The 68172-nt window shown below is 33.7% G+C and overlaps 13 protein-coding genes and 1 non-coding gene across 29 annotated transcripts in view; 7 read left to right on the top strand and 7 right to left on the bottom strand.

Annotated features, from left to right (window-relative positions):
• The window catches only part of LOC101245077 (Got1/Sft2-like family protein), a 3783-nt gene extending 3299 nt beyond the window's left edge, over positions 1–484 (bottom strand). Inside the window, exon 1 of the mRNA NM_001346307.1 lies at positions 74–484. Coding sequence (NP_001333236.1) covers positions 74–291 — 218 coding nt within the window. The 5' untranslated portion in view covers positions 292–484. The remainder of the gene's footprint in view (positions 1–73) is intronic.
• An 8464-nt stretch (positions 485–8948) lies between these two features.
• Positions 8949–12153, top strand: HSC80 (heat shock cognate protein 80). The gene is made up of 3 exons (NM_001247510.1): positions 8949–9071; positions 10067–10208; positions 10319–12153. The coding sequence occupies exons 1-3, from the start codon at positions 8949–8951 to the stop codon at positions 12151–12153; spliced, it is 2100 nt and encodes a 699-aa protein (NP_001234439.1).
• A 2697-nt stretch (positions 12154–14850) lies between these two features.
• Positions 14851–20265, bottom strand: CBL2 (calcineurin B-like 2). Of its 4 annotated transcripts, none has more exons than XM_010325885.4 (10): positions 20124–20265; positions 19075–19156; positions 18839–18972; positions 18102–18184; positions 17871–17930; positions 16442–16550; positions 16304–16356; positions 15550–15630; positions 15192–15304; positions 14851–15110 (listed from the first exon to the last, which is right to left on the bottom strand). In XM_010325885.4, exons 3-10 carry the CDS (start codon positions 18939–18941, stop codon positions 15053–15055), a joined length of 660 nt encoding a protein of 219 aa, XP_010324187.1. In that variant the 5' UTR covers positions 18942–18972; positions 19075–19156; positions 20124–20265; the 3' UTR covers positions 14851–15052. The 4 variants fall into 4 exon arrangements, with proteins under 4 accessions (XP_010324187.1, XP_069155888.1, XP_019070167.1 ...); XM_069299787.1 differs by having other exon boundaries at positions 19075–19840; positions 20124–20249; XM_019214622.3 differs by lacking the exon at positions 19075–19156 and having other exon boundaries at positions 20124–20254.
• A 1511-nt stretch (positions 20266–21776) lies between these two features.
• On the bottom strand, positions 21777–24363 carry LOC101245380 (E3 ubiquitin-protein ligase At1g63170-like). The gene is made up of 3 exons (XM_004243977.5): positions 22838–24363; positions 22412–22763; positions 21777–22272 (listed from the first exon to the last, which is right to left on the bottom strand). Exons 1-3 carry the CDS (start codon positions 23326–23328, stop codon positions 22126–22128), a joined length of 990 nt encoding a protein of 329 aa, XP_004244025.1. The 5' UTR covers positions 23329–24363; the 3' UTR covers positions 21777–22125.
• Positions 24364–25509: 1146 nt separating this feature from the next.
• On the top strand, positions 25510–28986 carry LOC101245968 (uncharacterized). 2 transcript variants are annotated; one of them, XM_010325937.4, is made up of 8 exons: positions 25510–26041; positions 26207–26348; positions 27457–27560; positions 27671–27712; positions 27799–27883; positions 28150–28249; positions 28506–28606; positions 28701–28986. In XM_010325937.4, exons 2-8 carry the CDS (start codon positions 26218–26220, stop codon positions 28822–28824), a joined length of 687 nt encoding a protein of 228 aa, XP_010324239.1. In that variant the 5' UTR covers positions 25510–26041; positions 26207–26217; the 3' UTR covers positions 28825–28986. The 2 variants fall into 2 exon arrangements, with proteins under 2 accessions (XP_010324239.1, XP_010324238.1); XM_010325936.4 differs by having other exon boundaries at positions 25854–26041; positions 27656–27712.
• Positions 28987–29356: 370 nt separating this feature from the next.
• LOC101245675 (uncharacterized) lies at positions 29357–32613 on the bottom strand. The gene is made up of 2 exons (XM_004243978.5): positions 30456–32613; positions 29357–29740 (listed from the first exon to the last, which is right to left on the bottom strand). Exons 1-2 carry the CDS (start codon positions 32298–32300, stop codon positions 29651–29653), a joined length of 1935 nt encoding a protein of 644 aa, XP_004244026.1. The 5' UTR covers positions 32301–32613; the 3' UTR covers positions 29357–29650.
• Positions 32614–33884: 1271 nt separating this feature from the next.
• On the bottom strand, positions 33885–37525 carry LOC101246448 (ABC transporter G family member 61). Its single transcript, XM_004243981.5, has 9 exons — positions 37283–37525; positions 36930–37213; positions 36640–36795; positions 36370–36553; positions 35790–36068; positions 35407–35682; positions 35046–35330; positions 34858–34965; positions 33885–34275 (listed from the first exon to the last, which is right to left on the bottom strand). Exons 1-9 carry the CDS (start codon positions 37493–37495, stop codon positions 34006–34008), a joined length of 2055 nt encoding a protein of 684 aa, XP_004244029.1. The 5' UTR covers positions 37496–37525; the 3' UTR covers positions 33885–34005.
• A 730-nt stretch (positions 37526–38255) lies between these two features.
• LOC101246734 (uncharacterized) lies at positions 38256–45967 on the top strand. Of its 3 annotated transcripts, none has more exons than XR_011210931.1 (9): positions 38264–38577; positions 38875–39315; positions 39543–39766; positions 39869–40015; positions 40254–40478; positions 40569–40699; positions 43272–44064; positions 44212–44341; positions 44865–45967. XR_011210931.1 is itself a non-coding variant. In XM_019214962.3 (6 exons), exons 1-6 carry the CDS (start codon positions 38314–38316, stop codon positions 40804–40806), a joined length of 1539 nt encoding a protein of 512 aa, XP_019070507.2. In that variant the 5' UTR covers positions 38256–38313; the 3' UTR covers positions 40807–41003. The 3 variants fall into 3 exon arrangements, 1 of the variants encoding a protein (XP_019070507.2); XR_011210932.1 differs by having other exon boundaries at positions 43267–44064; XM_019214962.3 differs by lacking the exons at positions 43272–44064; positions 44212–44341; positions 44865–45967 and having other exon boundaries at positions 38256–38577; positions 40569–41003.
• Positions 41178–46847, bottom strand: LOC101262230 (GBF-interacting protein 1). Its single transcript, XM_019214961.3, has 8 exons — positions 46545–46847; positions 45962–46005; positions 45687–45813; positions 44676–45362; positions 43932–44232; positions 43347–43605; positions 42000–42470; positions 41178–41844 (listed from the first exon to the last, which is right to left on the bottom strand). The coding sequence occupies exons 1-8, from the start codon at positions 46708–46710 to the stop codon at positions 41536–41538; spliced, it is 2364 nt and encodes a 787-aa protein (XP_019070506.1). The 5' UTR covers positions 46711–46847; the 3' UTR covers positions 41178–41535.
• Positions 46848–48391: 1544 nt separating this feature from the next.
• On the top strand, positions 48392–51370 carry LOC101247042 (uncharacterized). The gene is made up of 3 exons (XM_004243983.5): positions 48392–48681; positions 50261–50574; positions 51130–51370. The coding sequence occupies exons 2-3, from the start codon at positions 50298–50300 to the stop codon at positions 51207–51209; spliced, it is 357 nt and encodes a 118-aa protein (XP_004244031.1). The 5' UTR covers positions 48392–48681; positions 50261–50297; the 3' UTR covers positions 51210–51370.
• A 423-nt stretch (positions 51371–51793) lies between these two features.
• LOC101262539 (pentatricopeptide repeat-containing protein At5g66520-like) lies at positions 51794–53674 on the top strand. Its single transcript, XM_004244291.5, has one exon. It carries the CDS (start codon positions 51794–51796, stop codon positions 53672–53674), a length of 1881 nt encoding a protein of 626 aa, XP_004244339.2.
• A 651-nt stretch (positions 53675–54325) lies between these two features.
• On the top strand, positions 54326–57449 carry LOC101247734 (uncharacterized). Of its 2 annotated transcripts, none has more exons than XM_010325941.3 (3): positions 54326–54596; positions 56121–56240; positions 56531–56935. In XM_010325941.3, the coding sequence occupies exons 1-2, from the start codon at positions 54363–54365 to the stop codon at positions 56232–56234; spliced, it is 348 nt and encodes a 115-aa protein (XP_010324243.1). In that variant the 5' UTR covers positions 54326–54362; the 3' UTR covers positions 56235–56240; positions 56531–56935. The 2 variants fall into 2 exon arrangements, with proteins under 2 accessions (XP_010324243.1, XP_004244034.1); XM_004243986.5 differs by lacking the exon at positions 56531–56935 and adding an exon at positions 56990–57449 and having other exon boundaries at positions 54328–54596.
• Positions 57450–58870: 1421 nt separating this feature from the next.
• Positions 58871–64287, top strand: LOC101248025 (serine/threonine-protein kinase D6PK). Of its 9 annotated transcripts, none has more exons than XM_069287584.1 (4): positions 58871–59208; positions 59610–59654; positions 60052–61124; positions 63179–64287. In XM_069287584.1, the coding sequence occupies exons 3-4, from the start codon at positions 60187–60189 to the stop codon at positions 64053–64055; spliced, it is 1815 nt and encodes a 604-aa protein (XP_069143685.1). In that variant the 5' UTR covers positions 58871–59208; positions 59610–59654; positions 60052–60186; the 3' UTR covers positions 64056–64287. The 9 variants fall into 9 exon arrangements, with proteins under 9 accessions (XP_069143685.1, XP_010324245.1, XP_019070384.1 ...); XM_010325942.4 differs by having other exon boundaries at positions 59078–59310; XM_019214838.3 differs by having other exon boundaries at positions 59099–59462.
• Positions 64288–65328: 1041 nt separating this feature from the next.
• TRNAF-GAA (transfer RNA phenylalanine (anticodon GAA)) lies at positions 65329–65401 on the bottom strand. The gene has a single exon. It is a non-coding gene; the product is annotated as a tRNA-Phe (tRNA).
• Between the last annotated feature and the right edge of the window lie 2771 nt (positions 65402–68172).

The following is a 68172-nucleotide window of genomic DNA, read 5'->3' as shown; positions in this document are numbered from 1 at the left end:
TACCTATCAGTTCCTTTAAAGCACAAATTACAGATAAAAAGGAAATTGACTCCAGGATGAGAAAGTAACTTACACATTAAAAGTGCCAGAAACGGTATCGTTAGCGGAACGAACAGCGGATTCGAGATCGAAGCTGCCTATGAACGCAGTGCTGGAGCTCTCATCCGATGATTTTGCTGATGCGTATGAATTCCAATCAGCCAGCAAAGAAGGAGTTGAAGAAGAAGCTTGTTGTTGCTCAACATAACGATCATCTCCGCCGCCGCTGCCCGCTGAAAACCACTTCTGCATTGTGTATCTATGTCCGGCGAGTCGACTACAGTCGCAGTGTTAAAGTAACTGAGGAATATGGAGAATTTGGATCGGATCCAAACGGAGACCCCGCCGGTGACCAGAATTGCTTGTTGCTTTCCCACCTACCGGCAACTCATTTTCCGCTACAGCTTCAATAATCTCCGTTTCTAGTTCCTTACTTATTGTAATTATTTTGTATTTTCTGATTTTCAACCTTTGGTCATTTAAGGGATATTATTAGTTTCTTTGTTATATATTGATCAATTGCACCTATTGTTTAAGCCCTTATTTATATTATTTATTAACATTAAAATGTCGGGATCTGAATGTATTTTTTAGATCTTTATATCGAATAATTAAGATTTTTTATTCAATCTTTTAGCTTGTGTAATTTATTACTTGTATAGATATAATGAATCTATAATTAAAATAAAAAGTAATTAATATTATAAGAAAATAGATGTGTAATTATTTATTTTACCCCAACAAATAAAACATTTATATTTGTTAGTGGTCGGTGGGTATGGTTCGTTATGGTAATGACTTGAAAGTCTATACTAGGAGCTAAGAGTAAAGTTGATTGAACCAACTTTTATGTACTGTGATAGCAAGGTTGCTATATTGATTGTTGTAAATCGTCTGTTCCATAAGCGTACTAAACATATCAAGATGATTTGTCATTTCATTTGAAATAAAATTTAAAAGGGTCTTATTCAAATCAATTATGTCAACACTAAGGATTTGTTAAAGAATGACAAGGGTTCGTCTCATCCGATGTTGAGATCTCTGAAATCAAAATTGCATGCGCACCAGATTTAAACACTAAGCGTGATATGGTTTTTCTCATTGTACAACTCTCTATAGATCGTCCTACCATGACTCTTCTATATAATAATAAAATAATAATAATAATATATATAATTAAGTTTATACTGATATATTGTTAATTTATTGTGTGGTTAAATATCAAAATTTATTAACTTAATTTACTTACAATTGCAAATGGTTTAGTTAGGATAATAAGTCCCTATATCCCAATCCCTCAAACTAAACCCACTCTTATAAATATTTAGGGTTAGGGAGCTTAATCAAAAATAAAAATTGAGCACGAGTAAATTATTTTGTTTTAACAACATAGCCCAAACACATAAATTCATACACAACATAAAATAAGCTAAGATGTGTCCATGTTATTGAAAAAAAGATTAAAAAGAAAAGATTTACAATAAATTAGTAAAAAATTGATTAAAAAAAATCTATGCTATTGAAAACTTCATGTCGTTGTTCCCTCTTCTTTCCGAGTAGCGTTTAAATCTTGTGTCCTTGCACTCATCAGCTTAATCATTATTAAATCTATGATTGTATGCATAACTAGCATAAAAAGAATAAAATTGCTTAGCTCTCTATAACAACGTCATTCATCAGAATTGTGATGAATTCGCGTCCACCACCCACTTTCGCCATACCTATATAGCTATGCATGTGTCTCTGACTCAATTTGTCCATTCTAATTTCATGTTAGTATTTCCGAGCCATAGTTATCGATTTCGAATGATTTGATAATACAATACTCTTCCCTATAACACGATTAACCCAAAAGTTGTATGATTTGATACTATACTTTTTAACCCATCTCTTAGCCATAGTGATCAATTTGAAATTCATTATACTATGATTTGATAATACATAGTTCACACGTCAAAAGTTGTATGATTTAATATATACTACACTCTTCAACCCAGGTATCTATGAGTCATAGTGATCGATTCGAAATTCCTACTCTATGGTTTGATAATACACTCTTCACAATAGCACGATCAACAATAAAGCGGTATGATTTGACAATACACTATTCAATCCAAGGATAACTAACAAAGTAATGAAGAAGAAGATAGAGAATATCAAAGTAATGAAGAAGAAGATAGAGAGAGTAATTTGTGGAAGCTTTTCTCTATTGATTCAATTCAATACACATGTACAAGAATCTGTTTATATAGACCCACTAAGTGAAGAGTTAAGTTGTTAGTTAAGATTCTAACTAACTAACTTGATTTATAACAGACTAACTAATTATTTACTCAACTATTAATTAATTGAACAAAGATAAAAAATATCTTCACATTGTTATTGTGCATTTTGTCAATTCCTCAACATCCCCCCTCAAGCTAGGAGCCATGAAGATGTTCTTCATGCCTAGCTTGGATACCAAGTAAGTATGCTGAGGAACACCAAGACCTTTAGTGAAAATGTCAGCTTGTTGTTCATTGGTAGAAATATGGATCAATTTCACTAGGCCGAGCTGGACTTTTTCGCGGATAAAATGACAATCAATGTCAATATGCTTTGTACGCTCATGGAAAATAGGATTCGTAGCAATTTGTATAGCTGATTTACTGTCACAAAACATAGACACAGGACCAGGAAAAATGACGCCAATTTCCTTGAGCAAACCAGTAAGCCAGACTACTTCAGCTACGGTAGAAGCTAGGCTTCTATATTCAGCCTCAGCTGAACTTCTAGATATGGTAGATTGTTTATTTGATTTCCACGAGATAGGAGAATCACCAAGCTTTATTAAGAAACCAGTAACTGACTTTCTTGTGTCGATACAAGCTGCCCAATCAGCATCACAATAGGCTGTGAGACAAGAAGAAACATGAGCTGACATAAACACACCCAGACCTGGAGACTGTTTGACGTATTTGATAACCCTTGTTGCAGCAACCATGTGAGAGACTTTAGGAGAATGCATATACTGACTAAGATATTGCACTGCAAAGGCAATGTCTGGTCGAGTAATAGTCAAGTAAAGAAGTCTGCCTATTAATCGTTGATATTCACCTGGATCACTTAATAAATGATCTGTATCATCCTGCATATGTTGATCAAACTCAAAAGAAGTGAGCTTCTTATTGACTTCCAATGGTGTTTGAAATGGTTTAGCACCAGTGAAACCTAAATCACTAATAAGTTCAACAACATATTTCCGTTGATGCATTAAAATTCCATCTTTGTTTCTGGCAAATTCAATGCCAAGAAAATATTTCAAATCTCCCAAGTCCTTGATCTTGAAACTGAGCTGTAAATGATCTTTAGTTGCTTGTATTAAATCTCCATCGCTTCCAGTGATCAACAAATCATCAACATAGACTAAAACAATGACAATGTGAGGGCCAGACTTCTTAGTGAATAGAGAATAGTCGAACTGACTCTGAATGAATCCTGAGCTGGTCAAGGCAGTGGTTAACTTGATATTCCATTGTCGAGATGCCTGTTTGAGGCCATATAGTGATTTTGACAATTTGCAAACTTGATGTCTGTTATCACCAGAAAAACCTAAAGGCAGGTCCATGTATACCTCTTCATGTAAGTCCCCGTGTAAGAAAGCATTATAGACATCCATTTGATGAATATCCCACCTTTGCATAGCAGCAATAGCAATCACTGTCCTCACCGTCACCATTTTCACCACTTATGAAAAAGTTTCTTGATAGTCAAGCCCTTCTTTTTGATTGTAACCTTTGGCAACTAGTCGAGCTTTGAATCTTTCCACTTCGCCAGTAGATTTATATTTGATCTTATAGACCCATTTACAACCAATAGCCTTCTTGCCCGGAGGAAGATCAACAACAATCCAAGTGGAATTTTCCTCTAAAGCTTTTATCTCAGACTGCATTGCTTCTATCCATCTAGGATCCTTTGCAGCCTCCTTGAAAGATGTAGGTTCACTATCAGCAGACATTTGAGCAAGATAAGCCTGATACTTAGAACTCAATTTTGTGTACCCCAACACAGCAGAAATAGGATAAATACAAGCATGAGCTCCTGATGATTTACTCACATAGTCTTGCATCCATGTGGGAGGTTTAGATTGTCTTGTAGACTTTCTTAGAGGTGCTGAATGAGAATTAGGAAGAGGCTCATCAGCATGAGTTCCATGTAAAGAAGGGTCAGACTCATGACTATCAGTAGCTATAGCACTATCAACACCATTGTAAGAAGACGCAACTGCAGTATCTGTTTCAATATGCTGGTCATCAGAAGGTAGTTCATGTGCTCCAATTGGAGTAATACAAATAGGAAAAAGCTGATAATATTCATCAGAGGGTTTTGCAGCAGAACCAAACACAGGTGGAACTGAAGATGGTTGAGAAAAAGGAAAAATGTCCTCATAGAATATCACATCCCTACTGATGAAAATAGACTTACTAACCAAATTATACAACTTATATCCTTTTTGATGAGCAGCATAGCCTAGCATGATTGACTTGATAGCTCTAGGGGCAAACTTATCTTGTCTAGGCAATGCAGAGGCATAACAAAGACATCCAATTACCCTCATGTGAGCTAGAGAAGGATCACGACCATGAAGCATCTCAAAAGGTGATCGATTTTGTAGCACTGATGAAGGTATTCTATTAATGACATAAACAGCTGCTTCAATACAATGACCCCAAAAGTTCAATGGTAAACATGACTGAAATCGGATTGCTCTAGCCGTTTCTAATATATGTTTATGCTTCCTTTCCACCACTCCATTCTGTTGAGGAGTATAAGGGCAGGAGCTTTGATGAATAATACCATTTTGTTGGAATAAACTGGAACAAGATTGGTTAAAGAACTCTAAACCATTGTCTGATCGGAAAGACTTAATTCTTTTCCCAAATTGAGTGGCAACCATATTAATAAAAGTTTTAAGAATCGTAGAAACATCAGACTTCAATCGAAGCAAAAAAATCCAAGTCCATCTAGTGTGATCATCAACCAAAGTGAGAAAGTATTTCATACCATTGTGAGTTTCAACATGATAAGGTCCCCATACATCCAAATGAATCAAATGAGAAACATCTGCAGTACTACTACTACTAACAGGAAAAGGCAACCTTGTTTGTCTAGATAAGGGACAAACATCACAATGATGTAACTGAAACGAAGTGATATTATGAAAAATCGGCATTCTTCTTAAAACTGCCATGGGAACATGTCCTAGCCTTCTATGCCATAGATCAGGAAGTGGTCTAGATACATTCATGGTTTTCCCTTCAGTCATGGAATGATCATTGTTTCTTGTGTTCAGTATGTAAAGTAATGAAGAAGAAGATAGAGAATATCAAAGTAATGAAGAAGAAGATAGAGAGAGTAATTTGTGGAAGCTTTTCTCTATTGATTCAATTCAATACACATGTACAAGAATCTGTTTATATAGACCCACTAAGTGAAGAGTTAAGTTGTTAGTTAAGATTCTAACTAACTAACTTGATTTATAACAGACTAACTAATTATTTACTCAACTATTAATTAATTGAACAAAGATAAAAAATATCTTCACATTGTTGTTGTGCATTTTGTCAATTCCTCAACAATAACACGATTGAATATTCCTAATAAGATTTTTGCATCGTTTCTTCGACAATGTTTTTTAATTTTTGATTTCGTATCTCCATAGTTAACAACTTTTGTTGTTTAGCATTCTGATCATTCTCTCAATGTTCATATTATAAATGTAACCTGCATTATAACTAACAAATCAATAAATGATCACTTTGAAATAAAATACACAGAGTATTGATATTTATCATATTACCGAAATGACAAACCAAACAGAACTTATACACATAGCTTCATGTTCTGTGTTATCAAGTGATGGTGGATAGTATCAACAAGAACTTCATACTATATAGACAGTGAATAGTAGGAGTTTTCCAATTTCTAAAAAAAGTGGAAAAAATGTTAATCACCAAAATAATTAGAAGAACTAAATCGATTCTTTTCTGTCATTCAGTTAAATTGAATTATCATACCCGTTTAATAGTTCTTTATATGGTTAGTTTCACCAATCAAAAAGTAATAGTAGGCGTTTCTTATTTCTGCGGTGACAAAAAATGAATTTAGAATATGAAAGAATCTAAAATCAAAATAATCAACATAAGTCAGATTCTAAGAAATTACGTGAATAATCAGCCAGTTATATTTTTTTAGAGATGTTAGTTAGAAATGTAACCTTTTGGTTCTTACCTTGAAATAAAAATTTTGGGTTCTTATTTGTGAATAGACAATTATCAAGAATCTAGAAATAAAAGCAATGAAAATATTAGTAAAATTATTTATAATATTATCATTAAAAAAATTATAATGAACAAATTGAATAAATATAAGTAAACAGCCAAGAGATAAAAAAAAAATTATCAAATTATTTTAAAAGAATAAATTATTTTTTTTTAAAATTGAAAGGACGAAATCGTTCCTAATAAAGAGAATTCCTCTTATCATATTAACTTCATTATTCTATTAAAAATAAAAATCGTTGCTCTAGCAGATATTTATGTTCAAAACTTTTTTTTAAAAAAAATTCTCATTACATCGCAGGTATAATGTTTTTTTCGAATTTGTTATTATTCGTGACACAATGTCATATTAATTGTGTGATTTTGTCCCTTAAGTGGTTGTTGAAGCTAATTAGTGGACTAAAGTCAAAAATAAGTTGGAGTTATAAATTTTAATTATTTTCTTTATTTGAATTCAATTTATTACTTTCTTTTCAATATAAAAAAGTTTTATTTTTTCCGATCTTAAACTAAAGATATATATATACTGAAATATTTTTAATTGTGTGGTCTTAAACATACAAGTGGAAGTTAAAATTTAAAATTGATTCATAAGAAAAACATTTCTTAATATTTTGAAACTAATTAGAACATTCTTTATTTGTTTTTGTTAAAAAAAAATTAAAATAATTTTATTATTACTAAAAAATTAGACGTTCGATTTTGAGGCCAAGCTATCTTTAAAGGTATTGGGTCACCCGTATGTCCAATTGCATATGAGAAAGTAAAATAATTGAGCTTGTTTGTTGTTAGTACATGATTCATGTTTTGAAATATAATTGGCTTGCAATAACATGAAAAATATTTATAAGCAAAACAATATTTGAAAAAAAAAGTTGAATAAAATTCAAGGATGATTTATATATGTTCGAACAAATCATATTCTTCCATTGCTTGATAATTGCAATAAGATAATTTTGTGTATGATATCGATAAATTATAGAGTATGTAAATATAATAAGATAATTTTGCGTAAGATACCGATAAATTATAGAATATGTGAAGTCAAGGATGTTTGTACATAAGCTAATTGGATCATAAGGTTTTGGTATTTATATTTTTGCAGCAGACATCTTATGCATGCGACTTTGAAATTTATCCCATTACAATCTCAAGTAATTTTTTAGTTCTACGTTAGAAGAACGAAGTTGATCTTTCGTGAACATAGTGACTTTCTGGTATGTTAAATCAAGACACATTACACAACATTCTTTAGTAAAAAAAATTTCTCAACAGAGCTATGATTATGCGTAAATAATACACTCTCTCCCTAACTTGATTATTTTGAAAAGTGAAAGAATAAAACAAAGTAAAAAATACTAAAAACCAAATCAATTTTCACGACGTCTCACTCAATTTTTTCCACGATATTGAAAAATATTTTCATAGACGTATGCACCAAAGTATATGCAGAAATCACATATAGTCTTTTGTTTGAACAATGAATCAATAATTGACGGTATATATTAATATACATATAACATCACATATGGTTAAAAGCCTTTACAATACATATTAATTACTTATAATTAGGATAAATGGCAGCAACATATATTTGAAATATTGTTAACACCTTCCTCCACTTCCACGTGGAAAGTGACTAAAATATATATAATTTTTTGAATATATCATAATCAAGAGAAAATTATTTCAAACAAAGTCCATATCATATAATAGTAGTTAGTTTCTTCACCTAACTAGATTTACTATCTCTGTTAAAATATTAATAATTAATAAAAAAGTCATATAAAATAAATACTTATGCAAATTATTGTATCTAAAGATTTTTTCTTTTCCACAAATATTTAATACCTTGTGTATATAGTTTTGTATTTAAGTTAAAATATGATGTTATAAAAAAATGTATAATGTTGTAATAAAATTCTCAAATTAAGACTCGCAAGAGTTTTATATGAAACAAAAAATAATTCTAGACATCCAAGGTGTTACATTAGAAAATCTTGTCATTTTAATAATACATTCATAACATATAGTATATTAATAAAAATATTTATCTCATAAAGATTAACTATTAAAAATAAATAATAAAATTTAAAATAATACAAATTTCAATTGACATTAATAAAAATAAACCAAAATCCAAAAATAAAATAAAATTTACCATCCATATTTATGACATTTTATCGTATAAATACTTCTAATTTAATACATTTCTATAGTTTTAATATTATTATCAAAGGTTTGGAAATTAAATAAATATTTTCAATCGAATATTTCGACTTCAAAATTTTAATAATCAAAGAAATTGTGTGGAAATCCTTTTTTTGCTCAAAATAATTTCTAAAACGGGTTATGATTGATGAGAAAACGTAAAAGTGTGATTAGAACTTAATTAAAATAGGCTCTCCATATCCAATTATTAGAAAAATTAAAATAAATAAATAATAGCCCATAGAAGGATCTAGAAACCCTAAATAGGCTAGTATATAAAGTCGCTAAAAACTTCCCTTGATCCTCCTCTTGCATTCGAGTCCCTTTGTGTTCCATTTCGCCTTACAGTTTTCTTCAGCTCGTTAGATCTACAAAAAAATGTCGGACGTAGAGACGTTTGCTTTCCAGGCTGAGATCAATCAGCTTCTCAGTCTTATCATCAACACTTTCTACAGCAACAAGGAGATCTTTCTCCGTGAACTCATCAGCAATTCTTCCGATGTAAGTCTCCGACGGTTTAGTTTTTTTTATCTTCTAGGATACTGTGGTTTTATTGCTCTTTCATAGTTTAAAATTTGATTATTCTAGAGCGATCTGAGCTTTTTTTTATTGTCTTCGGAGAAAGCTTAATGTGATCTATGTGATTTTGAAGTTTGATTATTAGAGAGCAGCATCAATTTTTTTTGAGTTTTTATATGTATTTTGTTGGTGTATAGCTTAACGTGATCTTCTAGGATACTGTAGGTGCTATAATTTTGAAGCAATGATTATTTTAGAGCAGTTTATTTTCTATGTGGAGGTTATATGCTTATCTGTATTGTTGTTGTTGATAGCTTAAGGTGATCTTCCAGCATACACTGTAGTGCTATGGCGCTCTTTGATTATGAACTGTGATTATTTTAGAGCAGCTGAGTATTTTTGTGAGTTTTTTCATATGTATTCTATATATGGATAGCTTGATGTGATTGTCTGGGATACTGCTGTTCCACAGTGCTCTGTCTGGATCGTTCAGAGCTTCTGTTTTGGCATCTTAATACTTAGTTGATAGGAGTGAGTATTTAGCCTGCCGTGTATCTCCAATGGTAATTAAAAATTTGCCTGGTTTGTGTATCGTGTCTTCTAGATACCTAGTCTGAACATATGTATCATCGTAGTGTTATTATATGATTTTCACTATGATATACCATAGTGCCATCGACCTCTGTGACTGCGCAAAATAATTTGAGTAATTTAGAGCACCTAATTCAATGTTCTGCTTTGTCGTCATAATAAGAGTTTATCTAGTTGTCCTATTCTTGTTCAGACTAGGTAATGCAGATACAAGTCTGAATTTTGATTGTCCGATCAGCTAATTAAATCAATATGTTTCTGGTTGAGGGATTCGGTTCTGTTATCTGGATCTATTATATCACAGGAAATGAAATGTTTGTTCTTACTTGGTTGTTAATTGTATGCCATATTTGATATTTTTTTGTATTTTGGGATTATACTTTTAGGCTCTAGACAAGATCCGCTTTGAGAGTTTAACCGACAAGAGCAAGCTAGATGGTCAACCAGAGCTCTTCATCCATATTATTCCAGACAAGGCCAATAATACTCTCACTATCATTGATAGTGGTATTGGTATGACAAAGGCTGGTAAGTAGTAGGGACATATTGGAAGCTAGAAGCTCAACCAGAGTTTCATCTATATTATCTGTTCTTAATGTTGCATTTCTATTTGCTGACCTTCTTTGTTTTATTTGCAGATCTGGTGAATAACCTGGGTACAATTGCAAGGTCAGGAACCAAGGAGTTCATGGAAGCTCTTGCAGCTGGTGCTGATGTTAGCATGATTGGTCAATTCGGTGTAGGTTTCTACTCTGCTTACTTGGTAGCTGAGAAGGTTGTTGTGACCACAAAGCACAATGATGATGAGCAATATGTCTGGGAGTCTCAAGCCGGTGGCTCTTTCACTGTTACCAGGGATACATCTGGTGAGAACCTTGGTAGGGGTACCAAGATGGTCCTTTATCTCAAGGAGGATCAGCTTGAATACCTTGAAGAACGTAGGCTCAAGGACCTGATTAAGAAGCACTCTGAGTTCATTAGCTATCCTATTTCTCTGTGGGTTGAGAAGACCATAGAGAAGGAAATTTCTGATGATGAGGAGGAAGAGGAGAAGAAAGATGAGGAGGGAAAGGTAGAGGAGGTCGATGAGGAAAAGGAGAAGGAAGAGAAGAAAAAGAAGAAGGTCAAAGAAGTTTCCAATGAGTGGTCACTGGTGAACAAGCAGAAGCCTATTTGGATGAGAAAGCCAGAAGAGATCACAAAGGAAGAGTATGCTGCTTTCTACAAGAGCTTGACTAATGATTGGGAAGAGCATCTTGCTGTGAAGCACTTCTCTGTTGAGGGTCAGTTGGAGTTCAAGGCTGTCCTTTTTGTTCCAAAAAGGGCTCCTTTTGACCTCTTTGACACAAAGAAGAAGCCCAACAACATCAAGTTGTATGTTCGCCGTGTGTTTATCATGGATAACTGTGATGAGTTGATTCCTGAATATTTGAGCTTTGTGAAGGGTATTGTGGATTCTGAGGACCTTCCTCTCAACATCTCCAGAGAGACATTGCAGCAGAACAAGATCCTAAAGGTTATTCGCAAGAATTTGGTGAAGAAGTGTGTTGAGCTTTTCTTTGAAATTGCTGAGAACAAGGAGGACTACAATAAGTTCTATGAGGCGTTCTCTAAAAACCTCAAGCTTGGAATCCATGAGGATTCTCAGAACAGGGCAAAGTTTGCTGAACTGCTGAGGTACCACTCCACTAAGAGTGGTGATGAGATGACCAGCTTGAAGGACTATGTGACCAGAATGAAGGAGGGCCAGAATGATATTTACTACATTACTGGTGAGAGCAAGAAGGCTGTTGAGAACTCTCCCTTCCTGGAGAAACTGAAGAAGAAGGGATATGAGGTGCTTTACATGGTTGATGCCATTGATGAGTATTCAATTGGTCAGCTGAAGGAATTTGAGGGCAAAAAGCTTGTTTCTGCTACCAAGGAAGGCCTCAAGCTTGATGAGAGTGAAGATGAGAAGAAAAAGCAGGAAGAATTGAAGGAGAAGTTTGAGGGACTGTGTAAGGTGATGAAGGATGTGCTAGGAGACAAAGTTGAAAAGGTCATTGTTTCTGACCGTGTTGTTGACTCTCCCTGCTGTTTGGTCACTGGTGAGTATGGCTGGACTGCTAACATGGAGAGAATTATGAAGGCACAGGCACTTAGGGACTCCAGCATGGCTGGATACATGTCTAGCAAGAAGACCATGGAGATCAACCCAGAGAACTCCATCATGGATGAGCTAAGGAAGAGGGCTGATGCAGACAAGAATGACAAGTCTGTGAAGGACTTGGTTCTCTTGCTTTTTGAGACTGCCCTTCTCACCTCAGGTTTCAGCCTCGAGGAGCCAAACACCTTTGGCAACAGAATTCACAGGATGTTGAAACTCGGTTTGAGCATTGATGAGGAAAGCGGAGATGCTGATGCTGACATGCCAGCATTGGAGGATCCTGAAGCTGATGCTGAGGGCAGCAAGATGGAGGAGGTTGATTAAGTTCATTAATGTTTTGATAGTTTTATGGGTTCCTTTACTACTACTTTATTCCCTAGTTTTTGCTTTATCCCATCAGAACAATATGTGAGGGTTTTAATGCCGTTCTTTTAGAATGGCAGTTCAATGTTAGGTTATAATTCTCTTTTTTGTTTTGACATTCGTGGTTGATATAGTTTATTTTCTTGCCCAGCTCTTTCTTTCTGTGAAATATTTTACTTTGCTCCCCCCTAATTCTGGATCATATAATTAGTTTGGTACCCAGTATCTTTCATTATGCTAACTTGGTGAAGAGTTTGTAAATAAAAGGGTCATTGTATTTTCCCAGTCTTCTCAACATCATATTTGGATAATAACGGTTGAACCTGGATATAGAAAACAACAGTTGAATCCTTAAATTCGTCATGGTTAGAATTTGTAGATTTGGTTTGGATATAATAAGTAATTATAAATTCATACCCAGACATAAAATAAGCTATGTTATTGAGAAAAAGATTCAATACATAAATTGATATAAAAAGAAATCCTATTGAAAACGATGGATACTCCTGCACTTGCACTGGGTGCAGGTATGAGTATTCCTTTGTTCCTCCTCCCTTCTCCTCCTTGCATAGATCCGATTAATCTCTATTAGAGATAAGATTATATGCACAATCTGTATAATTATAATGTAGTAGCTTATCTTTGTAGAACTAAAGCACGCAGCCATTGTGATGTATCCGCGTCCACCACCCGCTTCAGCTTTCGCCATAATTTCTCTCTGACTCATAGTCATCGATTTGGCCAGTTTATGTTGATTTGATAATAAGCTTGTGATGTATCCCCGTGTACCACCCATGGCCAAACTAATTTGTCTCTGAGTCATAGTCATCCATTTAAGTTTATGTTGAGCCATAGTCTGATTTGATAATAAGCTCGTGATGTATACTTGCCATGGCCAAACTAATTTGTTTCTGAGTCATACTCATCGATTTGGCCGCCATATTAATTTCATGTTGTGAGATTAACTCCAAGATGATTTGATAATACACTCTTCCTTGTTATCGCAATAACACGATTTGATACTACACTCTTCAACCCATGTTGAGACATAGTGATTGATTTTGGATTCACATTTAATATTACACTCTTTTCTGTCTTCAATCCAAGTAGATATCTCTGAGCCATGATCCCTGTTATTGCAATAACAGCATTGATCAAGACTATTGAATACTCCCATTGACATTCTCAACAACAAACCTAAAAACAAAATATATTTTGATATAAAATATACCTTTTTCAATACCCTTTATATAAATAAAATTTCGTATTCCAAATCCTATTACTAATGGGACTCATCTACTCTTTTCTTAATATACGAATCCTTATGAAACACAATAAAATAGTAGGTAAATATAAAAGGTTTAATTTAAAAGATTAAAAAAATATTAATAACAAAATAATCAGAAGAAAAATTAATTGTCTTTTTGAATTAGGTTTTCTCCATAGAAAAAGTTGGACTATGATCCTATTTAGGAATATTTATTTATTTGAAGACATGTTATATATGTAAATTTGAGTAAAAATAATTTTTTTCAAAGTGATAAGTTTAATTAAATAGTGCTTTTTTTTTTTTTTAATACATGACGAGTATCCAATTAAACTAATTTTTGTTCTATTTAACTTTTAAGAACAAAACAAACTAAATTAAGACAAAACGTAAATTTCAAGTCCTTTACATATACGGTTAAACTTTAAAAAGTTGAATGTTAAAGATAAAAAATTACTCTATACTCCTATATTATAAAATAAATAAAGTTTTTGTAAATTGACTTTTCTCTCGCCAAATTTATATATTTAGATAAATGAATGAATGATGTTTATCCAATGACATGTATCTTGACTATATAGTAGGTATATACATTTAATTATATGTATCTAAATTCATACGTTATATTTAAAAATATGTATCTCAAATATATAATAAACTAATACATTTAATTATATGTATCTAAATATGAAATATAGTTGAAAAACATGAATTTAGGACAAATTATGATTGTAGTGTATCTGTCGTATTATTAGTACTATCGTATTGTTAAAAATCATGTATTCAAAATTTAATGGTGGATACATATACATGTTTATATACCTCATTACTAAAAATACAACTCGAATCTTAATTAAGATTACTTCTTATTGGATATACATATTTCAAGGGCTATATAAAAGCAATATTGGTACTACCACATCCATGACACGGTAACCAAAGAAAGTCTTAGAAGAACATAACAATTAAAAAAAACTCTCTACAATACTTCCTTTGATCTTTTTACGTCGTGGCATAACACAATCAAATCTAAGATCCATTTCTTCCGAAGACAAACAATCAAGATCCACTCTGAATTGAAAGTTTTTTCTATAACAGTTACTTTGATTTGATCTTGTCATAAATGACCACCACAAAATAATATTTGGGTTTATGATAATTTATCGACAATAGTGATGATATTTTGAGAAGAAGAGAGTAGAATAGGTATAGTTTAGAAGGGTGTCGACATTAACAAAATGGCAATATAATTAAAAAAACGTGTTGACTAATTATCTTGAATTCAAATGGCCATGATCAAAGTGTAATTCACATATAATCCAGTAAAATTATAAAATATTTTTTAAACCTAAGTAAGTAAAGAACAATGACCCAAAGTCACCAGACTGCAGTGGTGTGAATAGTATATTATATATAACGAAGAGGAGGGGTTTTGTTTGGTTCTAATCAGTCAATAGAAACTCCACATCAATCAATTCATAGAAATAAATCACAAAACAACTATTCAAAAAAGAATAATAAGAAACCATGTAGAGAGCAAACAGAATGTTATACTATGTTCATGGAATCATAATTCTCTTGTCAAATCCCAAATTAGGTGTCCTCAACTCTTGAATGAAAGACAAAGCTCGGAAACGTTGTAGTAATGTCCCTGTTGTTTAGAGGACGAAGATATGAATTAATACAACGAAAAAACAATGAAATACCTCAACATTTCATGTCTCACACTTACTTGAGATATTGGAGGGTCATGTTCTTCAAAAGTGAAGGATGTCGCAACACTAAGTTTCTCCATTCCTCCTTATCGATCTTTCCATCATGCTTGGTATCGGCTTCTTCAAAAGTCTGATAAAACAACAACATATTATTATTAGTTAATCATCAAAAGGTTCACTTTCATAAGACAATGAGATCAGTAAAAATAAGAAAAAACGCGATAAGATTATGGTACCCTCGGGGAATTGAAAGCGTAGACTTTCCCTTTGGTCCAAGATAAAACTTGGCAACATAGACCATGAGGTGAATTCACTATTGTTATGTATGACTTATACAACATGCAGAAACAAGTACTTTTTAGGTTGATGAAGCACCTTGTCAATAATGCTCTCGATCACATCATCAGAGAGGTTCATACCAGACTCCGCAAGAGTAGCCACTACCATTTGCTTTACCTGCACTCAGAAGGCACGTCTTTTATCTTATCAAAAAGCATACACACACAAGTAATGTTGGTTAATAAAGCTCGTAAAGAGACATCAGGGAGGTTTCACGATTAGAGCATCTAAAACTGGGATACTATAAAGTAGGAGAAGAGACTATGAAACATTCTACAAATTATGATGACCAGTACTTGATAAGGCTAAAATGTTATGCTTCATGAGTAAACTATAAAAGGAATAGTTGTCGGAAATTTTAGAAAAGAACAGGAATAGTAAATCAGATTGAATGTGGAGTGGTGAAAAAAAGAAGAACGGGAGCAGAAAGATGACTGGAAACTACTGACCAAAATTGGACTTTGGTCACACTTAATTTGCTTATCATATAATTAAAGAGATACATTAAATGGGCTTAAGGTAACCAAATTATTCCATACTAATCTGAAATATGGAGCAAAAGGACCAGAAATTTGACTAGCCCAATGCAAGACCTAGAAAGATGCCTGTAAAAAAGTACATTCATCAGCCTAAAAGCCCTAAACGCAAACCCCTCGGTGGAGCTTTGCCACCTGGATACAGACCGTTTAATGTCTTTTGCCTTGCCTCAAGAGTCCAGTCAACTACTTAAACAAAGACTTTCAAAATTGGGGACATTTAATCACTTTCACTTATTGAGATTTATAATTACCTCTTGTCTCTCAATAAAACCTTGTTGCTTGAGATCATATAGCTGAAAAGAAACTGCAATAGTAGTAACCCATTAGAAGCAGTTAAGACCAACTAAAGTTAATAGTCATGACTCATTAAATGCAAACACAAAACATACATTCAATCTTGTCATCGATAGGTGCGTTTGGATGGAAAACAGAGAGTGCACGAGCAAATTCTTCAAATCCCAAGATTCCGTTGTGTTTTGTATCAAACAAGTCAAACACCTGCATATTAGATAGGTCAGAGTGGGGGAAATAAAGATAATTCCATCCGGTGTGTCTTCTCAACCTTCCAGACCAATAATAGAAATGTTTAAAATGACAAGGTTCCGGGAATTTAGGCGATAAACTAGAAGCTAAGCACATTTTGTAGGGAGAGAAAAAATAAGAATAAAATAAATGCAATAGCAACACATAAACAAGCATAACCTACAAAATTTACTCAAAATTCAAAATCCACACGTCCTAAAGACATTCATGAATATTTGAAATCACATTCGCCATATTAATATAAAGATGTTCATGAAATCACAATTGGACCATATTAATATATAAACATATTCATCCGCATGATTGATACTTTTATACTTGAAGATTTCTTTAGTAATACTTTTAGTAAAACATATTGTAAAAATTAATTATTTATTTTTACATAATTTCTGAAAGTTATTTTTTAAGAAATTCTTTTAGATTTTGAAAAGAATAGTTAAAAATGTTCCCTTATTGCATCAATATAGGTAGACTCAACTTTCTTTTTTTCGTTTAAAATAGGTAATGCGTAGATGAAAAGTACAAAGTGGGATTTGATCCCGCAACTCGGAACTCCAAGCGAGCAGGCTTTACCGCTAGACCGTGCCTCTCGGGTCTATTAAGGGTGTCCAAATCAAAAGAATATATTTAATTAAAACAGCATTTGAGCTATATACATTGTATACTTTTTGGACACCTTGAAGACTAAAACTACCATTGGATATCCAATATTAAAGCATATAAGATAAAAATAGAATTTTAATAAGAAAACTGAAAATGATAACCTAGATATATTCATTCCCATGAAGAATTTAAAATTCTTAAACCTTGTTTCCATCCTGCTTCCTTCGCAAACCTTCAATTATTATACTATAAAATTGAATACTTTTGTAAAACCATGTCAGTTCCCTTCTAAATAATATTTAAAGTTAATCTTGTTGGGTGCTACCAAATCACATTTCTCAATCTCATCATATTCGACAGTAATGGAAATTTTGCGTGCACTTTGACAACCAGACCAAAAACTTCATTGACGAATGCCATTAAAATCTAATTTATTCTATGCGCTGCATGTGAAGGGAGTACAATAAGCATGGCTGTACTTCCTCCATCATATTCCCTTACTTAAAGAGGATAAGCAACTTAGCTGATCCGTTAGACGAGAACAGCTTGAGCTGTATAGCAATAATAAGATGCAGACAATATATCTAATTTTTGGCGAGAAACGGACCCTTATTAAATTCAATGAAATTGGGATTACATTTAAAAATCTAATAGCATTTAAGGAGATCGTACCCGGTCAGCAAACAAGCTTTCCTTTTTATTTGTCTTGAAAAGTGCCAATTGAAACTCTTCCTGCAAGATAAGGTACAAAATCAAATCCAAAAGAACAGCGGAAGATAAATACATATTAAGCATCCATGCCAGGAAAAGACCATGTAGATAGTTCTTTTTCAATGACAGTGGATTGCCAGAGCACTGATGCTAGTATACTAGATTGCTCTTAGAAAACCAAGTGACACAAACCTTGTTGATTAAACCATCATCAATCACTGCACTGCTTATCTTCTTAAAGAGCTCATAAAGAGCTTCAATCTCGCTGACGCTAACTGCAACAAGAAAGAAGTTTATGTAGGTTCAGCTATAGTACTTCAACTAGTGCAAAAACCACGTGACACTAAAAACCTATGGGTTATAGTAGTTTCAAATGCTTTCCGACAATAACAACATAGAAATTCTGATTATAGATCAAATTAGTATTCAGATAGTTTTTGAAAGATACATAGTCTCAAATGTTAGAATATCAATGTATTACAATCTAAACAGCTTAATGACCGTAAATTCTGTGAGGATGGGTTAAAGTAGTTTCAAATGCTTAACGACAATAAAAACATAGCAAATTCTGATTATAGATCAAATTAGTATTGAGACGGTTTTTCTAAAGATACATAGTCTCAAATTTTAGAATATCAATGTATTACAATCTAAACAACTTAATGACCGTAAGTTCTGTGAGGAATTTCCTTTGGAAGGGAATGGTATCAAACATTTTGATACATCCCGATATGGGAAGAACGTCTCAAAGGAGCATATGCTATCCATTTTCACAGAACCGTAATAAGCTTTAAAATGATGGTAAAAATCATGGAAATAGAACCACTAAGAAAAGGCAAAAGCTCAGAACCATTTGACTTTGCTTTTGTTATTTTCCATAATCATTTCACGTTTCTAGGAAAAAATCACAAAATGTCCAAGTAGCATACAAACTGTCTCTCGTGCAAGTATCTCAGGATCGTCGAGGCCCCCCGATTGCTTAAAATCAAGATCGCAACACCTCGAAAGGTAAGAACCTAAGCACTGCAGCATGGTAACGTCTCAGATTCAAAACACTCCATATCTGTTCAACAAAAATGGCAGAAGACAAAGTCAAAAAAACAAATTTAATTGGATTATTTGTACCACAGAAATGTCTCTCGGACATGAAAAGAACAAAACTAACCTTTCGACCATTCTCTGTTATGTCTATTTATGAATCCAAAATACTGAAAGTTTCTGAAACCTATCTATATGCAGCTATATATCTGCCATATCAACATGTCAACACACAATTTAGTTCCATAAATATCTACTGAAACTAATAAAAGAAGCACTAAAACACGCCGTTTAATTCAGTCAACATGGTCAAATCTTTCAACGTAAATCTCATTATTGATTATCGTCTTGCCATGCAGTTTAAATCCTGCCAATTTATCACCATAACTTAACGTATCTCTTCAACCTCACCGATTGCATCATCCGAACAAAAATCAAAAAGTTGCAACTTTTTCTTCTTCTACAACTAATTATACTATAACCCCAGTCCCCCATTCCACAAATTGACTTATAATTCATAGATTTCAGGTTCAATATCAATGTAACAAACTCAACAATAATACTAAACCTCAAAGATAACACAACACCAAAAGATCATTCTTTTATTACTAAAAATGAAACGAACAGTCACCTCGAAACAAACTCAACAACAACAGTAAACCTCAAAGACAACAGAACACCATAAGATCATTCTTTTATTAATAAAAATGAAACGAACAGTCACCTCGAAACAAACTCAACAACAGCACTAAACCTCAAAGACAATACAACACCAAAAGATCATTCTTTTATTGATAAAAATGAAACGAACAGTCACCTCGAAGATTAATTCATAAGTGAGAACTTGCAAAAACAAGTTGGCTAAACTTTTCACGCCAAAATCACATTCCTTTCTGCAGGGCAATCGGAATTGAATTCTTTAAAAAATGAATCTTTATATCTAAACTCAAATTTAGCTTACATTTCGAAACTTTACTTATAAAAACAACAAAATTATAAAAACTCCACATCAAATTACACAAAAACAAACTTGTATATCACATCAAAATTCAATCAGATCAAGAATTTCAACTATTCAATCAAACAGTTCGATTTGATTAACAAACAGATCTAATAATTACAAGAAAACAACAACATGAGAATCACAATGAAAAAGGGTAAACAAAAAAAACTTACGTTTATGAATAAATGGAGATTTAATTTGAGATGATTGCAAAATCAGAGATGAATTTTTGAGGTAGGAGAAGGAGGAAGCTCTCCTTAACCTTATTTATTTCTTTTTGGTTTTTTGTAATTTGCAATAAGTTGTGTCCTTGTTGGAAACTAATTATATTTTATGGGTCTCTGATGGTGCCCCAAATGTCTGATATTGGGCCCACCCATGTTTGCCAGCTGTCAAATAGATACATGTTAACGTTTTACAGTCTAGTGATATCGACGAAAGTCTGTTAAGTAAATGAAGAATTAATCAATTCATCAAAACTTAACACATCAATTTGTAAAAGATTTAATCTATTGATTCATTTATTACTTGTTGTATTCTTTACTTTGATTGTTATAATCATTTACTATTGCTACAGTCCTTGTTTACTCTGATTTTTACATATGGCTTCTTTATTGAAGAATTTTCCTTTAAATATTCGATGTTGATATGCATTACTTTGCCTTCATATAATAGTGACCATATATCCCGTGGACACACCTTAATTATGGTAAAGTCCTATTACCCTCAATTTATTGTATTTTTTTGTAATTCTGTTACACTTTTGACTTACGTGGCATATTAAATGACTATACGTAGTTGAGTCGCATGAGAGATATTTGTATGTCACGTAAACTAAAAAAGATATACAAATTATAAAAAATAGGTTCAATATAATAAGCCCTTAATTTAATAAAACTATATCTCTAAAAATTATAATCTATGAGATACTTGTGGCTTACCGATATATATTTAAACATTTGAAATTGGTGTTGGAAGTAAGGAAGAATACAAATGTACCCAATAGTACAAACAAAGAAAATAAAAGTTAAAGAAAGAAAAAAGTACAAATATTAAGATGGGCCCAAGATTTTAATGGAAAAAGCCCATTCGTTTAATGGTCCATAGCAGGAGGTGGGCCTAAGTAACTATTAAAGTACTTTTCCAACATTATTTTGTTTATTATATTTTGCAAAAATGGTCAAAATCATTTCATTTCATTTCATCAAGAAGTAACACACTTTTTAATATCATCACTACATGTTTGGACATACAATTTCAAATCATCATATAAATTTATAAGAGTGAATTAACATTTGAATATGTAATTTAACACTGATTTTATCTTATTATTTTATATTATAAGATAAACTCACAAATTCTCTAAAAATAAAATAAAATCTCACAAATTCTCCAAAAATAAAATAAAATAAAATATATAATTTGAGATTTTTATTCAAATATAGAAATTAATCCAGAAGTTTATAAATTATAAAAGAAAAACTATGTATATATATATTAACCATTTGTTGCATATATAAATAAAAATTAACTTTTGGTGTTCTGTGATTCACTTTCAAATAATGAGTAGGTTGTTTGATCCTTTTTTAATTCAAAACATTAGTTCAATTTTTTTTATTTCAAAACACTATGTATGAGTAATATGAACTCTCTAAAAAGAATTGTTAATGACAAACACTCGGTTCAAATATTCATAACCCCAGATAAATTGTAAAAAAAAAATTATCTTAATTTTGGATGAATAGCGGTATATAAGTCCAATCTATTATTGAAGAGAAGGTTACATAGAATAATTATTTATTTCAGTTTATATACAATTCATATAATTATTTTTAAAAATATTATCAATCATATTTCCATTATTACAAAATTGAAATTGGTACAATGTGAATTGCGAAATCATAAATTCTTTCCTAAAGCTTACTTTAATAGCAACATACATAGTCACTGGTGAACTATAATTTACAATAACTTCTGCTCACTCTAGTAACTATACGTAGCATACAATTTATGTTTGACTTTTGACTTGAAAGAAATTAAAAGAAAAAAGAAAAAAAAGAAAAAATTGGATGTGGAGTAACAAATACGAACTTAACTTTTTTTAAAAATAATTATTTGAACGATGATACTTGCTATCTTCCATCAATATAAGTATCTAATAACTCTGTCCATCGATTACCTTTCTAATTCTTGTTTACAAAGAGGACAACAAGAAATAATTTTGAGCCATTGATCAACACAATTGAGATGGAATATATGAGAACAAGGCAACTCTCTAATTTCTTCTTTCTCTTTGTACTTTGCCAAACAAATACAACATTCCTGTCATTTCACAAACATAACGTCAACTTTCACGTATAGTCACTAAATTTTATTTACTATATCTGAAACAAACTAAACAAAAAGTAAGACAAACAAATTGAAACGAATGAAACATTTTATAACTTAATAGATCACTTACATCACAACTTGTAATCTCCTCTATATTTCCAATTTCTTTGTACTTCCAACTAGGCAAATTGGATAGTTGTTCATCAGTTGCACCTCTATCTATTGATCCCATATTCATATTGTAGCCAAGAAAGTTGCTCAAAATTGGCACACAACAGCACAACAACACAAATAATATGAAGGGAAAAGAGTATGTGATAGCATTCCAAACTAATAATGATATGCAAACATCATGAAGTTTAGGGGCATTATGAAATGATCCAAATCTTGAATCAAATACCCAAACATTCCCCATCACAAACCATATAGCAAAGAAGAACTCTATCCATGTCCTACATCTCTCCATCCGAGACGGTAATGCCCTGAAAAAAACGAACCTTTACACTATCAGATCAGATCACCCGAAAGATAACAGTTTTAGTGTTATACAAGTTACCTTGATTCGTCGTGGCTTATTTGTTGCTCCAGATCAGAATCATTTGTTTGGCTAACATATAATACCCAATATCTCCAATATAGAAGAATCAAACTAATAACACAACCAAAACCATATCCAAATACCCAAATCCTCATTGGCCAAACAGGTCTTTCATCTTTTGTAACAACTAATGTATATGTTGTAACAATTATTTGAACACTTAATGCTATACACTCCGTAATCATCCAAGTCACAGAATTGAAAGGATTTGAGCCAAGTTCTGATCTTGAACCATTTTGATAATGAAACACTCTTCTCAAGAAACTAAAACATCTTGATCTTGATATTCGAATTGCCATTCTTATCAAGAATGAAGATGAAGATGAAGATGAAGAAGAAGAAGAAGAAGAAGAAGGGGGTGTTCTTCTTACATCAAGATTTATTCTTTCTGGACCAATAATCCTAGAATCACACAATGAGTCTGTTGTAATAAAGTAACGGTTACTCATGATTCGATATGATGACACAAAGATTGTTGTCTAACAGTGAGAAATTTCTAAGAACTTTCAACTTTGTAGTAACATATCCTCACATATATAAGTAACGAATAAGGCGTGCTAGCCTGCCCCTTTTGGTGATCATTTACTATACAGATCCCTCTGCTCCACGTATCTAATAACTTCGTATGGTTCACTATAAAAGTGATTTAGTCGATACAGATAAGCTCCTCTGCCTTACTACACATATCTAACCAGCTCACGATTCACCGAAAGAGTGATTAAGTCGATACAAAGGTGCACTAGCAAACAATTCAACCTATTTCATAAACTCAAATTTCAATCTTTCAAAATAATTTTGCTAATAACATAAGCAAAATTTCAAGAAGAAAAAGGTAAAACAGAGGAATGACTCACTAGCAAAGCCAAGAAAAGGTTGGATCAATCAAAGGGGTTACTACGATTACTCTGCCCCACGTATCTAACTAGCTCGTATGGTTCACCACCACTAACACCAAAAGAGTTGATCAATCAAAGGGGTGCTACGAGCCCTTTGCTCCACGTATATATCTAACTAGCTCGTATGACTCACAACTACTAACACCAAAAAAAAGTGATTCAGTCGACACAAAGTCATACAACAAAAAAGTTCCCACCTTTTAAAAATTTAAACAAGAATTCAGAATACAAAACAAGAGTTTTGAAAGTGAGAATAAAAAAGGGGAAAAAAAAACAAGAAGAGAAAAATAGGTTAATGAAGTTCAACAAACATGACACAAGGAAGGTAAAGATTGGTTTCAAGATGGTGACCAAGAATCAAACAGATACTTTTTTTTTTTAATTTGCTTTGATTAAAAGTGAATTTTTAAAAGAAGTATAATAACTGTTGGCCTAACTTATTCAGAAGATTTTGGCTTTTTTTTTTTTTTGTTTATTTGAGAAGAAGCAAAGTATGAAAGATGAAAGCAAATGTAGGGTTCTTGAAAAATACATTACTCTTATTTATTTTGATGTTAACTTTGAGTCAATCCAATTTTTTTTTAATACAAATGTTAACATAATGTATTATTTTAATTTATATTTGTATAAATAAATATTTAATTTTTTTGAAAAGTGGCGGGTACAGTAGTTAATCGGTTGCTGAGGATAGCAGTTGGCCACCTAATCAAAAACCAGCAGTACATCGTGTTTGACGAAATCAGAATTTTAATTTAAAAAAATTAATTTGTTATAAAAGTAGTTTACGTAAATGACTTTTATACGCTTTCTTTAACCAATATTCATAAAAATATTAATTATAAATTTTAAAAATATTACTTTTATTATTATTATTAATATGTTATATTTTACATTAAAAATATAAAATTCAAATGAGCTCGATAATTCTACCCACGTAAATCTCTTTGCGTCTCCCTGCCAACTTACAAGAGAACGTGTGGTTTAATATCAGTGGTCAGGGTTGGTGCCTTTGATTTTGTACAAAATACAAATAATACTATACTTATGATTAAGAGTTTTTGTTAATAATTTTAGGTTACATTTTTGTATTTATGTTAAAAATTACTAATTATGTATAAAGATTAAATTTGCAATTCGACATTTGATATCATTATCTTGAAGTTTTAAGTCAATAAAATTCAAATTCTAGTTTGATATCTACTCTTAATGTTCTTTTTTTCTCATTTATATATTTAGGATTTTAAAAATTTTAAAAGCGTAAATTTATATTTATTACTTTTCACTAGTTCAAAATACATTAAAAAAATTCTACATATGCACTTATTTCTTTTGTTTTTTTCAAAAAATAATTTTATTCTTATTATTAGAATATTAGTGGTTAAATTTACACTTTCAAACATCATTAATATAGGCAACTTAAGAGGAGCTCAAAATCAACAAGAAGAAAAAAGAAGTAACAGAAGTTGATTCAATAACTAATTGCTTATTAAAAAACTTAATATATATATATATATATGTATATATATATATAAAATTTGAAATTAAAATATTAAATATGATTGCATCCGTAAGAAACAACTAAAGCCACTTGTGTCATTGATATCAATGGGGATGGATTGTCATTGTTACATAACTTCTCTAACTAATAATTGTGACTAAGAACAAAGAAAATCATAAAAATCTTGAATTGTGGGTTTATTTTTAGATATTATTCCAATTCAATGTAGTATCATTATTTATGAAATACTTCACTTATCCAACTATTGAGCCATAATATTACATGATCATAAAATTATACTATTTGCTCTCAAATGTATTTATGATTTTAAAAAAATAAAAGTCATTCCAAACACAATGACTTATTAGGATATAAAAAATGTATACTTAATATCGATTTTTTTTTCTTTTCTGTTCATTCATTAAAAATGTTTAAATTGTTGTTTTGAAATACTTTGATCTTGGTCGACCACTAATTAATGAACGTATAATGAATTAACAATTTAAAATTCATCTCCCTTATAAAATTTAGTCAATTTATACGAATAAGTATATTCTCGATAAATTCAAATCAAAATTTTATACTGCTTCACATATATATAAATACATGTTATAAAATATAAATAGTGAAATATTTGACGGCACTTATTATTTATCCGGCGGTGCATCGTCCCCAAACAATCCGGTGTGAATTGGGTCAAACCAAAATCCGAATCTCCCAGCTCCATCATCTCTTCGATTCCGCCGGCGATTTCAATCACTCCTTAAGGTAATTGAAAATCCGATTATCGAATTTTGATAGTAGGGTTAGAAATGAATTGTTGTTTTCTAGGGTTCTTAGATTATTTTAACCTAATTTGATGTTTGTTGATGTTTACATTCATGAAAAGAAAATTTGGATTTCTGAGTAAAGAAGTTACTTTTTTTCACACAGAATTTTGAAGTATGACAACTGCAGCTAGACCTACATGGGCACCAGCTAAAGGAGGGAATGAACAAGGTGGAACTAGAATTTTTGGTCCATCTCAGAAGTATTCTTCAAGAGATATTGCAGCTCACACTACTTTAAAGCCTAGGCAAGTAATTTGAAATAATGTTTTTTTTTTATTACTACTTCCGTTTCAATCTGTTTGTGTGGTTTTTGACTTACCACGGAGTGTACTGAGTCTAAAGCTGGGATTTTTGTGGCTCAACTTACCTGGTTCCAACCTGCATCCCTATTCGGTTATTGTGTCTGTAGATGTATGATCTTATTTTGCATTCAGGTGAAGTGAAGTGGCTTATGCTCATTTTTTTTAAGAAAGGTAGATATAAGTGAAATGGATTATGTTAAAGCGGAACTAAGAGCTATTGAAAGGTTATGTTGAGTATAATTGAAGCTTATAATGATAATATGGTCAGTAGTTTCACTTGTTATATTATTGTCTCCTCCTGTAGTTGTAGTCCAACAGACATGGTTTCCCCATAGAATTACCTGGGAAGTTCTGTTAAGTCAATCTTCTTAAGAGAAAGGCGTTGTACATTTATGATATGATTAAAGGTATGCAATTTTATTTTCCACTCGGTATGGGTAAAATGTTTAGATTGTTCTTAATTTGAGAAGTTGTAAATAAATGCGTCAATAGTATGTCAAGGATCAATTTATCAAAACGATAGCATGGCAAGGAACTGTGTTTATCACGAATGCTATAATTAGAAAATGGTGTATTACAACATATCTTATGTCCATTTTACCTAGTTATTGCAGTATATGGTATGAATGTAGGTTATTGTAGATTCTAAGTGAGTTTAGTTCGTGTCACTTATGAGTAGAAACAGTTCTGACCCAAGTTGATTTGAGGGATGAATTGATTTATTTGTGTGAGAAATAGGGTAGATGATGTATGCTGTAATTTGTCAAACTGATTGATGAACTTGCATTACTTGTATTTCTGAATCCTGGCATATAGAAATTTAGGCAGTTCATTGTTGAACTCAATGGGTTTGTCATTAAGGTAACATAAGTTGGCTGTCCTCCTAATTGTCGTGAATCTGAATTGAACTCGATATTATTATCATGCATATTACATACAAGGCGTTTCTCTATTTCCATTAATGGTTCTGCCTGAGTTGCTTAAATTGGTGCTCTTCTAAATTCTTATCATGATTTCATTATCTCTATTTCCATTGTTGTGTATGATTCAGAAAGGAGGGACAGGATACTCAGGATGAGTTGCATAGGAGAAATCTCCGGGAAGAGTTGGAGGACCGTGAGCGAAGACATTTTTCTTCAAAAGACAACGGCTACGGTATGTGATATATGGATAGACTCTCTCCCTCCTGCACGCATGTGTGGACTCATATCAAATTCCTATCTGATTTTGTTCAACTCATAAACTTATAGTATATGTTGTTGCAGAGGACAGAGATCGTAGAAAGAGTGGTCAACTGCTTTTAGATGGTGAGTGTTGTTTGTTCATTAGACTAGTCTAGAATTTCAACAAGACATTCATCATGTTTCCATTATTATATGATATTCTGCTGCAGGTGCTAAAAGAGTGATTGAAGACCGCATTGTTCCACGCAGCGCTGATGCTGATGATGATGCAGACACCAAAAGTGACGATGAGAGGTTTGTACATTGTTCCCCATTTGTACAAAGATGCTTTTAGTAAGCTCCTATTTGTGCAAACGTTGGAATACTTGATAGTTTTTCATTGATAAATAAGGGTTGTTGAACAATTGTTTTTTGTTGTACGATCAAATTTTGTTGTAGAATGCATGTCCTTAATATTTCCAGTTCATCGTTGATATGTTTCCACCCTTACTGCAGCTTTGCATTTAGACTGTTTTATTTTGTTACTTCAAAACCTTATAAGTTGTTTACGCTGATTTTAGTGAGGATGATGACGACGATGATGATGAAGATGATACAGAGGCTCTATTGGCAGAGCTTGAACAGATAAAAAAGGAGAAAGCAGAGGAGAAACTTCGAAAAGTATGTATTACTAAATGCTTGATAGTTTCTTTACCAATTTGTTATGTGGGTCCTTCAAAATTTCCTGTTTCTTAAACTGCATATCCTGAGGTTTATATTGGTGGTATTCCTTCTCCACACGAATAGCTTCTAGAACTGTGCAAAATTTCCATTCAGAGCTGTAGACAGAAGGGAGTACCAATCATCGTATTCATCTGATGATGTGAATACCAACCATCAACACTGCTATGAACTCAAAGTTGTGTGATTTTGGCAGGAACGACAAGAGCAAGAGGAGGAGCTTAAAGCAAAGGAAGCAGAATTGTTGAAAGGAAACCCTCTTATAAACCAGCCAACGTCTTTCAGTGTTAAGAGAAGGTTAATCCCTTAAGGCATGGCATCTTTTGAGATTTTTCAGCTTTACTTCTATGTAAAACTTACCACATTTGTCTTTGATTCATTTTCTCTTTAGGTGGGATGATGATGTGGTCTTCAAGAATCAGGCTCGCGGAGAACTGAAGGTAGCCAAGCGTTTCATTAATGACACCATCCGGAATGACTTTCACAGGAAGTTTCTCCACAAATACATGAAATGATAATAGGATTTTGATGTGAAAAAAAAGCAATCAACAAACATCAATGCCTTGTGAATTGTTTTTGTTGTAGTTGTTTCTCAACACCCTGTCATATCATTCAAGCATTACTGTAATATTGTCATTCCTAAACTATATATGGAAATACATTTCTGTTCTTTATTATGTTCTCATCTCTTACTTTTTGAACTGATTAGCAGAAAAGCCAAAAAAGAAAGGAAGGCCAAATACAATACAGGTGAGAGTTGTACCTACTGAACAGTTGTATTCAAACTGTGTTATTTGAACACACATTTTCATAATTCTAAACTTAGTATAAAGTTTAATGATTGAATGCCATTGGCTCTGATGTAGCATGATCGACCAATGAGAAAACGCTGCATCACACAAGGAAATATGTCAAAAAGTGAAAATACTTTCACATTTTCAAATCCTATTTGGTTTGTTGATTCTTATGAACAATATTGTTGGTCATAACATTTTAAATAGAAAAAAAGATAGTGTAGTGCACAAAGCATTTCAGAGAGAAGGAAAATGACATGTCAAAACAATTCTATTTCTCTTCAAAAGATTAAAGGTTTTACAAAGAAGATACAATGCACAATTCTATACTCCAATTTTAATAATTTACCAATTTTCTGCACACTATAAACAGCTTTTTCTGAGAGAAAAAAAAAATCCTCAAACACAGGTAGAATACAAACAATAGTTGACTGGGAGAAAAAAGAATTCACTTTATCTTGCGATGTTTTTCCATCAAAGAAAGTAATAGGGGGTTCTTCTCAATGTCTTCAAAGGTTCAGGCATTGCAAACACAGATTTGTTCTGCTTATTCCTTCTGTTCTTCCAATACAAATTCAACATACAAATCTTTAATCGCGATCACAACAGTAGTTATCAGTGGTCCCATTATTGCTCCCTGTGCAACATAAATACACAATTAATATCAAAGATGCGACCTTTATGGTAATGAAATCATCTCAAGTGAAAGAGATAATGGTCAAAAACACACATGAACTTTTCTTGTTTTTACAAAACCACTGGTTGTTCCCTTTCCCTACAAGAACTATGAGCATCTACGTATTAAAACACACCTTGGTGTGCTTTCAGGTACCACTCAAGTCATGAAGTGACATATAAAGCAAATAGACATCTTTATACATGCGCAAAAGGCGACACAGGAAACAACTGATAGTTGGCCCAATCAGTCATGTTTTAATATATAATGATGATAGTTTAGGTAGGAAAAGGAAGCAATTGATAGTTGGGGTGTGGAACTCACAAAAAAGTAATACATCATAGTTCCAAGACAATCATGATCTAGACAATAACTGGAGTTAAGAATAAGGTTGAAAGGGAATGCACTCATAGCTTCTCTCCCCAATAGAATTATCGTCTTTCCTGTCATCGCGTGACAATCATATTTCTCTTTTTGATAGGTAAATGAAGGACTTTTAAAGTTCACATTTTTCTGTCTAATATTGGGGATATCTTAATATCTGATGTATAGGCATTGCCAATTCTCCAAGTTCACTTCCTTCCTCATACTCAACAAGAGAGGTAACCTGACAGGTAACTAAGTAATGCAAGAACGTTATAATGGAAATTCAAGAGAGAGTGATGTTTTAGATTACCTCAAATGCTGAAGGGAACAATGTCATTCCTCCAATAATGCTGAGACCAGTGAGATACGCGTTATAGCCAGGTATATCCTCCATGATTTCGGATGTACCATAGTCCATAAGTACGAGATGTATAATTGATAAGCTGATGGCCAATACATATTGACCTTCAAGCACCAACTGTAAAGCAGCTGGGATAGTTGAAAACAGTGATGGGAAAATAGGAAACAAAGGACTAAGAAATGCGAGGATTGTTGACATGTACAAAAAATGTATGGAGAATAATCTGAACAAGAGCCAAGTTAGACACCCCTGAAAGAGTGCAATCTCAGCAGTTGCTAGAAGAACCCCAGAAATAGCTTTGTCAAGAACCTCAACACTTCGCCTCCTTGCGGAATGTGACATAGGGAGCATAGACATGACTTGTTCTGTTACTCCACCAGAATCCGATGTGATGAGATAATAAAGTACCCAAATGAATACCATTAGCTGAGATACAAAATTAAAAAGACCAGCAGCACCCGAAACGATGGAATTCCCGATCAAGAACATGACCTTCATGCTCCCACCTAAGACAGATGTGCTACTAACCAGTATCCGTTGCATTACATTTACTCCTTGGAGAGCGAACCCTTTGGCTTTCTCAACCAAGTCCTCTCTAGTGATCAGAAGTTCCCTGAACATTACATCCACTTCTGTATATATTTGTGCCCATTCACGATCTTTAACCCTCCTTTTCAGGCTTAAGAGTTTCTCTGCATAAGGAGAGGGGGATGCCAAAGCCGTAGATTGATTAAATGTGTTATTTGCAGGAACTATTACAAAATGTTTTATCCCAGAGACAAACTCCGTCATATTATATTGCATAGCATAGCCATCTATCTGGGTAAATACGGTCTCATACACTTGAGAGGTGTATCTATCCACCATCCCGGGGACATCATTTTCATCCATCCATTGCTTAACGCCAATTTTCTCAGCATAATTACTCTCCTCTACATGGGATTTCAACGCAATAACAGCATCTTTCCCCTCCATACCAATCTTATATGAGAAGAAAATCATACCTGCTAACGAACCCACACTCAATCCAACAATCAACCCAATCGCCACAATCGTCTTCAACTTCTTCAATATCCCTCTAGTAAAGAAAGCAGAAATAGCAAACCTACGAAAGCTATGACTTCTTAAAGATGTTACTGCATTCATAGTTGAATCCACACTATTAGCAGAAAACATAAATCCCAATGCAAGAAGTGCAACTGATCCCATCCCACCAATCTGCTCATAAGCAATCACAAACACCCCAAAAGACATAAGCCACCTCAACAACACGAAAAATCCACTCGTATGACGCCTCGTCGTGTTACCTTTAGGCCTCCTAAGAACAACCCTAAAAATCTTCTCTTTAATATCAACAAGGGTCCCTAGAAAAACACTGAAAACAGCTACAGGGACAGCTAAAATAGTCTCAGTAAGACCTAACTTCAAAGGTTCAGACCAAAATGCAACAAGGGTTTGTTGAATTCCCCTTAATGGAATTGAACAAAGCACAGCCCATAACATAGCTCTCAAATACTCTTCAAGCAATTTACCAACACCATAAATAATGAAAAATGTAAATACAAGTCCAGCATGAGCCATAGCTATATAAAGGGCTAGTCTCACCTGAGGGTCAGCAGACACTGAATCTTGATTTGGTTCATTTTCTTTTCTTGGCTGAGCCTCTGAAGGGACCTGGTTCTGGGGCTTTGGTTCTTCTGGTTTCCTCATTGAAGCTGATCTAAACATATCTTCCCAAGGTGGATTAACAACACTTGATTCAGCTTTTGGGTCTGAATAAGGCACCAGCTCCATTAATTTCTGATAAAGATAGCTTTTTTTTCCTCAGAAAACTCAAAAGACTCAATCTTTATGACTATGGTTGTTCAAAAATGGGAAAATTCTTAAGATTGACTTTCTTGATTCACCATTAATGGTGACTTTAAGTTTTACAGTAAGATTTTTTAAAGGGAATTTGCAGGGTTGAGTGTATTTTTGGACTAAGCTGACAGAGGAAGAATTTGTCAGATTTGTGAATCCCCCAATGGGAATTTTTTTTGGAGGACTTACTATTACTGATTCATAGACTCAATATGAATGATGTCTTTATTAGTATCCACAACTTCAATGATTTGAGGACCACTTAGTTCTTCTTAAGCCACATGGTACATTACTGTTTCCTTTACAATGACAGTTTTGCCCTTTGTTCAATTCTTCATATAAGGTTACTTTTGTCTTTTGAATTTGTTTAATGCTCTCCTCGTTTTCGATCTGTATGTTTGGATTTAACTTGATACGCGTAATCTTTGAATTTTCGTATACGATATCAGATATGATTTATTGTGTTTAAGTGACTATATCTTGTTATTGTTGTTATGATTTCTTGTGTATGTATTCCGAACTGCTTTGCTATTAATTGTCATGTTGCTCTTCAGAGTCATTATTCTTTTAATGATTGATTTGATAAGCTCGAGCGGTTGAGCCAAGGGTGTATTTTCATCTTTACTTCGTAAAATTAATGAAAAAGCTTGCGTACATTTTATGCTTTTTCAAACTCACAAATAATTAGAGGGTAAAAATGTGATTTAGCAATAAGTCAAACAATTTGAACGTGGGATGTGGGCTTTAAGGGACCCACCGAAGAATACGGCATATGTAGACATTAGCACCATTACGACCAACGTGATTCACCCTTTATTTTACTTTTATGTTAGTTTCGTATTTGAAATTTGATTAAATTTAAATTCATATTAAAATATTTTATATTATGAAGTAAATTATTTTTTAATAAAAATAATTTCATATCCTAAAGTTTGATCGTGACTCGTGAGATTTTCTTTATCAAGATAAAAGAGTATGTTCTGCACTATTTAATTTTCTTTTATTTCCCTCTTGATATTCGATATTTATATTAAAATTGAATTAAATTTAGATCAACACCAAAAAGTTACGATAAAAAAGATGCTCTCTAATAAAAATAACTCTATATTTTAGATTATAATTTTGAAGCTGCTTTTTATTAAGAAGAAAAGAGTATTTATACTTTCATCACTATAATTATTGATTTATGACTTTAAATAGTTGATCCCCATTAGTAATTGCTTTAAAGATATTTGAAATATCATAATTTTCATCGTTTGAGACCTAACTAATTCAATTTTTATTTATATTATAATTACATTTTTTTCTCCTTTAAATAATATGATCTTTAAACACCGTTTTATACCAACCAAAATAATTAACATGTTATTTAATTTCATATCCATATAGAAAACCTCCTTTCTTCGTGAGAGGAGGAACTAAAAATTAAAATAAAAGTAAAGATACTTTCATTTATTTATTTTAGCTTCATCTCACAAGAAAAGATTGATAAAATCAAAATGATTACTTTCAAAGATATACAATCAAAGAGTTTTTTTTTTTTTGATAGTTCAATTCCCCATTTGTCAATAATACATCAATAAATTAATTCTCATTTTTCATCAACCAAAAAGAAAAAAAAAGATTTTTTTTTTTGGTTTTAAAGATTACAACTATTAATTTTTCTGCTTAGGCAAATATAAGCTAAAAATCTATAAACAATAGCCATTGCTAATAAAACCCAAACTTCTTTTAATCCACCATCTAATCCAACTGTGTCAAATGAAGGAGAACTTTGAAGAGTTCTACAACCCTCTTTGCTTTCACAATTATATAAATCATCTCCTGAATATTGCACTTTTAATAATAGCCTAAATCCATAATACATAAATGATAAGTATTTTAGCCACCTCATGAATTTTGGTATATGCTGCAAAAAGAAAAAAAAACAAACAATCTCATCACGTAGCTCGAAATATAAAGAAATAAACATAGAAAGAAACTTAAGGTACAATTGATTATATAACAAAAATATATTCAGTATAATCCACAAGCAGTGTACGGGGAGGTAGAGTGTATGCAGACCTTACGTAGAGAAGTTGTCAAGGGAACACATATCAAAGCAGAAAATAACAGAAGTGAAGAAATCATGACAAAATACTATAGAAAGTATGACAAAGTATTCTGAAAAAAGACCAGTAACTACAACAAAATAGTGTGATAATCGAAGTACAAGAGACAATAGATAGTAATAAAAGTTGATGGACAAAAAATTACTAGAGAAATATTATGACTACTAAAACGGAAGGACTACCTAATAACGTTCTACCCAATAGCACAAGTTTAACTTAGTAGGATTCTTGGTTTCAACTTATCTGAGAATGAATAAAATGGAGTATTATAAGTAATCTTATAATGTGTTTATCAGACTGTCGGATCCTCCAAAAATAGTGCATTTTAAAGAATCCGACGCGGGTGAGACTGCAACATGGCTATTTTTTAATTTGGATACCTGAACATAGTAACCTCCAGTGAGAAGAAACAACATCAATATCAGTGAAGCAACCATCCCAGCCCTTCTAATACTCATAACTGCAGCTCCAAACAGTTCTCCAGCTCCCTATAACAACAAGAAACATTCATATTTTCCAAAACAATTGAGTACAACGTTTTCAGTTCGCGAAAAAAATTGGACTTTACCTGGCTAGTTATCGCTATTAATAGCGTTGCAGCCAACGTTAGGAAGAAGCATTGGACGGTCCTCTTGAAGCCAGCCATGAAATACACAATGCACATGAAAAACGTCGGATACAAAATGTGTGCTACCATGTCACACAATGTGCTGCAGACATAATAGACACTTAGTCTATACATGTCTGCTTTCCTTTCCTTCACCAAATACATCTTCTCGAATGGGAAAACATACACTGCTCCGAAAATTGAAGACGATGTCCAGAAGATACAGATGTAGAACATTAAACCAATCTGCAATGAAGGTATAAGTTTTTTAACATTCTTGAAAATACTACAAGGAGAGGAAAATATAAGATCAGGATTTTGCCTGATCGCGGAGTTGAGCTTCAGTTGCAGTTGAGGATTTCCACCAAAGAAGTCCGAGCAGTAATGCAACTCCAACAGATTGAACTAACCGGAGCTTGTCAAAATAGTCTCTACATCTCTCCCTGTACGTTCGCTTTGACAGTACCCTGAATTGTTCCCACCAGGATATAGTCCAATCTTTCCTTACTTTAACAGCCATTTGAAGATGCTCTGGTGCTTTCGACAATTGATGATTCTCTTTCGGCTCCAACAGGACTTTGTACTTGTGTTGCAGATACTAATGTTCATAGACATAATTTCTGTGAAAGTATGTCCCATAAAGAGCTTTCGAGTAAACTAAACGAAACACGTTAAATCAGAACAAAGTACAAATGAGAATCATACTCTGATGACAATCTTCTCTCGTTCGTTAGTGACTTGAGGTGGATACAGATCATCAGGAACAATGATATCATTTACTTGTCCTGTTGCTAAATCCAGCAGGAACTCTGCTGGATTCATGGCAATTTCCGGAATGAAACCTAGAGACGAAAAGTACTCCATCGAATCCCTTGCCTTACCATAGTAAACCGGATAACCTTCTGCTATCAACAGAATTTTTTCAAACATGTGGAAAATCCTGCTTGAAGGCTGGTGAATTGTTGTTATGATTGTCTTTCCCATCTGATGAACAAAATGTATTAGTATTTGGCTAACTTGTTCCAAAGTAAAAAGAATGGTTTACTCCCTCCGTTTCAGTTTATTTGTTTGGTTTTGACTTGGAACGGATTTTAAGAAAATAAAGAAAGATTCTTGTAATCTTAACCTAAAGATATGTAGAATGTACCAAAATAAACTTTATGTTTATAGTCTTAAGCATGTCAAGTGGAAAGTTAGAATTACAAAGTTGCAAAAAAGAAAGTGACATTCTTTTTGAAACGGAGAGAGTAGAAAATAGTGAAAATATGATTATTGAAGTGTTTACCTTAGCAAGCCCTTGAAGAACCTGAAGTAGTCTATTTGCAGAGGTCGAATCAAGGCCTGAAGTTGGTTCATCGAGCAAGAGAAGAGAAGGATCAACAAGGATTTCATGACCTATGCTAGCTCTTTTTCTTTCTCCACCAGAAACACCTTTTACAAGTCCTCCACCTATTCTTGTATGACGACATCTACAATTAAGAAATTCACGAGTGAACAGTTGCAACGGTAGTTGCTATTAGTGAGTACTCAAGTACATGAAAGGATAACAAAGTACCTTTCAAGGCCTAATTCCTTAATAATCACTTCTACTCTTTCATACTTCTGACGTCGACTCATCTTGCATGGAAGTCTTAAGAATGCAGCAAAAACTAAAGTTTCCTCAACCGTCAATTGTGGGAAAAGCACATCATCTTGTGTCACGAAACCCACCCTAGACATAAGCACATATCGCAAACTGAAGTTAATACAAATCCATGTACACTGAAAGAAAAACTTGTATCTACTCTCTGGTTAAAGACAGCAATTAAAAGAACACTTTTTTCTCTATTGATGGATAGGTACCACCTTCTTTTCAGAGCTGGACTATATGGAATGTCATTGTAAGTGACGGTTCCTTTGACATTTTCGTGCAATCTTCCACCCAGTATCTTTAACAAAGTCGTTTTTCCACTGCCCGAAGGTCCCATTAAGGCAAGAATTTCACCGGGACTAATGCTTCCCGTTATACCTTTGAGTATATGTTTGTAATTATCATTTTCAAACTGAGAAGCTACCTTTGAGACAACTGCCTTGACAGGATTGTTGGAGAAAGCTTGATTAGTCTTCACCTTATACTCCACATTTGCAAACTGCATACAAAACCATTCCCATTACAGAAGCCACGACTCGTAAGCATATATCATGAAAGAAGATCGTACCTTGAGGAATATGGGAAGAGGTTGATCTATATGAGCGATAGACGTATCATGTTCAACTTCTATATCAATTTCAGAGCTTCTGTTTCTAAGATAAGCTTGAGACATGAACTCTATGTTATGTCCAAAACCGTTACTTCCAGCAATCTGCATTGAGCCAACAGTTGGAAGGGACAACGACAAGTCCTCGATTTCATCTTGTGCCATATGCTCCATTGTATCATAAAAAGGAAGATTTTGTATCTTGTTTACAAAGTTCATGACAATTATATATGGTAAGATAAGTTGAGGAACAAAACTAGAATTTTGCCTAAAATCTTGAAACTTGTTGAAACACATGCTTTCTATTGAAACCTACTAGATATACTTTGGTTGGTGATCTTGATGCATTGTATGATCTTTGAGGTCAATTTCTAGTTATGGCACACAAACTTGTTGCTCTTCACCTATTATTTTATTACACTTCTAATAATATTTGAAACTCTAAGGAATGAAAATGCTGGATTGATTCGAGGCATGCTGGATTCTTCAAAAATAGTGTAGTTTTAAAGGATCCGACACGAGCAACAATATTTTTGAAGAGTCCGATTAATTTAGATAAAGACAAGGGAATTACTACATGAAATAATATCGATACGCAAATATTATACGAAAAATAGATGATTTCTAATATAAAAAGTATAACAATATTGTCAAATTGTTCATAGGAGATACCAAATGAAAGGGAATATGTAAAAACTGTTCTAACAACTTGTTTGGATGATTTTTATTTTCGTTTCATAATGTATCACCATGTTTGTGAATATATTCTTGTATAAATTTATGTAGTTTGTTATAATTTAATAACATCTTTATTATTTTTATCGATAATTACTCATACAAATTATTTGAAATTACTTTTTTTCATCTTCAAATTTATCATCAATTTTACCTTTACAAATATAATAAGCTATTAAATAATAAAATTATTAAAATATAAAATATTAATGGAATAGTAAAGGGATCTAAACCCCTGTCAAAATCTTCAGAGAAAAATGGAAGAATCGCAAGATATTCTACTGAATTCCATCGCCAGCTCCGGCGTAACGATTCCTTCCGGCGTCTCATCGGTGAAAGATCTCACGCCGCCGACGTTATTTGCCGTCTCCTCCCAGGCTTTGTACCTCATTGACCGCCAAAACTCGTCGTTTCCCGCTTCCTTGCCGGAGAATTCAGTTGCCGACCGCTCAAAACTCTGCTCAGAGCTTGCCTCCGCTTTCAAATCTATAGGTTTCGTCGGAGATATCAGCTTTCACAAGGTTTTACTTACTACTGTTATATATACCTCTCCTTTGTTTTCTTCCTCTTTTGACCTATGTCGAATACGTCGTCGTTTTGCGGCGTTCTGCAAGCTTCCGAGCTGATTTTGCAGGCGAAACCAAAGTTCTTGCTACTTATTATCGTTTTCCCGTGTCAAATTATATGCTTTTGTAGTAGGTGATGCAGCTCAATGCTTAATTAATTGATTGATTTTTATTTGCATTAGTTCTACATTGCTTCATGTGTTTTTTAAATTTGTGCTTAGAGAAAGCATTTTGTGTTTATTGCTTAGGCAGTTCCTTTATCCATCGGAAGAGGACTTGTACGAGTTGATAAGGTTCTTGGTTGGGAGGCTATCTGATGTTGAAGCTCGAAATGATTTAGTTCGAGAATCTAAAAGAGTTCTTAAGACTCCAGAAGAAAAGCTTGATGATGCAGGACTGCTGCCACGTAAGGGGCTTTCGGAGAGACAGGTTGATCCGTTGATGAGGATGACACAAACACCAGAGGCGTCAAAGGAATCTGATCTTATTCCGAATAAGATGGAAGAGGTTTATAATGGTGTTGAAATACCTATAGAAGGTGGAACTGGTTCTAGCAATGGGACGTCAAGTGGTGAACAAGACGTCCTAGATTTGGTGGAGGGCGTTAGGAGGAGCTCTTTGAGAGACGGTGAGCAGAATTTTGAGTATGGACAAGGACAACAATCAACTTCACCATGTGAGCATTTGCCTCAGGTACTTAATTATGAATGGATTGCATTGCTCTTTAGTATATTGTGGTAGACCTTTTACGCTTTGAGCTAGTTGTCCAATAGAGCAGAACAAGCCAATAATTTTTTAATTGGAGCATATAAAGATAACAGAAATAGGGAACAAACAATGATACTATTTGATTTCGTGGTTAGGCATTGGGAAAGCCTCCAACTTGTCGTCTTATCTTCTAAATTCATGCCATATTGCAGACGAACTGCAAGACGGAAACTTTACGAGATCAAAAGGAAATGCTTGTGGAGAATTCAGTCTCAAGCTCTGTTCAATTACAAGAACTGCAAGAAAAACTTGATTTATTGAAAGCAGCAGTTGAAATGGCTTCTGATCACAAACATCCCAGTGACTTTTATGTGAATCAGCTAAACGATCAGGTGGAAGTGAAAAGGGGCAAAATTGTTGAAATGGAAAGTCACTGGTAGGATACTGACGTTTCTATATTTTAAACATTTTTACTTATATTTCCCCTATTGAAACTTGGATGATATCAATTGTTAAGCCTTTTTAAAATATTGTACAGCATTGATAGAAGCAAGGCCCTTGAGCAAAAGAAGGTTTCTCTTGAGGAAAAGTTAAGAGCAACAAATCCAGAGACCTATGAAAAATATAAAAAGGTGGAAGAGATTGAGTTGAAGTTGGAGAATATATTAGCCGAAAACAAAAGAAGGTACGATCTTCTATTAGGTCATGCAAAATATCCGTCGTTTGTTAGATTACATAGTTGAACCAAAAGAGAAATTGAGAGAAGAAACTGTACCATTTTTGGTTTTTTATCGTTTGGATTCTTTGACATTTAAGAATTTTCATTACTCATTATGGAAAGGGGTCAAGTTGTGTGGATCTATTTGTATATCCGAGCTTTTAATGCTGCTTTGTTTGAAAGTTTGGTATGCGTAACTCTGCAGAGAGGAAGAACTCATTGTACTCTCAGCCAAGGCTGAGAAGCAGCCCAAATTACAACCTAGAAGAACCTACATTCAGCGTGTTGAAGAGATCACCAAAAACAGCCGGAAGCAGGATGTGGACATAGAAAGAATATTAAAAGAAACAAGGGAGCTTCAGTTAGAGAGCAACTTTGTCCAAGAACGGCTTAATCGAACTCGTGCAGTGGTTGATGAGACGGTGTTCAGGTACAATCTTTTGATATGCTGGTGACCACGAATTTAACATCTTCACGAGTGTGTAGATTATCTGATGTAAATTGTTTGATCTTTTACAAGGGAGGTAAAAAAGGACCAAGTGGGAGAACAAGCTTACAGGATACTGACTAACATCCATGACAGCTTTGAACAAATAGCTGAAAATCTTCTTGCAACGGATAGAACTCGGCGAGAAGTGACTGATTATGAAGGTAAACTTGCAAACATGGCACCTCGAAGTGTTAATATTGACAAGCTGAAAGCAGATCTTGACACCATCAGGAGGGAAAATGATCTTCTAGAAAAGAAATTATCCTAAGACTCATCACAAAGTATAGGGTAGAACAGTTGGAGTTGATTGATTATTTAAGATGAATGTTATGAACACTGGGTTTTCATTTTATGCTGTAATGTTCTAGTAACACACACACACATACGCACATTGATCTACCTATCAACTTTTTGTGGAATCCATTGCCGGGTTATAATAGTGCTGCAATATCTTGATGATTTTGAGACTTGCTCTTGTTCTGCTCAGGATTTCCCATTGCAACATTATAATCTTCATTATTTGATTACCAAGAAATCACAGAGACTTAAACTTGGTGGATAATGAATACACACACCATGCTTTGCACCAGCGAAAACCTTGCCAGATATTTTAACACATCATATGATATTGCACATAAGTTTTGTTGGAACAAAAAAAATTATCACATTCAAGGAGGACTGTGAAAAGTTGATATACAAGCTAGAAATAGAAATGGAAACAATTGGTATCTTCACCAGCTTCACTCAAACATTAAAAAATTCTCCAGTCTAAGAAAGATCAGGGAATTGAGAAAGCTAACAGCTAACTATCAAAAGCAAGAAGCTCTATCTTGGAACCAAAGGTTGAGAAGTAAACGTTCCAACATAATCTAACTGCGAGTGGGTAGTTTCTAGCCACATCTTATATACACTTGAGGGAACGATTTTGATCTATCAGTGATGTCTTTACTACATACTTGGGTAATGTAAACAGTAAGTATATCTATGGTCTTTATTCTTAGACGTTTTCTCTATTCAGCAATTTGTTATTCCAATGAATAGTAGCTTGAGGTTGTTGAAAAGCACCAGATGTAGGAAGGCCAGAATCACCTGATCTGGCAACAGTTTGAGGTTGCTGGGCTAAGGGTTGAACAGTAGATTGTGCAACTAGTGTCTGAGATACATTAATTCCAGGATAAGAGCTATTGGAAGAATGTGCTGGCGCAACAGCAATGTGCTGGTCCTGAGGGATGTTGTAAAAATAATTGGTCTGAAGCATTGATTGATCACGTCCAGGTGCAGAGTTTCTGTAATGGGAATCTTCATTCTGCACGAAAAAAGAGTAGGTGATATCTCAATATCAGAATTGGACCGAAACCAATACATGCTTTATGATAGATTCACATAATATGCCACATTCAAGTCAACCAAAAGTAGACAGGACGTAAGTTGGAAAAGGGAAACAGGGATAAAAATCCAAACCTGCTTGTGCATGGAATAGACATTCTTTTCTTTCAGATCAGGTGCAGCGAGATTTTCATTGCTAGCTGAACAAACTAGAGCTGGAGTTCCACTGTATGAGACAGTTGAGGACCCATACGAACTGTAGCCAGTAGGGATGCCAAAGTGGTTCAAGTTTCCAGCAATAGCTGCTGGTTTGTATAGGGATGGAAGTGGTAATTTGACACCAGCAGCAGTAACTGATGGTGACATATAAAAGTTGGCAGGAGAAGGCTGCTGAGGGAATCCACTCGGGCCCAAAAACTGGTGGGCACTCTGTGGCATGTAAAGGTGGGGAATGTAAGGGTTATACGGCATATAATTAGGAGGAAATGGTTGGCGTACTAAAGGGAACAAATGTGGAGGAACGCTGACAGAACTCTGCCCAAGGCCTATGGGTTGAGCCACAGGTTGATTAGAGCCCAATGTTGAAGGAGCTTGAGAATTCCCACCCTGCAGCAGGCCATAGATTTAACAAAACTTTGTCAGACCAAAAATAACAACAGAAAATAAGAGACGACAGAGTGGGTGATGTGAGGAGGGAAGGAAGATAAGGCACATAATTCAAGAGCCAACAAGCACCAAACAGACAAAAGTTAATTCAATATGTCAAGTACCTTCAACTTAAAGCAGAGACAAACATTCTTCTACAAGTAAGGTCACAAGAATCTCGAGCAAAAGAAAGAAGGTAGCATTCAACATTGTTACCCATATATACAGATACATGTATCTTGGTTAGAGTCCTTGGGGAGAAGAAATTTGGGGGAGTGAGAAATATAAAAAATTATTTGCAAGCCGGTTCTTGTCTGCACTGACAGAGGTAATTAGGCAGAAAGATTGGTTTGTTACAGAACTCACTGGTTTGCCAATGATCACTCTGCTAATGATAACTAATGCATTATGTTCATATCCATCTCCTTGTTTGATATAAAGGAAAGCACTGAGTAAGTGTTTTACCCTGGATATACACAAGATATAGTTTTAGTGAACTGTTGGCCAACACAAATAAAGCACTTCCACTCAGGAGATGATGTCTACTCTGAGTATTTCATGGTTCAGATCAGATATTGTAGAAAGAAATACCAAATAAACAACTTATCTGCAAGTGAGCCAAGAAATCATGCCAAACTTGTTCTATCTTAAAGTAATCCTTCAATAGCCAATACTACATGATCTTCCCATTCAAATTGTTTACACAGTTAGCATTGTCTTATGTAAGAGGAAACTGACTAAATATTCATTTTGACAGCACAGACTTGAGCAAGGGAAAAGAAAGTGTTTCTAATGAACTATGCGAAGTAGAGATATTTTAGGGACATAATGACATGCCTGCTGTTCTGGTCCCTCAAGACACACCAGATGGGGCCCAAGCATGGGTGGTACAAAACCCAAGCTATAATCAGGAGGAGTCTGGAGAAGTGGCGATTGTGAGCCTGCAGAAAGTGGACATTTCTCCAGCTTTGACGGATCATACACATGAGAAGCACCAGATACTTCAAAAGGTGATATATTTTCAGATCCATTTTGGTGCGACAGTAGATTGTCAGGATAATCACCTCTCTGAGCTGCTGAAGATGCATCTTTGTAGCTGCAGTAGTTTTATATGGTGATGAGAGGTCAAGTATAAGATATAAAGAAAAGATTACCCAATAAACAGTTACTGTGTTACAGATCAGATCAGGAAAGCATAATGACATGGCCATCCTAGTGTTACTATAAGCTAAAAAAAGGAACTCGACAGTCCAGAGGCAATTGGTCATGGAATCTTCATCAGAATGTTAATACATGATTACAAAAATATTTTGACATGCTCACAGACAACAACGAATCAGCAAAAATACTTCAGTAGAGATACATTTAGATATATAAAATCACAAATGAATACAAGACATTATATGTCACTCGATTACCTACCTCCCAAGTTCCATGGAAGTAGTATCATTAGCTGGAACAGTCTCCACAGGCATCGAGTCTTTGCCACAGCTTATGCTTTGATCCAATTGAGGATCCAAACTACCAAAAGTCAGTCCGCTCCTAAAAGATTCAGGTACTTGAAGATTATTCGGAAAAATAACAGGTTGAGAAGGGGCAGAGACATTTAACTTCTCTAACTTCATGTCAAGCTGTGGAACTGCTTGTTCCACAGAAGAATTAGGTTTAGAAACTGATGGTAAATTGTCTCCCTTTGCAACAGCTGCTGCCTGAGATGGCAATACTGCATCAAGATTATAATATAAAGTGAGATTACCAAGAATGGAAAAGTAAAAGAAGAAAGTGTGAATCACAAGAGTTTTCCTTTCTCTCCTGCTCAAATGAAACACACGGTAAGCTCATGATGGTAATGCTATTAATATCTGATTTTATAGAAAGCCAACCATATTCAATGATTCAACAGACGACAAAGCCAGTAAGCAGTTATCCACATCATGAATTGATGGCAGTGAAATGGACTTGTAAAATAGAGCCAGCTATTTTTCTCTTGTATATCTCGAAAACCACATCAACAATAATACTTTGGCCTTTGACATTGAGCAATTGAAATAGTTTACAAGAAATCCATCCACATTACTTAATTGAAGGAGGTTGTGTCCCCCTTAAATTCAGACTTGCAGAAAAGATAAAACAAACTAAAGGAGAGTATATAAATCGAAGTGGTACCTCCTGAATGACCTTTATCTTTTTTGGAATGCTGACTTTCATGATTAATTACAACTGGTTGTATGGCAGTGACTGAGACTCCCCAGGATTCTTTTGGCCCTGTTGTGTTTATGTAGTTTACAGTTCTAGTGACTGCATTAGTATTTTGGGGAGCATCTTGACAAGCATCTGATGTTCCCTCATTCGCAGGAGACACAGTGGAGTCGGTAACAGTGCGCTGGTTACCTATCTCACGTTTTATCGTACCAACTGTTCCTGGATTTCGTGGGTTCAAGGCTGGCACTAGCACAGGATCCGATGAAGAAGAGTAGACACCAGAAACTGATGCTGAAGTTGTGCTTTTCACAAGCTCATGAGGTATTGATATGAAAACTTTATCTTTAAATCTGGTTCCAGGTGTAAAGGTGGGGGTGGGGGTAGGAGTGGGGCCAGGATCCAAGTTCAGATGACGATTTATTAAATTAGGAGGTATAGTTGAAACTTTTGCCAACTTATTAACATTAACAAACGAAGTAACTCTACTGACATGACCAGGATCATCTCCAGCAACCTCAACAGCAAATTCTTTGCTAGGATGTATACTAGCATCTTCTGTTTTACGTGCAGGTGGCTTGGAGACCTTAGAAATTCTATCCTTCGAATTATTGACTCCATTTTCTTTCTTAATGTATCTTCTGCCACTGACATCTGTCGACAATAAAGAAAGAGGGTAAGTTCACATTGCAAGCCATAAATATAGAAAATACATCTCCCTCTATCAATATGAAATACTCTTCCAGATTCCAACAGATGCTATGTTGCATAAGTGATAAGAAACAGTACATAAATCAAAATATTGCACATGAAGGCAGGAGTTGACCAGCCAGCATCCAACTACCAAGGAGGATGACTCTTTTCTTTGCTCATGAAAGTTGCTCAATTATTCTTGAAATGTATGCTCAAAGACTCAAAAGAGTAAAGCTAATACACAACATTCTGGATACTCAAGAAAAGTAGGTGAGTTTATCTTACCCCCGGTTGAAGCCCCATATTTACTATCAGTGATGTAATTTGCAGAAATTATCTCACGACCATCCCTAGCCCTTCTCTGCATGCCTGACATCCACCTGTAATCGTCAAAAGTTTGGCTGCTGCCTTTCTGTGATAACCAGATGGTGGAACAATGAATGATCAAGCGAAGTGAAATTTTTGTAATGATATCTATAACGACTATCCCCATATTACTAGCTGTAATCCCCTGAATAATCCTAGTCTGAATCAACATAATCATTAGGAGAAACGCTTACAGTTTTCTTTCTGTCTCGTTTCCTTTTCACCTCATGAAAAGTATCTGCAGAATTAGATAGTTTTTTTAGAACAAAATATACTCCGAGTTTCCATATAAACATATACTGACAGGAGAGTTCTAAGCATAGACAAAGTACCCTACTCTAAAGCATAAAAAAGATTGAAAACGAAAACAAAAACAATCAAAAGTATTTGCTTCCTATTCTTCCTGCAGTACCATGAGTATACCGATGAAACCACAATTAGCAAAATTGACCAGATATTCACAAAATTAGACAAAAACTCATAAAATGATTAATTCTTCCAGTCGTCCTAGCTTTGGTAGACAAAGTTACCTTATACCTGTTATTGCTGGTAGGAGATGAAAGGTATCCCAACGAATTAGTAGAGTATTATGCGAGCTAGCCCAAACACCAAGATCATCATATTAAAAAAGTTTGTGAAACATACAAGCATCAAATCAAAATGTTTGTGAACGCACAAACATCAAATCAAGCTTTGTTTGGATGATTGTTAACTACTATTTTGTATCAATAAACAAGCTAAATAATTATATAAATTGGTGATTAAGGTCACAATTACCCAGATATAAAAGCTTCTGAGCGGTGTCATTGGGATCCATATTGCATTCCTTGAGCATTGCGTAAATGTCTTCATCGGTGTGCTTGCCGGCGGCAATCTCCTTTATATCGTCGATCGTTTTCCGAACATTGCTCGGAATTATAACTCTCGAAACGCCGGTGCTCATGGTGTCAACGAGATGGGAGAGATTACAAAATTAGATCATGCACAATTGAAATCATTAGGAGAAAAACACAAATGATTGCAAGTTTACTTTTCAGATAATATATTTTTCTCAATGTATATATTATTTAAATATTATTCACTTTGATTCGAAATGTGTTTTAGACCCTGACACACACCCTCGATACGATTGTCTCGCGTTTATCTCTAAAGTCAATTTGATTAATTTTCAAAGGTAAATTAGATTACATTAATTTAATATTTTAAACAAAAAAATTATGTATTCTAAAAATTATATGAAAAGAACTATAAATTATAATTTTTTCATATTAATATGATGAAAAAATGCATCTTAAAATGTTAGTTAAAATTTTTATAGTTTGATTCTAAAAATAGAAACCATGACAAACAATACCGGGCAGAGAGAGTATATCACTATATTTTTTTCGAGGTCCGTCTCTTGACGAATAATATTTAAAGATATGATACGTAAATATACTTTTAAATTTGATTTTATAGCTATATAAGCTCTTTGATTTGAAAAAATTAGATACACATATCATATTTAGCATATTAGATGGAGAACACCACGTTGAATGACGTGTAAGACATGCATTGTTACGTAACATACTAAGTAGGAAGTATACGTCTATTTGCTTAATTGCATATAAGTTTAAGTTTATACTTATATCCACATAAAATTGAATAATGTAGATATAAGATGACATCAAATTTTAAAAAAAAACGTGTTTATATATTGTGTTATTTAAAAATACTTATTTATACAAGAAATATCTAATAATAACATTTTAAAATAACTTGTAAATTAATAATTAAATCAGCAACAATTAATAATTGATATCTTAACGGTTTAATATATAATTATAAATCGATAATGATTTAAATTGACATATTTAAGAATGAACTGAATAAGATAAGCATCCCAAATTTTGTATTTTTTAGGGAAAATTATGTGGCTAAATAAATTTGGACTATTTAATTATTCATCGTAGCTATAGTTTGCTATAGTTACCACTCGCGACTAACATTATACGTCAATTATGTGGACTGACTTCGAGTTTGTATAATTAGTCACATTTGTATATATATAATTCGCCAAGATATATAAATACATATGTATAATATGTCATTATTTAACCTATATACATATACAATTCACCTCTCTCCCACTCTCTCGCTCGCCTTTCTCCTCTTTCTCTCAATTTCAATTCCCTCTCTTCTTCCTCTTCCAATCTCGCTTTTCATTTATACAAATGTATATGTATAATATACAATTATATACATATACAATTCACCTCTCTCCCACTCTTTTGCTCACCTCTCTCCTCCCTCTCCCACTCTCTCGCTCACCTCTCTCCTTCCTCTCCCAATCTCGCTCGCCTCTCTCCTCCATCTCCCGATCTCTCTTGTCATATATATAAATACATATGTATAATATACAATTATCTAACCAATATACAAAAAAAAAAAAAAAAAAACCAATATACATATACAATTCACCTTTCTCTCACTCTTTTCCCTCCCTCCTCTCTCTCCCAGTCTCGCTCGCGTATCTCCTCCATATAACATATAGCTAAAATTGAAATTATCAAACTATAGCTATGAAAAATAATTAATTATTTTTAAATGATTATATGTGAAAATTTTCTTTTTTACGGTGATATGAAAGGTGCAAAATACATGATTTAGTACTATAATTTACTCTCAATTCTATATCGATGTAGTATTAAATTTTTAAGATAATATAAATGTGAAATTAAGAAATTAACTAATTATATAGTATCACTAGAAAGCAACAGGAAAATTATACCAAGGATTAAGAAGCAAAGAGATATTGCAGTATCGGGTCAAAATTGGGCGCTATTTCTCGGGTCTACTGTAATCGTCGCCGGTCAGCTTCCGTCGGTGTTCCGGTCACCTTGTTAGGTGAATTTGAGCTTTCTTTCTCATCAAGGTTAGTGTGAGGTTTTTCGAATCAGCAGAATGTTTTATTGATTTATATGTTTGTATATGCATCCTGTTTTTGGTAGGTGTAGCCTGTAGGTTTATTGATTGAGTTGGATTCATATGTGATTTGATCTCTGATGAGTATTGATATTGGTTTGGCCAAAAATGGTTCTTTTACTTGATTGAAAGAAATGGCATCTGGAATTTCTGATTGTTTGATTTTGATGTTCCTTAGAAAACACTCAAAAGAATTTGCATGATTTAAAAAGCCACTAAAGAATTATGATAGTCTAAACAACAACGAATACCTGGTGCAATTCCACAAGTAGGATCTGGGGAAGGTAGGATATATGCAGATGTTGCCCCTACCTTTACCTTGATCTATACATTCATGCAACCGAGACTGTGCAAAGGTAGAACAGTTTGATACTTCACTGACTGTTCCGCTTCCAAAGTCAGTCATCTGCAGCTCACACTTGGGCAAAGACGACTCTCCCGTGGTTCTATTCTTTGTTAAGTAGTATCAAGGGGATGTAGATGCTGTTGATTTATTGGAAAAAGTCTTTCAAAACAGAGGTAAAGCGATAGTGTCAATTGAGACAGTCGACTATACATTAGGATATCTGGAGGACATATGATTTCACCACGCTAATTTGGATTGGCATCTTACCAAACAAAAATGTTCTCTTGACCATTGTTTTTCTGATTGACATAGTTTCTCTAAAGAGAAAAAGTGCTCTCTTTACAAGTGTGTCAAAGTTAATAAGAGACAATTCTTCATTGTTAGAAGGCCGTATTTGCCTTTCCAGCCAATTTGCACAAAAAAAGGCAAGGAGATCAGGACAATGCTATTTGAAAAGTTCTCCTTATGATACAATTCATAAATAGGCTGTTTATGATTGAATTGGTGTGATACTGTCTTAATTTAGTGCTTTTGAGTATCAAATTTATAAGAATATGCCACTTGTAGAACTTCACAAAATGGTCAATGAGTTTTATGAATCTCGTATACTTTTCAAATTATAAGCGCTAATGTAGAAGCCATGTAAAGGTCTCACTAAATCCTCAATTGGGTGATTAGAAAATTTGATGATCCTTCAGAAAAAGGATTTGGTGACGATAACATTTAATGTTTTGGTTTATTTTTTGAGCTTTGGGATACTCTGATCGCCAAAACCACCAAATTTCTGACTCAAGAATATCTTTCCAAGACACTTTTGTAAACCTTATAAACAAAAAAGGTTCCAGAAGCGATTTTTCTTTTGTATTTCTCTAATAAATAGAGCAGACATGTCATGAGTGTGTTAGTGACAGATTAAAGGTTATCAACTCTCGCGTGTGTCGTAATACATGAAAAACTGATACATTGTAATATACTTTTGTAACAATGTAGACTGTAGTTATAGTGTTTCACCTATTTGTCATTTGTATTTATCCACCTATTCTTTGTAGTTGTATTAAAATTTTAAACTATACCTTACTTTGCCAACTTATTGTATGTTCTGGTAGTCAGATCATTGTGTTCATAATTGATTGGTGTTCTTCTGAGCTGCCTTATTCAGAGTGATCATCTGACAAATTTGCAGACATCTATTCCAATTCAAAGACTGGGAATTCTAGTGTATGGCTTCTAGGCGGAATATTAATTACAGTCGTCTCGCTGTGGATGATGATGACGACTATTATGGATATTCTGGCAAGCGAGCTGACCCTAGATTTGATTATTCACCAAAATCGTTAGATAGAATCCCCTGGAAGTCCATTGCCCTTGCTCTTTTTCTGCTCTTTCTGGGATGTTTGCTTCTCTTACTATCCTACTTCATCTTATCTGGTCATATGGAAGGAGAGAGTTCCCAGGCATATGGTCTCCTTGGACTCGGAATCCTCACTTTTCTCCCTGGTAAGTCAAAAACATACATCAATTTATACTGCTTTGGATGCTTAAGCTGCAAAACTTTTGTCCATTATTGTTCAAGATATCCTCGAGGAGAGTGTAGTAATTCATTAAGTCCAGAATCAATTTGCGGCTATGCCATTTATTTGACTGCGTGATTATCAGTTTGTGTTAACAAGGTAACTTTACATTGAATTTGCAGCACAATAAATAGGTGAGATAGCAAATGGCTGAGCTACTTGTTACCGTATCTGTCCTCTTTGTAGTTGCTATAAGCACCATATCTAGGTGATTGTAGATCTGCACTTGAAAATGGTCTTCTTTAATCGATCTCTTGGGACTTGCATTACATGTTGTAAACTTCTGGAATAGGCAATAGGCAATAGATTCTACTTCAAGTCATATTTTCTCTGTTTTGTTTAGACATTCTTGAGTCTAATACTGCCTATGCCGCTGGTTTCATATTGAGTTCTTCATTCAAGTTTCATATTCATTTTTACATTAGTAAGTTAATTAGGCAACTTCCAATTATCAACGTTAACTTTGGTAATTACTCAACAGGTTTCTATGAGACGCGTATTGCATATTACTCTTGGAGAGGTGCTCAAGGTTATCGATTTACTGCAATCCCTGACTATTGAGGTTTTCACATTTCATGTAAACGCTAAATGTAGTTACTAGCTTCTGTAATGAGCTTTATGATAGTTTTTATTGTAACACACATTGCCCTATACATTTCGAATAACATCTGAATGTAGTTACTGGTTTTCATAATGAGTTCGAGTTTGATGAGTTTGCAGCATTCATTTTGTCCCAGCGTGTCAATTCATTTTTTTTCTTTACATAATCTTTGTATCGTCGACGCCTCTATGTGTTGTATTCGATACATCAGATTCCACAGTATGAAGGACTAACTTCAGGAAGCATGAAGCAGTTTACGCCCTGTGGTTATTGATTTTTCGATAAGCATACTATATGGTTTGATTCTTTTAGAACTTCCAATTGGAGAGAGGATGTTTCAAACTTGATTTATATATAAAGTAAAAATCATTGGATAAGCTGTGGTGAATGGTGATGAGGAATTGCCTCGGGGATTCTTGTGCCTATTCTTCACGAAGTTTCATTTAGACACTTCAAAAATAATGCAAGTAGCCAAACAACAACAAAAAGGTACTACTATATAGGCTTTTATGCTTCATTAGCAGCTAACATTGAAGCTAAGGCAATGCTGCATTCTGTTTGCTTAGCATCTCCACTTCACTCCCCAAAACTTAAAGACTCCATTAATGGCACTTCAGAAATCCCCACTACTACCCTTCACCATTTCACTTCTCCATTCGAGCTCAAACAAGCTGTTGCCTTTCTCATCAAAACCAATAAACCTCTTTCACTACTCCCACTTTCTCGGGTAGCTTCCATTTGCGCACTTACTCCCGATTTCCCCTTTGCTCAACAGATTTTCAGCTCTGTTGATCAGCAAGAAGTTGCTATATGGAATAGCTGTTTGAGAAATCTTGCTGAAGGTAGTTCCTTAATTGATGCAATTTTCTTGTTTCAGCAAATGCGTAGTTACAATGTGAGTCTTGACTGTTTCACTTGCTCGTTTGTTCTTAAGGCTTGTGTGGGGTTATGGGATCTTTTACGTGGGAGAATTGTTCATGGGTATATAGAGAAACTTGGGTTTCAATCGAATTTAGTTTTGCTAAATGCACTTCTTCATTTATATGCTACTTGTGGAGCAACGGATGATGCCATCCTTCTGTTCGATAAAATGCCTCAACGAGATGTTGTGTCTTGGAATATAATGATTACCCAATTATCAAAGAAGGGTGATGTTGATGGGGCGTTTGACTTGTTTGGGAAAATGCCTGAGAGAAATTTAAGGTCTTGGACAGCCATGATTACTGGTTTTGTTCATTGCGTGAAGGCTAAAGAGGCTATTAGACTTTTCGTAGAAATGGAAGAAACGGGGTTGAGGGCGAATGAGGTAACTGTAGTGGCTGTTCTTGCAGCTTGTGCTGATTTGGGTGCACTTGACTTGGGTAGGAGGATTCATGAGTATTCAAATAAGAGCGGGTTCAGGAGAAACGTTCACATTTGTAACACTCTGATTGACATGTACATTAAGTGTGGCTGCTTAGAGGCTGCAAAAGCTGTTTTCGATGAAATGAAGGAACCAACAATTGTATCATGGTCAGCCATGATCCAGGGTTTAGCTATCCATGGACACGGGGATGAAGCCTTAGAACTCTTTAACGAGATGATCAAAATGGGAATGAAGCCTAACGAGGTCACGTTTCTTGGAATCTTGCATGCTTGTAGCCATATGGGGTTGATCAATAAGGGGCGAGAATTCTTTACTAGCATGAGTAGAGACTACAACATTTCTCCTCAAATCGAGCATTATGGTTGTATGGTTGATCTCTTGAGTCGAGCAGGACTTCTTGAAGACGCGTATGAGCTCATCACAAGCATGCCTATAAAACCAAATGCTGTTGTATGGGGTTCTTTTCTTGGTGGATGTAGAACTCAAAAGGACGTAAAAATGGCTGAGGAAGCTATCAGGCAACTAGGTGTCCTAGACCCTCTTAACGATGGATACTACATTATCATGTCTAACATCTATGCAGAAGCTAAGCGTTGGGAAGATGCAGCAATGGTGAGGAAGTTGATGAAGGATCGCGGAGTAAAGAAAACTCCAGGTTGGAGTTCAATTACTATAGCAGGAACAACGCACGAATTTGTGGCTGGAGATGATAACCATCCTCAGGCTGAGCAGATCTTTAAGAGATGGGATGAACTGTTGGAACAAATGAAGTCCAAAGGGTATGTACCAAATACTTCAGTGGTTCTGCTTGACATAGAAGAAAATGAGAAAGAAAAATATGTGTATCGACATAGTGAAAAATTGGCTCTTGTTTACGGTTTGATGAACATAAAGCCAGGAGAAACGATCAGAATAATGAAGAATCTTCGTGTTTGTGAAGATTGTCATGAGGCTTTCAAAGTAATTTCAGAAATTGTCAAGAGAGAGATAGTTGTGCGCGATAGGAATAGGTTTCATTGTTTTAAAGATGGATTTTGTTCTTGTAAAGACTATTGGTAACATCTCTTGCACAATATATTGTTTCTTGATTCAAATGAAGCATTGTACTTCCAATACAAAAGCCAAAATATATTTGTTATGATAATCGAGAAATCTCAGTATCACATAATTCGAAACTCAAGAGATAATTTGACTTGGTTGAAATTGAAATGCAGTTTGTCAAGAATCCACCGAGCAATTTTGGTCCTTCAAAAATTACCAATAAGATAAAATTGTAATCCCTATCAAATATTTTCCAAGTTTATCTTTGTTAGTTTTGATAGGAACAAATGAATTATTTTAACTATATACCCAAAAAAAATCCTATCAAATTCTAAAATATGTCACGTAATAAACTGCAAGAAGTATTAAAAATAAAGTTAAAACTGTACATCAAGAAGCATCACCAAACTTAAGAACTAAATATAAAATAGCAAAAACTACACTCTAAATGCGAGTTTCCGCTAATTTCCTTCTTCTCATATAATTCTATAAATGTTTGACTAACGAAGATTAAAATTATTTTAGTAAACTTAAAAGGACCAAAATTGTTCAAATACATACTTGAGGGACTTTTTTTAGCTACTCTCAAACAATAGAGAACCATTTTTGCCATTTTCACACCCTGTTTGAATCTTCCAAAAACTACATTAAATACCCAATAAAGTTTTGATTTTTCACAATATCAGTTCAATTGTATTTTGCAGAAATGGGATCTTCTGAAGGTCGAAGAGCAACTTTAATGGTGTACAGAAATTTACTGAAAGCAGTGAAAAAACATATAGGGAAGGAAGAACACAAATCTCATTTTACTGATTTCAGCAGGGAAGAATTCAAGAAGAACATAAATCTGGAATACTCAAAAGACTCTTCTTTTATTCAGCAAAGAATTAATCTTGCTCAAAATTATACTTATCTTCTCAATAGTATCCATCATCATAAGGTACCTTCATCTCTTTAATTAATTATCCCCGATTTTTGTTAAGTTGTAGCCCCTCTTTTTCTTGTTACCTGTTGTATTGTATTGTTATTTTAAGTACTATGTTTGTTTTGGTTGTTCTGAAAGATTTCATTTTTATGTATAATTACTTATTTGGTGTGGTTTCATCTGGTGGCAGATTTTGGATTTTCACTAATGAGTTCAAGCTATGAAAGCCGAAAGTTGTTTAACATTTGTTGTATATACATGTATAAACAGTGTAATCCTCAGTCTTACCTAGCTCCGCCCCTATATTTGTGTCGTTATATTATTTGGAAGGGAAGCTTTGTGTAACTGGTAAAATTGTTGTCATGTGATTAGGATGTTATAGTTTGAGTGTGGAAACAACCTCTTGCGGAAATGTGGTAAGATTGCATACAATAGTCCTTCCCGGACTCCATTCATAGCGGAACCTTTTGGTTCTTGACTAAAATGAAATGTATATAGTTAGTTATAACTCGTTATTATAGTATTAGTAGTGGGAAAATATTTAACAACATATTCAGTATAGTTTCACAAAGTGGGGAAGTAGTGTTAGTAATGGAAGAATATATGAAAACAATTGTTACAAAGTAATAAAAAGTTAGTTTGAGAGTCATTTTAGAAGTGTTACATAAATTTGGACATGAGAAGTATGCATATGAAATGTCTAGTTTGTTTATAATGTTTGAATTTACTTAGTTAAGGCATGTAGCCTAGTGAATTGTGTGTATCATAGAAGAGAGTGAGGACAACAGTGTTATGTAAATTGAATGTTTCATATCTAGTTGGTTTGTAATGTTTTAATTTACTTGGTTAAGGCGTATAGCCTAGTGAATTTTAAGTATCACAGAAGGTAGTGAGGATAACAATGTTATGTGGATTGAATGTTTAGCCTTTAAGGTCCTATGCACCTACAGTATTAGAGCTCACAAAAATGTCGATGTCAAGATGTATGTGTAATCACACAGTATCAGGTAAGATTATAAGTCATCACATTCAGTAGAGAGTGGAAGTGGCACAGTGTAGAATAAAATAAGAAGTCACTTGAGATAGTGGTGCAATATTATGATAACTGGAGATGCTACAAGGGAATGAGGTAGGCTGAAAATAATATGGAGGAAAATTCTCATTAGACGTACAATTTCTTGGAATCAATGTGGATTTTGTTTAGGATATAAAGGGTTACATAGAGTCTGTACCAATTGATTAGATCAAGGTTTTGTTATTGTGTCATTGTTAACATTTTACATTCGATCATATTACGGAAGATTTTTTTTCTTCTGATAAGCCTAATGTATAGCTGTAACTAGTCGTCTTTTCCTTATTACTTGACCATATGTTGAAACAATTTAAAGGGTGTCATGGGAAGTCTTTCTTTCTCAACTATAACATTTTTTGTGTGGTAAACTCTCTCCGCGATCATGATTCTTTGGCTCTTACGTTCTTGTTATCTTGAATTATGATAATAATTACATCTTACAAATGTGGCTTTCTTTGTTTTTGCAGGACTTGCTATTTTCTTACAACATTGCAGTGGATAGATCAAATGAGATGACAAAAGTGCTGGGCAAATCTGCTGCAAGTGTGGGTCTACGCCTTCCTGATGTTTATCAGCATTAAAAGTTGGTAGGTTTTCACTGCTTCCTTTCCATTTGCTTGATTATGTGACTTTGTGGTAAACGATGGATCCATTTAAGTTGTGTTGTTTATGGTCCAAAAATTGCCATGTCATAGCACGTTAAGCTTGGAAAGTCTGTATGTCTAAGAAATGAAAGAACCAATGGAAATGACAGAGCTAACAAGCTTCATGTTAGCATGTTACTCAAATTTATATTTTTTCAACTTCTTAATGGATGTTTCCTTTCTAGCAATTCGGATAGGATTTAAATATACTTTTTTTCTTTGTTGATGAATAGTTTTTCCATGTGGAAAGTAACCTCATTGCTGCAATGGCTAATTGGATTCAGGGCTCAGATCATTAATTGGCTCATCTTGATAGAATTTAAGATTTCGAAAGCTGCATTACTCACTGCCTTTCATCTTTTACTTAAGTGGTTGTATTGGACGTGAAATTGTCTAATCCAGGTCAAACAACTGTAATTGATGGAGTTGTAGCTAGAAATACATCTATGTAGGATTAGGTCCGGGTTGGTGGTGGCTCCTGTGTTGCTATTTTCGGGTTGTTGATGAAGATATGCATCTAAGATGTTACTGGACATTGTAGCGGCTCTGATTTTGTCGAAAACCTGATGTACTTTTATATGAATGAGTCGGATTAATTTTTGTGGAAATATGAATGGTTCCATAAAATTTTTAACATTTACTACTTGTCTGCAAAGTTTTTGATCCATTTCCACATTCTTGCTTGTTTGCAGCATATGCATCACCGAGTCATATATACACATTTGCTCAATGTACGCGTTGTTTGCATTACTGGTATCATTTCGAAGGTGGTTTTAGATGATTCAACAAAACTGGAAGCTGATATCACAGATATCTCCTAGACCAACTTTCATTCATATCTCCTTAGGATAACAATTTCGCGGATCTGTCCTATGTTGGACAGAATGTTTTTGGTTCGATGAACACCAAACCAGGAAAGTCAATCAGAAAAATGAAGAATTCTCCGCGTTTGTGAAGACTGCCTCAGAAATTGCCAAGCTAGAGATAGTTGTGCCTGATAAGTTTCATTTCATGTGAGAACTCATTAGTCCATTTGAGCCTGTTGTTTCTGTTTGTTACTGTTGTCTCTTTTTTCACTATTCGTTCATTCTACTGACGATCTTTCATAAACAACTTCTCTACCTACTTTATCATTCCTGGACTTACACTGAATTTTTTGTCGTTGTTGTTGAATCTTCACTAAAATCTTGCAAGTTATTGTTATTACAGAAACATTTGGTCAATTATTGAAAAAGAACATGATTACTCCTTTGTTGCAAAAAAATATAATAGTTGTGGTCAACAATGTCTAGTTGTTTTGTGATGTTACAATTCCTCCAATAAACTATGCAATTGCTCAAATAAACAATGGCTTTGAAAGTGGCATAGGTCAGACCAATTTGACCAAATCATGTCATGTCATGTCTCTTTGTATATATAGTTGTGGAGTACCTCAAATTCGGGTAATCAACTATAATCTAAATTCTAAAAATAATCAAACTCTTTTTCGATTCGTATTATTTGTCTTTTAAAGCTTTTGCTTAATCATGAGAGTATTCATCTACCTACTAATCAACGATCGGATGGATAATATAAATATGTTTTCGATACATAGTATAAGAATCTTTTGTCTTCTAATTTATATAATGTAAAATCAAAAGTCAAGCAGAGCACTAAGTAAACCTTCTGTACGAAAAATTACTAAACTTTAAATAAAATGATATACTTTGAACTCATAATTTCTTGAAATTTCTAATCATTTAGTTGTAAGAACCTAATATGTTCTATTTTTTTTTTAAATACTAAGCAAATTTTGGTATATCTAATTATTTGGCCAGATTCAATCATTATTATATATAATAACATAATTTGCATTAAAAAATTTAGGAAAAAAAGGAAAAATTTGACATTATTCCCTCTTCACATGCAATTAAGAGTAAACCCGTGACTCTTCTCTTTTTTTTTTCTCTCCTTATTAATTTTATATATAAAAATATTTTATATTTATTTGTTTGTTCTGTTTTTGATCAGAATCCAGACTGTTATGAGGTGACCTAATAAATACAATTGCTATGATCCATAACACAAATCATTTTCACTTATAAATTTTGCTACCTAAAATTAGATCTCATTTCTTAATTTTTGCACCTAATTTGGACCATATACCATTTATCTAATTGATTTGACTGTTAACAACTCTATGAAAGCCACCATTTCACAAGTCAATAACTACAATATGGTGTGGCTAGTGATTAATGGATCAAGCGTTCGTAAAAAGAGTTCAAAAAATAAAATAAAAATTAATTTTAAAAAACATTTTACCACATAGTATAACATATTGTGTGTGGTGAAGCGTTCAGAAAAAATCTTTAAACTAACAGACAAGTCGATTTAACTTGTTATATTATGTTTAGTTTTTTATTCTTTAAGTTATTTTACTAAGCTTATTTTTGCCTTAAAATCCAAATAAACGAAAGGCAAAAACTTTATCAAACAGGCTTTACTTATTCACTCGAACAATGCAATAAATATGAAAGTGTCTTGGTCTGCCCATTTTAAAGCATAGTGTATTTAAAAGTTTCAATCTTTATGAAATTGAGAGACGTTCTCGATATACCCTTTGATAAGAAAACTAGTAGTAATAATATCAATAACTCTTAGTTTTGTGGAGATTGATGATCTCTAGTTTTGTGGTATTTTTAATTTGGAATGAGAGACAGGTTGGAGAGGGGTGGTGGCCCATATGTTTGTTGATTCAGACACTTGTGTTTGGGACAAAATACAATTGAAATAATTGAACGTGAAAAGCTTTACTTTAGCTTTGACCCCCCATGTTCTCAATTTGTTAATAGGGACTCTACTAATTTTAGCTTCAATTGTCAAGAATCATCCTTTAGTTCACTCCCAAACCTTTTTCTCTCATCACAATTAGGTCCCCTCTCTATCTTTTCTTTATCTAACAGTATAAAGATTGCTTTTTTCTGTTCATTATTCAACAAAATAACCCTCAAAGTTTTCATCTTTGTGACTTGAGGTACTATTTTTAGGCTGCTTTTTATGGTACTTTTGAACTGGACCAGTGATTTGTTGGGTGGGTTTCTTTTAGGCCTTCTTTGTTTTTAGCATTTGGGGGTTTGTGGGGTTTAACGATTTTGCTTGGTAGGGTTTTCTTGGAAAAAAAAAAAGGTGGGTCTTTTACTCAAGATCTGTGTGCTTTCATTGACCCTTCTTCTGTTTCTTTTTTGTTATCTATGTGGGGTTGTTCTTATCTTCTTCTATGTGGTGTTTGAGTGCTCTTTAATGTCTACATTTTAATGTTTTGCTTTGTTTTAGGTTCCTGTTTCCTGGAGGAAAAAAAGGGATTTGGTTGTTTTTGAGGTAAATGTTTGAGACATTAGGTGTCTTGGACCTTTAATCGTTGCTTAGTAATAATGATCTGCTATCTGTTGCTTGATTTTTGTTGGATTTGTCTACTAAATGAATGTTGATTTTTGACCTTGTGGAGTTTGGTTTCATCATTTCAACCCCTTTGTGTGTTCAGATCTTTTACTTTCTATTTTTCCCTTGCTTAATGATTTCAAGTTCTGCTTCTTTTTGTCTTTTTGAAATAGTGCCATCTTTTGTTGTTTTATAGTTCTATTACTTCAAGTTTGGAACTTTTGACTGTGATAGTGCGGTTGAGTTGTGTTTTTATGATTTTCGTGTTCCAATTTAGGAACTTTTGACTGTAATTACGCGGTAGGCTGTGTTTTTATGGTTTCTTGTTTCAATTTAGGAACTTTCTATGTTGTTGATGGAGCAGCTTATGTTGGTGTGTTTTTCTAATAAGAAGGGGATTAATGGCTTAAGCTTGGAGTCCGAGTGATGGGTTTGGTAAGCACAGTGTATTGAGGTATCAATATTCATTTCTATGGCCTCGACACCTTCTTCCAAGAGTTTAGCCGAAAAGCTGAACAAGACAACTGGAAATCAGACAACAGAACGGAGTTCTCGCAGGTCTACACCTTCCCAAGTTCCAAAAAATAACAAATTAGAGACCACGATTTCTAAAGAACGAGAAGTTGTATCGAAACAGCTTGTGGTAGAATCAACTGTCACCCAAAAGTCGCAGAGCAGTCAACCTAAGGGATCTTCCAACTCACTTGCTGATAAATTCGATTCAAACTTATATTTGGGCAATTCTAAGAATTCAGCTAGTGGAGTAGGTTCTATGCCTACAGAGACAAAAGGCTCACAAGGGACAGCTGATCAGGAAAGAAAGAATTCTACTAAGGACAGCTCAGCATCAGCCAAAGTTAGTGATGGGGCTAGCAGTATTGCAAAAACAAGTGGAAGTGCCAAAATTAGTGATCGAGCAGATTTTCTTGAGAGTGGTAAGAGCAGCATCTGTAGGGGGAGCACAGGAACTGACGTAAGTGAGGAGAGTACTTCTAGCAGCTTGAGCAGCAGCGTTAACAAACCCCACAAAGCTAATGACTCAAGATGGGAAGCCATTCAAGCTATCCGGACTAAAGATGGGGCATTGGATTTGAGGCACTTCCGGTTGCTGAAGAAGTTGGGAAGTGGTGATATTGGAAGTGTGTATCTGTCTGAGTTGTGTGGAACAAAGTGTTATTTTGCCATGAAAGTTATGGATAAGGCGTCGTTAGCTAGTCGTAAGAAATTGCTTCGTGCACAGACAGAAAGAGAGATTTTGCAGTCCCTGGACCATCCATTTCTCCCAACATTATATAGCCATTTTGAAACAGAAAAGTTCTCATGTCTAGTGATGGAGTTCTGCCCAGGAGGAGACCTGCACACACTCAGACAAAGACAACCAGGGAAGCATTTTTCAGAACAAGCGGTGAAGTATGATACTTGATCTCTGACCTTACTGTCTTAAGATAGCTTGCTCTTCTTTCTTTTAAAAAAGTTGGCATATTTTGTTGCTTTCAGTCTGGAGTATTATTTTCACAATTTACAGCATTGACTGTATCTTTAACTGTTAGATCTAGATATGTTTTTGTTGTGGCTGTAGACATAATTAATCCAACATTATCCATTATTTCTTAATTTAAATTAATTGATCTAACAGATATACTTATAACAATCAAGAGATATAAATGCCTTTACATGACATGATTTTCTTGGTGGTACCAATAAATTAAATTGAAGCAAACTGACTTGATATGCAAGTTCTTTCAAGTCCCTAAAGCAGTCGGATTGCATGTACTAACCAGTTATATCATTTACCTCTGGACAATGAAATGCATGTTGACCCCACTGTTAGTTCAAAAACCTTGTTATTTGATATTCTGACTTTATTATTTGCGCAGTAGTTTAGATTCTAAATCTTAACTACTTTTGGGATCATTTGCCTAGTTTTTTTCTTCCATAGGTGGTTTCATTTGCTTGTGTTTTTCTTACTAAGCCAAGTGGATGTTTAAACTGGTTTATATTCTTCTTCTGTGTTGGATCTATACGAAGTTGTTTTGGGTCTCTGTTGCCTACTGCATGTTCTTCTTGTCAATTATTTCCAATTCGATAGCTGCAAGTTAGTGTGACCACTACTTTAATTGGACATGATAAATGCTGTTTATTTTACTTTTAAGGTTTGGTGCCTGCAGGGTCATAACATATTTTTTGTAGTCATTAAGATACTGTTTGTTGTGTGGTCCTGTAGTTGGGGTAATCAGCTAATGTGCAGGCTGGTGTTTTTCTCTTTTTGGCAAATGAATCCTTCAGTTTAGTAGTCATCCACCTAATTTTAAATATTAAGAAACATTATTGATTTGTTGGTTGGTGTTGGATTATTGAGAGACTGATTAATTCTCACTTTGACTCATTCCTGTGACCTCCTTTCATTTTGTCATTTGCTTTAAAACATTGACCTCTTTAGTGTAATGGGGAACTTTTATTTGGTGAAGTTAATAGTTGTAACAGAAATATTTACTTTGTCAAAAATATTAGATTCAATTGTATGTGACATCTTAAAATTTTCCTGGCTGTTCTGCTATTAATTTGATATCTCTAGCAAACTCTTATTATAACCCATCCAACTGTATTTTCAATGTCTGCATAACTCAAATTCGACTAGTTTATACAAGACGGAGGAAGCATCTAAATAACCAGATCTAGGGCAAGTGTTGTGTTCCCCTTCCCTAGAATAAATGGGGAAAATGTTGAAACCCAAATAAGGGATGATACTTTGGACCAGTGAAAAGGTTGTCACCGTCGGACTAAACCATTACCATTCAGTAATACTCTTTTTTTTGGGTGGTGGTGGTGGTGGTGGGTGGGAGACACCTTTCTGGCAACGTCTTTGTTTGATGATTCTTGCCCGTCTCCCTAGTCACTGGAATCATGAAAGCTGTAACCAGCTCTTCAATTTTGTTGGCAGTTCTCTCTTCCTTGCAATTAAAATCTTCCCACCTTGCACCCAAGGGTGTGGCCTAGTGGTCAATAAAGTGGGTTGAGAACCATGTGGTCTCTGGTTCAAAACCAATTGGAAGCAAAAAAACTAGCAGGTTTGTTCTCATCTGTTCAAGCCTTGATAGACAGTTTATCTGTTGGCTGTGCTAGTGGGAGGGGTCTAAAAAATTGCATACCATGCATATGAAGAAAGTTTTAAATTAGTGTATTCATACTTGTTTCTTGACATGATTTGAATGGGATGTTGCATTATTTCGGAATATATGAAGTATCATAAATATTTGTGTATTTTTCTTTGGAGTTGAATAGTAGATATAAGCCTTCGGTTGCTTGTGCTAAAACTCCAATGAAGAAAGCAGGAAGAAATTATCAGGATTTTCATTTCTGCTATCTGCCTTTACTCAATTCCAAACTCATGAACGAAAAGTATACTATGTTGGTGGCTGCAGTTTATTGATTTGCTTGTGTTGTATTGTATCTTAAAATTGCAGATTCTACGTAGCAGAAGTGCTCCTTTCCCTGGAATACCTTCACATGCTTGGCATTGTCTATCGTGATCTCAAGCCAGAAAATGTGCTTGTCAGAGAAGATGGACATATAATGCTCTCTGATTTTGACCTCTCCCTTCGCTGTGCTGTCAGTCCAACACTAGTCAAGTCATCATCTCTTGAAGGTGAGCCACTGCGCAAGAATTCAGCTTATTGTGTGCAGCCAGCATGCATCGAGCCCTCTTGTATTCAGCCATCCTGTGCTGTTACTACTACATGTTTCGGGCCTCGCCTCTTTTCCAGCAAGTCAAAGAAAGAAAAGAAATCTAAAAATGAAATAGGTAACCAAGTTAGCCCATTACCAGAGCTTATTGCTGAGCCTACTGGAGCACGGTCAATGTCATTTGTCGGGACTCACGAGTACTTAGCACCCGAGATAATCAAAGGTGAAGGACACGGCAGTGCAGTAGACTGGTGGACCTTTGGTATCTTTCTATATGAGTTACTGTTTGGCAAAACACCCTTCAAGGGATCAGGAAATCGACAAACTCTTTTCAACGTTGTTGGTCAGCCCTTGCGGTTTCCAGAATCTCCAGTGGTCAGTTTCTCAGCTAGAGATCTTATCCGAGGCTTGCTCGTGAAGGAGCCTCAGCATAGACTGGCATACAAAAGAGGAGCCACAGAAATCAAGCAACATCCTTTCTTTGAAGGTGTAAATTGGGCTTTGATACGCTGCGCGAGCCCTCCTGAGATCCCAAGGCCTGTGGAATTCGAGAGAATTTCAGTTCCACCAGCAGCATCAACCAGTGAGAAAGGTGTAGCTGGAACTGTTCCTTACCAGAAGAATTCAGACAACTATCTTGAGTTTGATTTCTTCTAATCTATTTTTTATATATCTTTTTTTCCGTCGAGGCGATATTGGCTGTTCATCTTCACAAATTGAAACATAGGAAGGCTGTACAACATTTGGAAGATGTTATGTGAAGGTTTGATTAGTTTGATGATCATATTATTGTTTTGAGTTGTAATTCAACAGTTGAAAATTTGTTGCATGCCAAAACACTACAAGTTTGATGCTACCAATCGATAATGTGAATTTGTTAGTTTATTTATATCTTTGTTTTTCTTCCTTTTATGGTTCGATAACTCTTTTTGATGTATGAGGTTAGTTGCTTCAATAGTATTTATTCGAAGTTATCAACATGATATCAGTAGACTATAAGCCTTTGATTTGTGGTGTTTGAAGCTCTCGACTTGATATCACTAGACTATAAGCCTTTGATTTGTAGTGAATGAAGCGATTTTGAGAAGCCTTTGATGATTATTAGTCTGGTAGCCTTTGATAGTTAGTGTTTGAAACTCTCGACATGATATCACTAGACTATAAGCCTTTAATTTGTAGTGTTTGAAACACTCCACATGTTTTTAGAAGCCATGATTATTAATATCAGTAGACTATAAGCCTTTGATTTGTGGTGTTTGAAGCTCTGGACTTGATATCACTAGACTATAAGCCTTTGATTTGTAGTGAATGAAACGATTTTGAGAAGCCTTTGATGATTATTGGTCTGGTAGCCTTTGATAGTTAGTGTTTGAAACTCTCGACATGATATCACTAGACTATAAGCCTTTAATTTGTAGTGTTTGAAACACTCCACATGTTTTTAGAAGCCATGATTATTGATATCAGTAGACTATAAGCCTTTGATTTGTGGTGTTTGAAGCTCTGGACTTGATATCACTAGACTATAAGCCTTTGATTTGTAGTGAATGAAACGATTTTGAGAAGCCTTTGATGATTATTGGTCTGGTAGCTTTGATAGTTAGTGTTTGAAACTCTCGACATGATATCACTAGACTATAAGCCTTTAATTTGTAGTGTTTGAAACACTCCACATGTTTTTAGAAGCCATGATTATTGATATCACTAGACTATAAGCCTTTGATTTGTAGTGAATGATACATTCCACATGTTTTTGAGAAGCCAGACCGATAATCATGATGAACAATATGAAATGTGATATACACAAAACATTTAGTGTTTATGTATTATCGATTTTGAACTATAAATAATAATCTAATACACAAAACATTAAAAAAAATTAAACAATAAGTTGCAAACAAGAAAGCAAAATGATTTGTAAAAAAAATTATGCGGTGAACGTGGATCGAACACGTGACCTTCAGATCTTCAGTCTGACGCTCTCCCAACTGAGCTATCCCCGCTTGTTGATATTTACATATTAACAATAATATATATCCATTTAATAAAGCATTTTGCATTTATATTTTATAGGGAACATGTTAACATTTCTTACATTTAACCTAGATAAACAAAAAATCAAGTTTAATGAACGAAATATTTTATATTCAATCAGGGTTTAGAAAATATTTGTATCTCGAAAATATATATAATGTAATGTAAACTATTTTACTAGATTTTAACATGTCATAAAAGATAATCATCTTATCTTTTAAATTACTACTTTCAATTTTAATAGATAACTAAAAAAGAATAATTTGGTGCAAAATTAGTTTGTTTTCACATAAAGCTCGATAAAAAGTTCGCATTTAAAAATGTAATTTGACAGCCTACTTCGACAAAAATATTAATAAAATAATAGATATTTCATTTTTCTTGATTTAAATTTGTGATTTATTATACTCATAGAGTCAATTTATAATACATAGCTATTTTATGTATTTGTAATTATCTCTTAAATAACTGATAATAAATCACACTAATATATCATTATGAACCAATAATCAAACTAGAAAAGATGATTCATTTTATTATTTTATTGGGAGTTGAGTTATTGAGCATTGATTCTATACCATATGCTTTGGTTATTATTTCCACAATCTAAAAAACAAAAATATGAATAATTTTGTTCCCAAAAAATATGTCCATGCAAATGCAATTGAATCGAATGTTTGCTTATATTAAACGTAGAGCATATAGTAAAGTTCATAAGCATCTTCTATTTGGAGAAATTAAAATAACATATCATATTATAAAATATTACACATGCATAAAATTAATACATACAAAAAGCCAAAAAAATTATATATCCATACCTTTTAAAAAAAAAAAAAAACCTTTTCAATTAATTATATATTCATGACCATACCATAAAGAAAAATATTCTAATTGTTTGGACATCCTTACAACTTCCACTCACACCACATGAATAGTGCATGTACAATACGGCGGGGATTCGAGATTTTGAAACTTATAAAATTTTATAACGATAGACTTTAAGTTAATCAATTTATAGACGAACAAAAAGTTAGAGATAATATATAAACTTATTAATTATCTTAGATTAACATACACGTGAATTAATCTGTTAGGTGAATAATTTGTTTTCAATAATCATATTTATTTTGTATCAAGAGGATTCATTATATAGTTTTACTACTTCTACATTGATTATTAATTTATCGTAATTCTCCTTCTTTATTCAACCTTTGTAACAATTATATTATGTATATAAACGACGTTGTAAAGAATATAGCTAGGTAGATTTTTGAAAATATAAATATATATTAATACAAAATAAGCACTTGCTATATATTTCAAAGGTGTATATAGTGATGTAAATTAAAATATTAGATATTTAATATATTAAGTCCCACTAATCTATAGGTCAACAAATCATGATTACTCTTTATTGAAAAAAGCTATATAAAGTTGTGTTCTCACTATTTATGAAATAACAAATGTTATTATTAGTAGTGTGATGTATATTGCTTGATGGCGTAATAGTTAAAAACTAAAAATTGAATTTAATTGATCGTGGGCCAATTAAATTGGAACCCCAAAAAATTAATATTAATACTTGGCATATATTTTACGTGACATTAACTTATAACTAGTGGACAAGACTTGACATAATAATGGAAATTAGCTTTATAATTCATGACAATAATAATTTGATTTGTAGCCCTTTTCGAGAAGGTATGGCCTAGCCTTGCTTCTTCATATATATATATATATATATATATATATATATATATATATATATATATATATATATATAAAATAAAACATATAACTCAAAAATTAATATAATTTGTAATTTTCTCGATAGAAATTTTCAAGAATAGTGTGTTGTAGTAGTTATACATAGTCACGATGAGTTTAGAAGGCCCCTTAAATAGAAAATCACATTGGTAAATGTCAATAATACTTAGAAAATAACACAAATTTCTGATGTAGGTTCTACTATTATAAATTAATTCGATTTCAGCGTATGCTAAATTTTTTTCTAACGAATCAATTTTCAAACCAAATTCATTGAAAACCTACATTTTTAGTATTGTGTAATTGAGTAACTTCTTTCCATTTATATAATATGAATAATTTTTTTTATAAAAAATCATACTTACCTGTTACGATTGATTAAACGAGATTATTTTCTTATCGAAAATGATGTTAAATGATTTTAAAGTAAAAAAAAGGGGGGGAAGTTTCTAGCATGGGCATGTGTCTGGCAAACACACATGACAAGATTCTCCCTACAAAACTAGACTTTAACAATTTGCCATAAAATACATTTGCTTTGAAGAAACAACTACTTCATGTGTGCACTCATATAACATAATGTTTTTATTTTAATTTGTCTAAATTTGTCTTCACCTCACAATTATATATAAAGGATTCCCATCCTTTTGGTGCTCTTCTTATCCTTCAAATAAAGTTAAATCTTAGTCATAAAAACATTGCATTTTTAAGATAATTATATATTGTTTACTTTACTTTATTAGGTTTGTCTATATCTACTTTAATTCCTTTATTGGTAAAAGTCAAGTCTCCTTGGTTATAGTGTAACACATGATTTGTTATACAAATCAAGTATTCCTTGCTATCAAGCACCCAAATTAAAAGTTACGACGGAACAGTAAGTACTCTTCTTCATATTATATTCTGTCACAAGTTTTGAATTTAAATTTCTGAAAAATAGAAATGAATTATGAAACACAAAATTTAAAAT

Source organism: Solanum lycopersicum, chromosome 7 (genome assembly GCF_036512215.1).
Source record: "Solanum lycopersicum chromosome 7, SLM_r2.1".
In the NCBI taxonomy this organism is placed as follows: Eukaryota; Viridiplantae; Streptophyta; class Magnoliopsida; order Solanales; family Solanaceae; genus Solanum; species Solanum lycopersicum.
This window is presented reverse-complemented; position numbering and strand designations above follow the sequence as displayed.

Bases quoted from the DNA above. Each gene is read 5' to 3' on its own strand.
- HSC80 (NM_001247510.1), top strand. From the start codon at position 8,949: ATGTCGGACGTAGAGACGTTTGCTTTCCAGGCTGAGATCAATCAGCTT. The intron at 9,072-10,066 runs GTAAGTCTCCGA...TTATACTTTTAG, and splicing joins TCATCAGCAATTCTTCCGAT to GCTCTAGACAAGATCCGCTT. The intron at 10,209-10,318 runs GTAAGTAGTAGG...TTTTATTTGCAG, and splicing joins TATTGGTATGACAAAGGCTG to ATCTGGTGAATAACCTGGGT.
- CBL2 (XM_010325885.4), bottom strand. From the start codon at position 18,941: ATGCTGCAGTGCTTAGGTTCTTACCTTTCGAGGTGTTGCGATCTTGAT. The intron at 16,551-17,870 runs GTACGATCTCCT...TCTAATATGCAG, and splicing joins AAAGCTTGTTTGCTGACCGG to GTGTTTGACTTGTTTGATAC. The intron at 16,357-16,441 runs GTATGTTTTGTG...CTACTATTGCAG, and splicing joins TATCGATGACAAGATTGAAT to TTTCTTTTCAGCTATATGAT.
- LOC101245380 (XM_004243977.5), bottom strand. From the start codon at position 23,328: ATGAGTAACCGTTACTTTATTACAACAGACTCATTGTGTGATTCTAGG. The intron at 22,764-22,837 runs GTAACTTGTATA...CGTTTTTTTCAG, and splicing joins ATAAGCCACGACGAATCAAG to GGCATTACCGTCTCGGATGG. The intron at 22,273-22,411 runs GTAAGTGATCTA...GTGAAATGACAG, and splicing joins AGGAGATTACAAGTTGTGAT to GAATGTTGTATTTGTTTGGC.
- LOC101245968 (XM_010325936.4), top strand. From the start codon at position 26,218: ATGACAACTGCAGCTAGACCTACATGGGCACCAGCTAAAGGAGGGAAT. The intron at 26,349-27,456 runs GCAAGTAATTTG...TGTATGATTCAG, and splicing joins CACACTACTTTAAAGCCTAG to AAAGGAGGGACAGGATACTC. The intron at 27,561-27,655 runs GTATGTGATATA...ATAAACTTATAG, and splicing joins TTCAAAAGACAACGGCTACG to TATATGTTGTTGCAGAGGAC.
- LOC101245675 (XM_004243978.5), bottom strand. From the start codon at position 32,300: ATGGAGCTGGTGCCTTATTCAGACCCAAAAGCTGAATCAAGTGTTGTT. The intron at 29,741-30,455 runs GTAATCTAAAAC...TATGTTGCACAG, and splicing joins TGTTCCCTTCAGCATTTGAG to GGAGCAATAATGGGACCACT.
- LOC101246448 (XM_004243981.5), bottom strand. From the start codon at position 37,495: ATGGAGCATATGGCACAAGATGAAATCGAGGACTTGTCGTTGTCCCTT. The intron at 36,069-36,369 runs GTAAACACTTCA...TTTGTTCATCAG, and splicing joins TTCTTCAAGGGCTTGCTAAG to ATGGGAAAGACAATCATAAC. The intron at 35,683-35,789 runs GTATGATTCTCA...TATGAACATTAG, and splicing joins GAGAGAAGATTGTCATCAGA to TATCTGCAACACAAGTACAA.
- LOC101246734 (XM_019214962.3), top strand. From the start codon at position 38,314: ATGGAAGAATCGCAAGATATTCTACTGAATTCCATCGCCAGCTCCGGC. The intron at 39,316-39,542 runs GTACTTAATTAT...GCCATATTGCAG, and splicing joins CATGTGAGCATTTGCCTCAG to ACGAACTGCAAGACGGAAAC. The intron at 39,767-39,868 runs GTAGGATACTGA...AATATTGTACAG, and splicing joins GTTGAAATGGAAAGTCACTG to CATTGATAGAAGCAAGGCCC.
- LOC101262230 (XM_019214961.3), bottom strand. From the start codon at position 46,710: ATGAGCACCGGCGTTTCGAGAGTTATAATTCCGAGCAATGTTCGGAAA. The intron at 45,814-45,961 runs GTAAGCGTTTCT...TGGTTATCACAG, and splicing joins AACGAGACAGAAAGAAAACT to AAAGGCAGCAGCCAAACTTT. The intron at 43,606-43,931 runs GTAGGTAATCGA...AAACTACTGCAG, and splicing joins ACTTCCATGGAACTTGGGAG to CTACAAAGATGCATCTTCAG.
- LOC101247042 (XM_004243983.5), top strand. From the start codon at position 50,298: ATGGCTTCTAGGCGGAATATTAATTACAGTCGTCTCGCTGTGGATGAT. The intron at 50,575-51,129 runs GTAAGTCAAAAA...ATTACTCAACAG, and splicing joins AATCCTCACTTTTCTCCCTG to GTTTCTATGAGACGCGTATT.
- LOC101262539 (XM_004244291.5), top strand. From the start codon at position 51,794: ATGCTGCATTCTGTTTGCTTAGCATCTCCACTTCACTCCCCAAAACTT.
- LOC101247734 (XM_004243986.5), top strand. From the start codon at position 54,363: ATGGGATCTTCTGAAGGTCGAAGAGCAACTTTAATGGTGTACAGAAAT. The intron at 54,597-56,120 runs GTACCTTCATCT...TTGTTTTTGCAG, and splicing joins ATAGTATCCATCATCATAAG to GACTTGCTATTTTCTTACAA.
- LOC101248025 (XM_069287584.1), top strand. From the start codon at position 60,187: ATGGCCTCGACACCTTCTTCCAAGAGTTTAGCCGAAAAGCTGAACAAG. The intron at 61,125-63,178 runs GTATGATACTTG...TTAAAATTGCAG, and splicing joins TTTTCAGAACAAGCGGTGAA to ATTCTACGTAGCAGAAGTGC.